At 45.5% G+C, this 72,089-nt stretch overlaps 1 protein-coding gene across 1 annotated transcript; it reads right to left on the bottom strand.

The window, feature by feature from the left end:
- Nucleotides 1–10,319: 10,319 nt before the first annotated feature.
- Nucleotides 10,320–51,691, bottom strand: LOC135383283 (excitatory amino acid transporter-like). The gene is made up of 7 exons (XM_064612805.1): nt 51,548–51,691; nt 49,904–49,972; nt 46,800–47,025; nt 43,655–44,052; nt 36,035–36,080; nt 16,295–17,024; nt 10,320–10,568 (listed from the first exon to the last, which is right to left on the bottom strand). Exons 1-7 carry the CDS (start codon nt 51,599–51,601, stop codon nt 10,361–10,363), a joined length of 1,731 nt encoding a protein of 576 aa, XP_064468875.1. The 5' UTR covers nt 51,602–51,691; the 3' UTR covers nt 10,320–10,360.
- Between the last annotated feature and the right edge of the window lie 20,398 nt (nt 51,692–72,089).

Genomic DNA, 72,089 nt, shown 5'->3' on the forward strand with positions numbered 1-72,089 from the left:
GATTGTGAAGAGGAAGGCTCCCGTTTGTTTTTCGATTATGATGTTAGCGGAAGAAAAGTTCAGGCGGCGCTGGCGCTGCTGCAGGTGGTTGCGGATCGGGGTGTCGGTAATCGTCGGTTATGCGTTATGCCTACCGCTGTGTTTGTGAATGACAAGCTCTTGATATGGTCGCTAAAAAGAGAGCGTTTGCCATGTTATTTGAAAGGCAGCAGTAGGTATCCTCGCGCAGGTGATCGTTGTGCTTTCGTCGGTGTTCGGTCGTCGATTGTGGATGCGTATAATAACGTCATCCGCATCGACCATCGCTTTTTTATCGTCTGTTGTGCGGCCTGTGTGGTGAACTGCAACGATCAAGATAGCCTCTCGATTGATGGGGAATTCCAGCAGAGTCTTTTATACGCTTTCGAGCCTGATATCATGTTCGCAACGTGTGTACAAGTGCTTGATCACTGTAGGCTATGTAAACAGAAAGAACACTGATGCAAGGGTGACCTAATCCAGCAGGTGACTCCCATACGCATAACTCGACGTGGTACTTTCAACCTGCCACAAATCTGCTACGCGTTAGACCATCTCTTTGCTGGCTGTGTTTCTTTGGAGTGTGACTCCTACGGAAAACGTACTCATGGTGCTGCCTTGTTTACGTCCTGGTCATGTGTGTGTGTGTTTTTTTTCTTTGTTTGTTTAGCGCTGTTTTCGTCAGTTACCCAGGGCGTCCCTGCTTGTGAGCGTGGAAGTTGCCAGTGTCGTGACCCCCTGTTAGTGCGGTGCTGTGCTTACCTCTGACCTCCTTTATTTCTGCATTTCAGCATATAAGATTATTGTACAAATCATTAAGCACTAAATTGATTGTTCTGTTCAGCCAACAAAGATACATCATTACGTTGCGACTGTCTCTTGCTCTGATGAAATTTCACACAATGGGAACATACCTAATGTATATATTTGTCCTTACTTGTCATCTGCTATGATGCACTTGACATCACAGACGTAATAATTGCTAAAATAAACGGCCACACTTTAATGCCATTACACTGCATCCGAGCCATTCAGAATTTGTAGTTTATTGAGACCACGTGTACACAAAATACAGATGTTAAAATGAACCAAATACCTCGTAAAGAAGGATATCTTATACCGGTTTCAATAGTGGTGTTTCAAGGATGGAGCAAACAGGAAAGGACCAAAGAAAACACACACAACAACAGCTGCAACATCAGCCACAAACAAGCCTGTGCTGCCATTTTGTTCATTAATTGTGTTGAGCTTATTTGTTCAAAGCCATATATTATTCAGGAAACACTTTTACACACCTGGTTGGGGACATATCTCTTTTTCCATGCTCATTCTTTAGAAACTTCTCTCTCGACCCCATACTGGCATTGTAAGCAATTACACTGGCATTATCATCGCACGATTACATGCCAAACCATCACCACCGCCAATGCCTAAAAACTCCCCACAGCTCATGCCATGCTATAATACGGCTGCCAACATTACATCATGCACTAAACAAGCGTATGAAGGCGGGGTAGTTGGTACGAATTCTTTCCGCAGCAAAGAGACGTGGACAGAAGGACGACGACTGCATCATTCACTACGATCTTTGAAATCACTCCTTATTCAGGCTTTTTTAAAATTTACGAAAGAATTTGCATAGCGATGCAGTTACAGTTATCACTTCACTCTTACACAGATCACTCAACTTTGACTGTGAAATGACATAAGAGGCCTGTGTGATGCCATGAGAAAGATAATCGCCATTGTACAATTGTGTAAACTTATTTAGGGAATTTTTACTTCAGCAGCTCTTCACCGCTTTCTTGACATTTTTTCTAGTTTTCCAGTCATACAATAGTTCTCAGACTATTCCCAGTTTTCCATGCTTTACTGGATTGCAGACATCCTGAAATACAGACGATGATTCAAGCAACTCAGCAACTGGGCGTTTGAGGCTTACATGTTTGTATCATCCGTATTTGTGGCCTGCTTCGACTAATTTTCGTTTACACAGATGATAAAGCTATGAAAAATTATTGCACAGGCTGCATTTCTGCACTGTGTGGTTATGCAGTTTGACTGTGCACCTTTGTACTGAGAGATTGTGCTATTTCTTGAGAAACAACACAGTGGAATACTACAGCAAGGCACACCTAGCGATGCTCATTCTAGCATAAAATCTCAGTGCTACAGCAAACAGCAGCACTGATTATTGTCTGCTCGCTTTCTATATTGATCTGTATCATACCGTAAGGGGAAGTCTGCAGTGGAAAATTGGACGCAACGCAAATAAGCTTATACAAGGAAAAGGATGCAACTTGAAATCATGTGCATCTTAGCTACAATGTGCTGTATTACTTTTATTAAAATTTACATGATTGTATATCTTTCTTCTGCAATTTCAGTTATTTTTTTTAGCCACATTGGTAGTTGTCACTATGCAGAAGCCGACATATTGATCCAGTTGTGTCAGCACAAATCTATGCAACTGAACAGTTTAATGTAGTGAGCATGGTGTACTGTATCATCAAGGACAAAGCCTGGGAGCAGATTTATGGGACACAATGCTGAATTCGTGGTAAAATAATGTAGATGCCTCTGCATGACTAACCACCGAACTTCAGTAATGAGTGGTGGACATGCAGAGTCTTCTGGCAACTTCTGGTAATTAATACATGTCATATGGGAGATGGTTTGCAAGATACCAGCACCCAAAGCAACAGTTTCACAGATTCTTGCCATATGCATTACGTTGGCACACAAGAAGAGCATGTAACTACTTCGGTCCACTTTACTGAACTTTAGCACCCCTAAGAGTGCCATAGAAAATGTGGGGAAATGTGGGGAGGGGGGGGGGGTTCTAGAAAGAAACAGTAGTAGTGTGAATTCCCCATTAAAAAGAAATGAAAAATTCCACACACACAACCACAAGATTTCTGAACCTATGGTGAAGCTAGCTCTTACACAGACATGTTTTTTGTGGGGCATGGCATGGTGTGCCTAAGCTAATGCCAGTCACATATTTGAATAGCAATAAATTTGTATAGCAATTATTTTCTTCACATATGGCATTGAAGAACAGCTTACCTGAAACAAAATAAATAATCAGGTTTGACACATATACAATCATACGTCACAGGCAAGAAAGCAGTGTGAAAGCAGTGTGCACGAGACGCCACATATTCTCCTCTCTCTCTGGTGATGATGTGAAGGCTTTCCAACAGTAAATGTATGTACGTAGTATCTTGTATTGCAACAGCATTCAGGCACTGTTTCGAATGACAGATCCATAGATGTTAGAATCATTTGTCATGATGCTGATGACACATTCTTCGCTACACCAAGAACTTTGTGACCGTAGTATGCCCATATTCTGTTTATTCTCCACTCACTGCTGTGCATTTATGGGTGGAGTGCGAGTCAAGGAAGAGGAGAGCTGGTGTGAAATGAGAGTACCAATGTACACGACATGTCATACAGCAAAAACCGTGGACACTTAGCATGCACCTGAGCTGGTGCAAGGAGAACAAGTTGTAACGTAATTGAAGGTAAAGTGATGTACTACACATATGAATATTAGCAGGATATTGGTTTGGTTCACTATTTTGTAACTCAGCTATTCAGAACACGTTGAAGACATGCACAACACAGCCAAATTAGAGGGTAGTGTTTCGGGTGTGTTGTATGTTGTTACCGTCAATAAATTTTGCTATTACAATTAGAGGTATTGTGGCATTTGCGATGAATAGAAGCATGATTGCAATGTGGATGCAGGTGTATATGATAAATCATGTGGCATGATTCCATAGCGATGTGTTTTTCGATTCTTAAGATTTACCTGAACAGGATCAACGTGGCTCCAACCAAAGTTAGCTCGAAAGAGGGGTCCCGACATTTCGGAGCCGAACCGGCTCCTTCTTCAGGGGTGACGAACCAACAGGGCTAACTTTGGTTGGAGCCACGTTGATCCTGTTCAGTTTCTACCCAACCAGGCACACCTGTGTCAAACATGTTCACGTTTAAGATTTACCTGTACAGGATATGAGGCTACACAAAAAGAGTGCACAGATCACACCAGTGTAAAGCTGCAGTGCGTCGAGTAATTTTTAACAGTCCTGCTCACAAAATGATGCAGAACAGCATGCGTACATTTTTGCTTGAAAGAAAAGCCTTGAGCTTCAGGAGACACAAAAGGGACACCATTTTTTGTTTAGTGCTGTATTCACGCTGAACAGATGAGCACATGGATAAACTCTGTGGCCACATGACAGCTATCAACGACGTAAAAGGAGGAGAGCTAGTGTAACATGGGTGCTTGTTTACCCTGCTTTACTACTGTCGTCTATATCCACACTGAACACATGAGCACAGAAATAAACTATGTGGCCATACGGCAGCTGTCAGTAACGTCAAAGAACGATAGCTACTGTTAACATGGGTGCATGTTCTTCCATGTGCTCGTGTGCTCAGTGTGGATATAAACGGCTGCACTGGCTGGACAAATCTGTACCCATGTCAACGCAAGCTAACTGTCTTTTAAGTAGTTGACAACTGTCATGTGGCCATGTACAATTTATCCATGCGCTAATGCTGCAGTATGGGGGAACGACATTTTCATTTTGATGTTGCATGAACCAGCTGACTCCTATTATAATTGTCAATACTATCTATTGATGAGTCTGTAGCCTATGTTTTGTTATATTCATCTGAAAGGTGCTATATGCAGTAATTGCAGTTGATCTAATTTTCAACTTTAAGTGCAGTTCAATGGGAGCAAGAGAGCTTCAAAGTTTTTGTACACATTGCCCTTTATTCCTGTGCAATTCAAACGTACTGCAGTACGACACCTCAGATATATTGGTGGAGTCAGCATGTGGAATGTAGCAAGGATTTTTTTTTCCTTGTGCGCCACTGCTCACTTATGTTCTCATGTGACCTTGACAACTAATTGAGCAGGATATCCAGAGTGCACGCTTCTATGAAAAAAGTCATCCTTGTGGAACTACGTGATAGCCTTTATTGTCTGAATATAAACAAAAAGCTCACGAATACAAAGTTGTTGTGATAAATGGGTCCATAGCAGAAATTTTCAAGAGAGGATCTCCAGAATATATGTGCTTATACAATGCAGAAAAGCTGTCACTGATTGGTCATGGTTATGTACCTGCAATAGTAATGATCCTTCCAAAAGGTTTGCAGCCTCCATTAGCTCATTGCTGTGTAGTGTCTTTTGCAGAAGCAGCCCTACAAAAGCACATCTACTGTTACCAAATGATAAATCAATATAGAAGTAAGCAGCTGTCCCTTTGAATGTTTTCTAATGTAGCAGTGGCAACACGATACCTGAATAACAGATTTTCATTGGTCTGTTCTGCTGTGGCATGTTGAAATAAGTAAAACACACATTTCAGTTTCATCTATGCTGAATCCAGGGGAAATGGGGACCTCCTTAGCTTTTCCTCCGGTATTTTCATAATCGGGGAACGTAAAATCTGCTCAGATTTCGTGTTCAGTGTAGTGCAACAACATGCAATATCTCCATCCCTTGATAGTACCCACACAACAGCCGCAAGACGCTAATGCACTTTATGATCAGTCCTATTGCACTGTTAGATGTCTCTGGAGATTAGACACGCTGCGAAGAGATGATAGATACTGGGATGGTTGATAAGCATGCCGGTGGATAACGCCCCTCAATTTCTCCATCGGGGCTCGCAACAACCATCTAGTATGTTATCGCTCTTACTGTACAATGACGGGGGCGCTTACAGTGTGTATCACAGGAGTTGACGCTCATAATAAGCGCCAGCACTACTTATGCTTTGTTTTTGAAGATGCACATTGACGTTCGGCCATCCGCACGCTCTCTCGGTCCCTTGGATTGGTATATGGATATGGTGAGCTTCTAGCTCACCATAATATGGATTTTGTCCGGTGGCACATGTCGATGTCACTCTCTTTGACCACACTTTGACGGTGCTTTTTACGTTTGTCATGCAAAAGTTCGCAATAGCGCCTTCTAAAAACAACAGCCGCATTTCGAACCCCCGGTCAAGCGTTACGCCGTTTTTGTTTACTAACCGTGCATTTAAAACGACTCTGCTTAATTTTTACCAGTTAACTTCGAATCAGTGCAACATCACCTACCACAACCAATCTACGATAGTTTTTTCAACACACACGTCCACAGTAGTTGCAACGTATACTTAGACCGATGTTAAACTAGCCCCTCCCCTAGTTTAAAATACGTCCCATTCAAATGCATGGGGCTTAAACCACCAGTTTAAGTAGTTTGGGTGGATGATCGAAATGGAACATTTGAGGCAAACATTCGTCCCATTGTGATCAAATCTGTCTCCTGGGCGCTTCTAGTAACTATATTGATCGAAACTTACCCAAGATTTGATGAAAAATTCTTCGTGAACCGGGGATTAGGCCTACCGGCTACCATCGCTTCTGGCAGACTCTGGTGAAATGCGCATGCGCTGTGCAGGAAGCTCGCAATGTGCGCCGCCATAGGCTTCACAGCAGCAGGTGGTAGAGCATGGGGTGGTGATCCAGGATTGGCGAACGAAAGTCTCACATGATTGATTTAAACCCGACGTCACTAAACCAATAGTTTAAGTAAGTTGGTGAATACGGACTATTATGACCCCAACAGCGCTCTCGGACATTACCACAAACACGATCACGTTCATCATCGCCATCGCCGCTCGGATCATTCCCGTCATCTCCCTTCGTCATCACTCATCATTGTCACCACTCATATATTAGACCCCCTAGCTATGGGGTAGCGTTCCACCCCTAGAGTGGAAAACCTCCCCCCTTCATCATCAGAATACATATATATGTTTGTGTTGCAATATCCCACTGCTTGATTGAAGTTGTGTTCAATGGGAACTTTTAGACGTGAACCGACTGGGAAAAGGCACCAAAGCCAAGGCAGCTCGCATTTCACACCACACACGGGGGACGGGAGGAGGTCCTCCCTACGAAAGAATCGCTTCCTAAGCTGGAGGAGCGGCTCGCCTCTGTGATAGGGCAAGTGGCGACGACCGGGATGTAGGAGACTCGGGATACGGGCACTGCCGGACTCGGAGTCCGCATCAACGCTCATTTATATGCCACCGCCTGAGGCCGCTTCTGCCTCACAGAGCGATGAAGGCAGGTCGACGTGTACATAGGTTCCGACCGCGTTGGCCTCGATAGCAGCCACGCGAAGTAACTTGCCGCCATCTCCGTTGAATGCTCTGGCTAATCGACAGGCCAAGTATTGTCATCAAGCAGGAGAGCTACGCAGGCCAAACGACTGAGTCTGAGCAGTCGCTCGTGCACCGACACTCAGCCGATAGCGTTGTTCCCAAGCGACACGTTTAGAAGGCAAGGAAATACCACAGAGGCTTGTGCAGTGACGTCATGTTTGGTCACGTGACATTGGAAAACATATTGCTGTCTGAAGTCACAGTAGGAGGGCATCCCGTGAGTTGTTGCGGTATGCGTGCAATTACGAGAGAAAATTGTAAAAACATACGCTGCTGCCTCATTCGGCCCGAAGAAAGACGCCTCTGAAGCATCCCCATGTTTTCCCATGTCACGTGGCTCCAAGGCGCGCAAAGTCTGCGCGTGACGTCACGTGCACAAGCCTAAATGATCGGTGCCGTCGTTACGTGACATCACGCATCACGTGCCATCGGTTGCAAACAACTCGCTAGCTCGTGCGGTGCACCTCGCGATTCAAGCACGCCGCGCCGTCGGAATACCAAAAGTTGCATGTGTCATTCCCGCAATGTCGATCGAGAGCGAGCGATCCGCGCGCGTCAGATGCAGTCTACGTCAGCCCTCTCGAGACATGGAATACGTGTTCACGAACACGTATTCCATGTCTCGAGATCGGCTGTGCATCTGACGTGATTGAGGTTATAACGTCAGTCACGTCGGATGCGCAGTCTACGTCAGTCCTCTCAACACATGGAATACGTATTCACCTGACCTAACCTAACCTTGGTCACGTCAGATGCACAGTCTACGTCAGCCCTCTCAACACATGGAATACGTATTCACCTGGACCTGACCTAACCTCAGTCACGTCGTAACATGGCCTGACCTAACCTCAGTAACATGGGAAAAGATGCGCTCTCTCCACATCCAGGGGTTGCTTTTTGTTTTAACTTGTAGCATTTTATTATTTCCATCTATCAACATAAAAAGTTCCATTAAGCAAAACCATCTTACGCAACCCTATACCCAAAACGCTTCTCATACTACTACATCCAATAAAAGACGACTATTAACCTCTCCATACCCAAAACGCGTCTCATGCGACTATATCGGATAGCAGACGACTATGCGATACATAGCCGATCGCCGAGGACTCGCCCGTATGCACTCGTATCGTCTGGCAACAATGACAACGTGGCAAAATTGCCAAACGCTAATTCCACGCCTATCCGTCCGCCGCGGCATCGTTACTAAAGTACAGCCGCTCCTAAAATAGCCATGCGTCGTCGCCTTCCCGCTTCGAGGGATCGGAAGGAAAACAAACCGCAGCTTCCGCGACGTCACGGCTGAAAGAAGCTCACGACTGGTTAACGCAGACTCACCGCTCAAAATAGCACTAGACCAGCTCCAGTGGCTCAGTGGTTAGCGTGCTGGCCATGCACGTCGAGACTGGGAGGTACCCGGGTTCGAATCCTGGTGCCGGCTTGGCTGTCTGGGGTTTTTCCTGGGTTTTCGTCAGACGCTTTTCAGACATATGTCGGCATAGTTCCCTTAGAAGTCGGCCCAGGACGCACATTCCCGCAGGGCGTCAGTCGTCACGTTGCCCACCTCTGTGAGGCCGACAACGGCGACCGCTTTCACCAGCAGCACCACCGCCAGCGCTAGAAAAGTTGACCGGGGCTCTACTGCGACAAGAGTGGTTTTATAGCGGCTCGCAGCAATGCGAGGAAGAAAATATAGCGCAATTTTCTAGTGCTATGTAGCAAGGCGCTTTATGTAGGAATTGGGGACGATGGTTTGCTAGGAGCGTGCTATGCGGTGAAGTTCATTTTTAAGAGTGCGGTTTCTTTCCGCCCAGGCAAAACGACCGTATGCTACGGCGAACTTATTTCACAACGCGAATTGCAGCGCGTTGACCGTAACAGCAGCGATTTTTTTAGATGACCTTGATCCATTGCCGTCAAGGAAGACGCAAATGCGTGGTCGAATAAAGAGAAAGAAGGAACGTCTACAGACGGAATCAGTCATTAACATGACAGACGAACAGGCGAACTTAAAGGTACTGTAAAGCAGCACCGATCAAATGCAGTTTAGTGTGGCTATTCGACAGTCCAAGCCACCAGGACAAAAACTGCGCAAGTTTCATTCCAATCGACGGTGCAATTAATTAGAAAATTACAATTAAAGTTTACGGGCAACACTGTACTAGGTATTCGAAATGAATCCGTACTCCTGCCACATACGGCGGAAGGGGCGGATTGTGTGGTGGATTGTGGTGGATTAATCCACCACAATCCACCACACAATCCGCCCCTGCAATCCACACAACTATCCACATCTGGGATAAGCGGATAAGCGAACTGAAATGCCGTTGAAAAAAATGTGTCAGACGTTCAAGAAGCCAGACAGCGTCGGGACTTGTTTGTTCACAGAGGTTCACAGAGAGAGTTTGTCCGTTCGAAAGAGGCCGCGAACAGAAGGAGCGCGCAGGCGCAGCAGAGAAGTAGGGAGAGCCTCCATCGAACAGCGGCCGGCGCTGGGTTACTTCGCAAAAAACACTGTTAACAGGTGTTTCAGAATACATAGGTAAACAGGGAAACTAATATTATGGTTACTAAAATAACGAAGTTCCGATGTAATAGTGTGTAATACCAATTTTCAGTATTGCCCGCTGTACAGGGGGTTGTTTGACACCAGGCGTCGCACCGCTCCACTACGCCGCATTTTTCATGGCAAATTAAAAATATTTATAGTGCGTTGTCGGTCGCATGGTTCCGCATATGGTATTTAGGAGCAACAAAGTCTCTAGTCACATCACCGGCATATCATGCTTGTCTACTGCTTTACAGTACCTTTAACGGAGCCAATATGACGTCCCCACACGGCGCCCCCTGGCGTAGAACTTGCAGTTGTACATTAGTTGCAGTACTCTGAAGCTGTTGGGTGACACTAGAAGGGACCTGTTGAATGGTCAAGACAAACGCCTCGACTGCCATTTCTTTGTTCCATGCGAAACTGGAATCTTCAAAATTGAAGGAACTGAGAGAGTCTCGTTGCTTTTGATAGCTCAGTTAATGCTTTTTCTTTATTGCTGGCTGGCTATGACATCTTATGAGAGTCACATCATGGTGCATAAAAGTGCTCATTGCACGGGCGAGTAGTTGGTAGGAGTGTCCTTCCGGTGATCGGTGGCAAGGTCTGCTTTCATGTTGGACTCCTCCTGTGTCTGGTTCGTGCGAGCAGAGTATCCAGGTCGGCTATCTTTGTCCTTCTCTCGCACATGAATACTCTGAAGGACAGCGACGGCTGTGCAGTCACTCAGTAGGTCGACAGCGGCTGCGAAGCGACTTCTGCACAGAGAGGTGGACATTCATTGCATGCAATATTTCTTACAGCCAAATCGATAAAATATTGCTTCTATCAATGCAATCCTGCTGGAGACAGCATACCAGAAAGTGAGCCCTGAGCTTGAGGAACGTGGCATTATGTTTCTTAACCTCATGGGGTTAAGGGAACATGGGCCTGTTGTAATGTTGCCTGTATCCACTTTCCATATTCCTCAAGCTCGAGGTATGCCCTCCTTCTGCGAGCTTTTCTCAGTTTCCACTTCTTTGTTTTGTGTGAACAGAATATGAGAAAAGGTTACGTTTCTGCCTTAATGCCTTCAACACGTCTTTCACGTTGGCTAAGTGAGTGGTGAATGATGACCCAATCGAGACCAGCTTACAGCTGTCACATCTCGGGGTGCGAGTAGAGTGGTGGCTTTAGGTGCCGTGGCATCGGAGGGTCCCTCGACCATGTGAAACCATGGTCCTCGACCATGTGAGACGCGGGTAATGACGAGGCAGCGGAGTATGTTGAGAACGCTTTTAATCCGTAGCTTCCAAACCGCCAAAATGACTATCCTGAGCATGTGCCGGCACACTGCAAGGATCTTACGTAAGCTCGAGTAGCTTGGGAACTTCGTTGTCTGCCCGCCGCGGCCTATGGTCTGACATGTGCGTGAAATATATGGAGTTCTGGCTCTTCATATATGTATCTCGGAAATTGTCTGCTTGAGGGACCACCAATCTCTCTATTCACGCGTTTGAGCAGTGGAAGTGTGCTAAGAGTGTGCTGGGGTGCACGTGAGAGCTTTCCAATGCAACGACTACATTAGATTGAAGGTTAAAACCAGCGGTAGGGAGACATGTGTCGAATGAGACATTTGTCTCCTTACCGCTGGTTTTAATCTTCAACCTGCAATGTACCAAGAGGCCACACGTCACACAGTTCTCAACTACATCAGTCTGGAAGAAAAAAAAAAGCTTCGCGTACACTGTTAAAACAGAACTTCACCACATAGCACGCTTCCAGCCAACCACCATTCTGAATTATATCATTCTGTCAACGGATTTGTTGAAAATGGGAGGAGGCTGCTATCTTGGACACATTATGCATGCCTAAGTTAGGCGCCTCCTCCTGTTTTCGACAAATCGGGAGGCAGAATCATTGTCAATGGTGGTTGGCTATAAGCGTGCTATGTGGCTATGTGGCGGAGTTCTGTTTGTACTAAGCATTACAGTGCCGTCTCTAATTTGCGTATTGTGCTGCGGCGTTATGTGGGAGCGATAAGATTACGCAAGTCAGATATGCAGGGTGACCAGCAATGAGAGACTACCAGTGCCACGCTCGGCAATCACTCAACGCATTCGCAACATCATATATAGAGCTCTGAAGCAGGTTCAACCCTGGTTAACGTCAATGCAAAACGCACGAATCCCCCGGCTAAATATTTCGCGAGCGGGTGCGCCAATCCAAGAATTTTCTTTTTTACAAGCATCTGTCCGATACCGCCTACAAGCTCCGTACCATGTGGATGAATGGGGGGCGCTCATTATGTAAATAAAATTTTTAATGAGTTTCGTAAAAAAATATAATTTCTAAAGCAGGGCTTCGTCGGCACTAAAATGGGTGCTACCCCTTTTGGGACCTTCAGTGGACACCTTTTCAAGAAAAAATTGTCACCGAAGCGAGTCATTTGTTTCAGTAATTAATTCGTTTCGGTTTACATATTTTTGGCGTGGTCAGTCGCGGCTAAGCGCAAAAGAACGTAATGAATTGGTGTAATTCATTGGTGTAAAAACGTAATTCGCTGGGTATGGAAGAGCGTCGCTTTGCGCTTAACCGCCACCACCCGCGAGAAAAGTATGTAAACCGAAACAAATTAATTACTGCAACAAATGACCCACTTCAGTGGCAGATTTTTCTCGACAAGGTGCCCACTGAAGGTCCCAAAAGGGGCGGTACCATAATAATGCCAACGGCGCCTTGCTTTAGAAATTATGCTTTTTCACGAAATTCATTTGAATTTTTATTTAAATAATGAGCGTCCCCCACTAATTCACACGGTACGGAGCTTCTAGGTGGTATCGGACAGATACTTGTAAGTTCTTGGATTGGTGCACCCGCTCCCGAATTATTTAGCCAGGGGATTTAACTGAGACACCCTGTATATGTGCATGTGTATATGTGTATATGCGTCTATAATGCCAGTGCTAACGATTGTTTCGTATCTCGGATGAGTTGTAGTGTGATCAACTTATGTTATGTTTGATCTTAATGTTTTAACTCTTTATGTCTGGTCTGTGACAACGCGTTTTTATTTCTCCTGCCTCCTGTGTGAATGATGACTGTACTGTGTACTACCAAAACGGCATTTGGCTGTTGGTGGACACTTGAGAAATATACCTAAATAAACATATAGGAAGGCGGTTGTTATTGCAGAATGACTCACTGCGGTCCCACCGTTTAGGTGTTGTGTGTCACGAGGACGCCCTGGAATCAAGGTTTCAACATCGACATTTTGATTGTTTCAATACGGGATTCGTACGTTTAGCACTATAACTCTGCCCTGCGATACTCAACACTCTTTGAAATTGTCCCAGGTCCGCAGAGCTCAGGTTCCCCCTCAAGTCCTTCGAGCCCATTTTTATGTTCTCGTCGACGCGAAGTTTTCCACCTCTACCGCCGCTTACACCGATGGCGCATCTCGAAACGGCAAGTCCGCGTCAGCATGTGTCATCCCCGACGAAGGCGTAGTTCAAGGACGTCGCCTTTGGCATTGTACATCATCCACAGCTGCGGAACTCTACGCCATACTTTTCTTTTTGCATTTGAAGCAATTCAAGCAGCAATTCAAGTAATTGAAAATTCTGGCATCCGAGGCTCCTCCGCCCCGTTGGCGATGGACGTGTTAACCGCTTACCAGGGTTGAAATAAATCCCAATATTTTTAAGAAGATCCTCTCCAGTGGGCTTTTTTGGATAAAACCCGGATATTTTGGGATATTTTTGGAGAATATATACAAGGCTAGAAATGTGACACAGAGTAAAAACAAATGTGCTTTGCTGTTCTTGATTTCGGGTGACCTTTCATAGTTTCTGTTTACGGAACTGCCTGTCCCAGCAACATTGTATCAGTCTCTATTGTTTTCCGAAAAGTGATTGAATGCGTGGTTGAATGGTGTGGATCCTACACGCAGGGCCGGCGATAGGGGGGGGGGGGGCGAGTAAGGCGACCGCCTTAGGCCCCGCGCTTGCATAGGTCCCGCGCACGAAGCCCTCAACCAATAATTACTTTTTTTTAAATATCAAGTATGCACTTGAAACAGTGAAACAGGCCCTGCGATGTGCCTTTGTCTCAGGCCCGGCACACCCCTTGCACCGGCCCTGCCTACACGCCTGGATTAGCTGTCGTGTTTCGGCGCACTTCAGTTACAGTGCTACGAGGAAGCGGAAGAAAGTCTTTCCCTGAATGGACAAAAGTAGAAGAAAACGGGAAAAAGTTAAATCTGAAAAGTTATAAATTAAAAAAGTTGAAAAGTAACAAAGTTAAGAGTTAAAAGCTAATTTTGCGCGTTCCTGGGCTTTTGCAAACAGCCAACACTACAAGAAAATAAACCGAGAGTTTTCCGTGTGACGTTGAATTCAGATTGTCTTTCACGTCACATCTGGAGAAAACCTCTAAAAGCTCCGGATAAAATTCTGTGTATAAAATCCAAAAAAAATCCACCGGATAAAATCCATGTGGATTAAATCCAAACAACCCTGCTGCTTACAAACTTGTCTACGAAGCAGGACATAGTCTCGCTCCCCAATGGGTTCCCGCCCATTGCGGTGTCGAAGGCAATGAACTGGCGGGACAGCGCCGCCGAAGCAGCTCTCTCGTCTCGGGCACGGACGCGTATTGCACTGCTGAGAGGCGATCGGCGGTCTATACTTCGAAGCCTTGTGACTCCTCTGGCTACCCGACAACGGACCGCCGACATCCTACCCCCCGCCATGCTGAGCAGAGTTGACCCAGCGCTCGCTTTCCATGCTCGCTCGCATGCCAGCACATATTTCTCGTCAAGACGTCGCATTTGTTCATCGAATGCGCCTCGACGTGGCCTTTACAGCACAGTGGCGCTACCGCTTGCGACAAGCTAACTCTCCCCACTGCAGTCACTGCGGTGCTGTTGAAGATCTCGAGCACATTCTTCTCCATTGCCTACACTACCACCCTTCCCGCTCCGTACTCTCCGCCTCCCTCAACGAGCTCGACTACCGCCCCCTCTCCCTCACCAAATTGCTTGGTCCCTGGCCGCATCCGGCTCACCAACGCTCTGTCCTCAAGGCTCTCTTCGCCTTTTTGGACGCCACAGGACTTCGGTCCTCATTGTAACGGGACCCATTCCTTCATTCCCTGCTTCACCTCCAGCACTGGGGTAGAGTATCGCCCCCGGCGATGAAACTCCCCACCCATTATCCTGAAAGGTAGGTTGTGGTTTGTTCTTTGAAATTTACCACGATGGGACCTCCTATGGAGCTTTACCAGACAATACAACGTTCCACTTGCATTGAGTAATTGCTGAACGTTCCACGCCGGTCCTGGTCGACTCTTGTAGGTCGCCGCCCTGACCTTTACATTACAGAGCTACATTAGAAGCTGGTGAATGTTAGAACCGAGAGTGAGGCAAACAGTTTGAGGGCCATTTTTTGTAAATAACGTTTCAATTGTGCTTAATGTGTACTTTATATATTTATAACCCAACCTAGGCTAAAGCACAGTAACAAAATTGTTACCATATGCAACGAACAACGGTGAATGAACGCACGAGCTCGACTCGGAAGAATGTCAGGATTATAGCAGGGCTTTGGCATATTTCACAACATTTAAATACATTTTGTCAAACAAAACCCTGCCGAAGGCCTTCATGGTCATGATGCGGAGGAAACGGTGTGGTGTTCAGGCGAGGGCCAGATAAGGTGGCCACCTCATGTCACGAGGATGGGGTCAATCATTACTCAGAGCCATTTCTTAAGAAACAGTTCCTCTAAGTCTGATGAGAGCGGTGTCAGGGCAGAAGGTAAAAAAATCTTCCTGCTTGTTTTGCGTTGTTCCCGTTGTGTTTGCGAAGCGTGCGTATGGATGCAAACGTGGTCCGAATGAGCGCTTTGAGGCTTTCTGGAGGCGTCCGTGAACACTTTACTCATCAGACTCCTAAATCTACTACTATTACGTCCTCCATGCGTTGTTCCAAATACTTTCATGAAATAGGTAGGGTAGAGCTCGGTATCCATATATGCCAGTGTTTCCCAAACACCGGGTCGCAATCTCCAGGGGGTCGTGGAAGGTTGAGCGAGGGGACGCTAAATGGCTCGGGAACTTCAAAAGAAGAAAAAAAAACGCACAGAAAATGTCGTTAGAACATGATCTGCCCACTGTTCTGCGTCACAAAAGAGCTCGTGATGGCGGACCCCGGGGTGTAACAAACTAGCTCACTTAGGTGAATAGGAACAGTCATTCCTGCCGGAATGAGTATTTTCTTTCTTTTTACGATGATTTCTAGCCCAGGTGGCCCACTCTTACTCTATTAACTGTCAAATTAAATTTGGGTCGCACGGTTGGCAGAGCTTGGGAAACACTGCATAAGCAGTTGCTAAAGTTATAAAGTTCTTTGCTTCCGCACAGCGACTTCTCAACTATAGACATCATATTGTCGTCGTATAGCCTGTTTTCTACGAGCACTACTATTTAGATGAAACTGACTTACAAAATCCAGTGGGTGGACGTTATTAAACGAATGTCTTCTCCGTGCAGCCCCGCCAAGGTGAGCAGGAACGTTGCGTGCGTGGTTGCTCGGTATGCCGGATGGACTCCGTACGCACCGAAGGACAACAGGAGTGTCGCTGTGCACACTACAATCACAGTTCCCAGGCCCATATCCGCGCCACGCAGCTGAGCGATGAAAATGACAGACACCACCTCGTATAACGCTGTACCGTCGTTGTTGAAGAGCGTGCCAAAGGGCAACATGAAGTGTACGACCGTACGGCTCATGCCGATGCGAGTCCTGAGCACACTCATGCTTACGGGGCAGGCCACCAGACTGGAAGACGTACCAAAGGCGACGGATAACGGGTAGATAATATTCAGGAAGAAACGTTTCGTGTTCCGCCGAATGTACAGCATATAGAGTGCTGGAAGAAATAGCAAGGCGTGCACTCCGAGTCCAAGGAGAACGGTGAAGACGAAGACTCCCAGATGCCACACCACGAGATGAAAGTTCCTGAAGCGGACTACCTCTGCAGCTATAAGGAAGCAGATGCCCACCGGCGAGTAACGAAGCACGATATCCGCCATCCGCATGAATTTGTTGCTGAGGACAAAGATGATTCGCAACAAGATGCTGTTGCGAGCGTTGCTCTGGTGGACGATGGAGACCCCAACCATGACGGAGAACGCTACGAGACCGAGCACGTTGGTTCCAAGCAGCTTTTCCGCTACAGACAAACATAGGATGGGATCAACGTGCAATAAAGCAACGTAAATAAGTTGAATCAAAGTTATATATCATATTACCAAAGCATTAATGCTGTGGAAAGGGGTTAAGCAGACCAATTCGTGATAAAACTTTTTGCTGCACAGGGTGAATCCGAATCCGGGACAATCCGAAACTATTAAAATGGCTGTGTAAATATGTTCGATACATTCTTCCGATATGAGAAATACAGTTGGTTTGGCAATCGGGGACTCGTTAGTTACCAAAAGGGCTGGGAAGCTCAAAACGAAACCGAAACTTCTGAAGGTTGCTGAACTGCTACCTCCTGTACCATGCGTGACGTCACCGGTAGTCTCGTGTGGGCAACCGGCTGTTTTTCGGGCACGCGCTTTGTAACTTCTTTGTGTCGCATGGATGACGAATCGTCTGCTTCCTCGATTTCGTTCTAAAATATTCTCCAGCGGCAAAAGCAAACCCTACAGAAAGCCATACACGAGGAATACCGGCGAGGTGAACCACGGTGTTGCTGGACTGCTTTTCCGTGGAGGAGCGCCTAATCACTCAAAGGAAAATATCAATTTTCTAATCATCTGGGACACTTGGGGATGAGAAATTGTATACACTGAAATATCATACGTTACGGATTGATGTCGCACTGTCACCTCAACACGTTTTTGGTGCGGAATCTCCCTTTAAGGCCGGTTCACACTGCTGCGTTTTAAAGGGTCTCTGACCAGAACCTGGTCAATGTCTTTGTTTGTCTGGATAACGAACCTACATGTTTCCTCCAAGTTACAACTGAACGTTTCGTCTCTGCGGAGCCGCAAACTATTCCAAACAAGGAGCCGAAAAGCGCTTTCGATTTCTGCCAACTCGTGCGATCAGCGCAAAACTCTAGCTATTATGTAGTGGTTTTCCCATGTGTATGACGTCAAACGCCCCCGACTTTTATTGGTGGAAAGTCCACACCGGAAGTTCGGGTGGTTCCCGCAACTTCCGTACTGCTGGGTGCTTTTTCAATATGGACGTGGAAGCACAGCGGAGTCAACAAGTCAGCTTTTCAGCTACGTTTCAGCAGCTGAGAGGCACCTGCTACGTGCAGCAGAGCTTGGAGGCCTTGCTTTTGAAATGTTGAGCCGCGGATCGACTTCAGCATGAAGAGGAAGTTCCAATGACAGACTGTTAGATGAGCTTTCATCATCCACCATGATGAAGCACATGAACAGTTTGTGTAAATTTCGTGTTTGACGGCGCCGTGTAAAGGGGCCGGAGTGGTTCATGCATAATAATGCCGAACGAAGTCGACTGCTTACGTTGCAAAAAGCTGCTCTGACATATTTAGAACTTCGAGGGCAGCACGAACCTAGCTCTCATATTCACAAGTAAGAAGCGTGTCTCATGCACAATCATGTTGGTTGGTTTCAATACAAAATAGTTATTCTGAACTTTTCGTTATTGTTCGTCACTTATTCAGAAAGAGTGCAGCTGAATTAATACTCGGCGTCCTACTAGCTTTAGCTTTGTTCAAAGCTTGCGTGTCTCATACAGGAAATAGATACACTACATACAAACAGTTCGTGAGATGGGTGTTGCACAAACTTGTAAAAAACAAGAGAATCGTTATACCAGTCTGCGCGGTGAACAGGATACGCAAAGCCTTTCCCATAGTAACTACTACATGCTTTAAATACCCAAGATACTAGGTGGAATGTACCCCCTACAGGGGGTGCCCTTGCAATTTCAGCTGTAGACACATGTCGGTAATGATGTAACTATAATAATGACCCCCCCTCCCCCCCAACTTTTTTCAACACCCCTCCATGCTTGGGATTCTGGATAAACCACAGTGCTGATCCCTGACACAAAGCACCATCTCATCAGCCTGCTCCGCCTGGTAAGAATTACATTTGGCTCTCGATTCCACCACAGATACAAATCTAATCCTGTTCTGACGCATCATTTTGTCCACCCATTCTGTCAATATGTCGTGAGTGTTGTTCGAACTCTTACTGTCTGATAGCACCCAAATAGTATTGTTTAAGCAACTCAAGTATTTTGATGATTGTTATGTGGAAGTAAATCAGACTGTTATGCAGGTTACCGTGTGTGTGATCTCCGGTTCCTGCTCTCAGTCCTCCAGAAGTGCTCACTACACAAGTTGACTATCGAACACCTCAGTCTTCCATGCATGATGTAAAACCCCAGCTAGCTTGCTTCCTAGCCATTTTTTTAATTCTCAATCTTCCTTTTGTGTGCAAAGTGCGCACCCAGTTCGAGTAGGATATAGACCTTGAGGAACCAAGCTTTGTATCTTGGGCTGCTCAAATACTCAAATAGGCATGTTGTAGTCAAAGATGATGTAACATGAAACGTGGTTTATATAGTTTATTGTGGCACTCTGATAATATCTTCATATGTCTGCAGAGATTGTTCCAAAATAGCATATGTGATGCAGCGTCATACATTATCGGGCTTCTGGGAAAAATCATGATTCACCTCATAGAGACGGCAGCCTTTGTAACGGTGTCTGACACATTTTTAGCAGCCACTGTTCTAAAATATGCATTAAAAATGCCCCAACTATGAAAGCATCACGAAGTTCTTCATTTCATTTGTTTACTTTAAAGACCCTTGTGAAGGGATTCATATTAAGGCGGGAGGTTTGTATCCAAAAAAGACAAATACCAAAATGATGTAAACAAAAATACACAAAATTCGTTCACTCACCACAAAGAAATTCATTCGACCTGAAAATGATCATAGCACTTGAAAATAAATGACGATATATTTTGTTCTGATGCTATGTGGACAGGAAGGTCATTCCAGTTTGACACTATCAGCTGGTGCGGAGAGTAGAGGAATTTTTTTGTTTGTGTAGGTGGAGCAAGTACTTTGTGCGGGTCATCAAGTCTTGGAAGTAACTTGTGAGGGGATTGACGTACACTCTCACAAAGAAACCGGATAGTAAGGGTCAAAAATCGTCAAATTTTTTACCCATATTCTCCTAGGACCTCACCTCCATAGGACCTCACGGTCCTTGTACAGGCAACGGCTGCAATTCTGAAATGACCCGCAATGCTGTTTTCCGGCGGCTGTTCTGGAAAAGGGTATGTGGTTCCCGATTGCCAAAAGCATCAGAAAGAAGTTTCCAGAGCAGTAGACGGAAAATCGGATTGCCTGTCCATTTTGCATTGCAGCCATTGTCTATCGAAGGGACGCTGACATCACGCGGCGCCTAAGGTTCCCAGGTATGATGCGTACTGTGCGGCATTCTGGCGGTGCAATTCTCTGTGCAAAGACGGCATATCATGCGAAATTGTTTCATAGGAAAAAAAGAACAGCCGCTACAACAGGATCTCGATGATACGAATCTCACAGGGCATGAAAAACAGTTCGTATCATCCGAGACTCGTCAGCAGTACCACATAGGTGCACGAAGCATGTATACAGACGGAAGCCCGTTCCCTTTTATATGCTATCGCTTAAAAGATATCCATGATACAGGCATAGCTTGTTGCTCATCCAAAAGACTTGGCAAATGACAGTACGCCACAATAGCTAGGCCCACTGCACTGCAAAATCGTATGACACAGACAAACGCATCCATCACGTGAATAACAGATATAAAAAAGCACGTTCTTGCGCAAGGCAAGTAATATACAAGAGTTATGCAACAGTCAAAAAAAAAAAAAATAAGGAGCACGAGTGCATCACTTGAACCGGGTTCATCGTCTCACTATAGCCCGCGTACGCCGCTATCTCATTTAAATCAGAACATCTGAATACATGAAAGTATTTCCCACAGCGTTAGTAGCACGCATCTAAACCGTAATGCAACAAAAATTCGCCGAATAATTTCACTTTATTGCAGGAAAGAGCCCAGAATAATCGATACATGCATGTGTTTATAGAATATTGCACCTATGGCCTGAAAATGATGTGGCATAAGGCGCACATGACCAAACATTATAAAAATGGGAACAACATACTAGCCATAAACCAACAGATTACAACACCTGCAATATTTTAGAGAATTATGAAATGACATTTGTGCATCTTCACAACATTTCAACACAACAAAATATAAATTGTGGACTAGCTATATGAGCTAGTAATTGGATTAAATTACGTTTATAATGTAATAAGATATAATATATAATTATAGTATAATATTATGTAATATATATATATATATATATATATATATATATATTATTAGAATAATAATATAATTATATATACGGTGATTCCACGCCGGATTAGGCAGGGTGGACCGGTCGACCTCTTCAATTTTTTTTTGTTTCAAACACATATTAAAGCCGTGGCCCTAGGAGGCATATTGGCGCTGAAAGTAGTTGAAAATAATTGGTGGATATTTTTAATGAATTATCATTCAGATCTGAATTTCATACCCAGCTTGACGCCACGCATCTTCGATCTATTTGATATAGTCAGCTTATTACTTCTTTTTTTTTTCACGTATTGTCTGCGGTGGGTAGCATTAAATCCTAAGTTGTGAAGATCCTAGCCTTCGAGGAGATAAAAAATCGGAAATTTGCCTCATTTGTAAAATATGGTACGTTTTGGGAACCTCACAACTCGTCCCCCAGCTGTGATAGCCGAAAGTAGTCTACATCATTGTGTTCATCTCGAAATGCCCTTTCTTCGCATAGCGAGTATGCGTCGTATTGTGAATTGGGGCAACGCCCACAATATGCTTTTTGTGAGGGATATCTACGGAAAATGCGTAAATTCGACACTGCGCATCCCGTATATTCCTACTCGTAACATCGTTCATTTTGCTCGCAAGCGTTCATCATGACTATTCTTAGTTGTCGTACCCCAGACTAAATGGCAATAGTTTAGGTGAGACATGAACAGTGAACGGTATAGTAGTAACTTAATTCGAAAAGGAAACATGTGTCTATGCCTAGCGGTCATGCCTAATATTTTACACAGTTTATTCTGGAAGTATTCAATGTGAACGTAGCGTGTCTCTCGTGTTTGTGCTCGATCATGTATCAACCCGCCCATCTAGTAACGAACGTATTCAACGTGTTCATCCCATAGCAACTGTTCGTTAAAGATGACACTCAAACATTTGATGCATTTTACAATATCAACCGGACTATTAAGATATACTATATCTTTATTTAGACTAACACTCCTGTTTTTGGTCGAAATATGATTGCTTCAGTTTTACTACTATTAATGCGTGAAGAATTTAAATTGATCTATTTTTCCAAGTTGCAAAGCATCTCGGTAGCACTAGTGGCTATTACATCAATATCAGAGCCACTGGAAAACACGCTTGCATAGTCCGCATACGAAATAAATTCACAATTGACATCAATGTTAATTATGTCATTTAGATATCGGATATCAGATCCGGGTATTTCAAATGGGAGCCGAGTTGTGAGGTTCCCAAAACGTACCATATTTTACAAATGAGACAAATTTGCGATTTTTTATCTCCTCAAAGGCAAACCTTAGGATCTTCACAACTTACGATGCAATGCTACCCACCCCAGACAATATGTAAAAAAAATGTGTTAAATAGTTATGAAGATATGTGGCGCCAAACTGCGTAGGAAACGCAATGGTCGAAATCTCCACATCAGAATGATTGTTCATTAAATAGAACCACCGATTATTTTCAGCTACTTTCAGCGCCAATATGCCTCCTAAGGACGAGGTTTTAATATATGTTTGAAAGAAAAAAATTCACCACCGTGCATGATCCGGCGTAAAATCACCGTATAATAACTGAAGTATATAGTTCAGTGTATTGCAGACGTTGCATTTATCGAGCAACGCATCATTACTCATGAAGCAGTCACAACTTACAAGTCATATTTCCAGGTGAGTTGTACTGGTTGTACATGCGTGAGGGAGTAGAGTCTTGTGTACTTCTTCCCAGAGTGTGTCGCACAGTAGAAATTTTAGGAGCACCACCCAATGCAGCTGAGGGTGCATGCATGGTATTATGCAGTCCAGCATGGCTACGAAGAGCGTGTCGTGTCCTGTTCCTTGGGATGCTGGACATAGAAGTTTATTGTCATGAGCGCAAAATAATGTGCTTGCTGATATTGTCAAATGGCTACGCATGTCCGCTCAACAGTAGATTCCAAAGATATGGTATTGCATTTCAATGAGAAAGCTAATCTCGAAAATGTGCTAGCATCATAATACGTGATGCAGATAAGGTCTTCTTTGCCAGACCTATATAGGTCATCTCCAGAGACCTCCCACATGAAATGGTCACAGGCTGCCAAACATAGCATTCTGAAATTTTTCTTGTCCTTTATGTAGCATTCAACTGAATTTTGTTAGACCCGTAAATCATTTTATCATGTCATTGATGTGATCTGTGGTACTGTCAAATGGGTGCACGTGTCTGTGCAGCAGTATATATCGCGGAACTGATACTGTTTCTAGCGTTTAAGTGGGAAAGCAAATCTCGTAAATATGGTAACGCCGAAATAAATCATGCCGATAAGGTGCTCTTTGCCAGACCTGAGTCCATCCCCGCGAGGCCGCTTACATGAAATAGTCATAAACGTAACATGGACTTCAAAAACCACTTACTATAACTGGAAACACTCTAGTCCTTTAAGGTAACAGTTAACTGAATAATGTTAGACCCGTAACTCATTTCAGCTGTCTAAGAAGTGGCGTTCCACACGTGTTTTGCAGCACCACCACAACCACCACCTGCACCACATTATCGAAAATCGATTTGCTTCATGTCAACACATCATGCTGCGGTATAATCAGCAATAATCATACGAACTCCTATTACAAGAACGGATTGAGGAATCGTTAACCCAGATGCTTCAACGGGGAGAAACGCACATCCGAGAAAAACGAGAACAAAAAGAAAGCTTGGAGAATCACAACTGTTCAAGCAGCGTCGTCCGCGTGCCTTGCACACATATCGTGCGACGTTGTCTCGTTCGATGCCATCTCTTCCTGTGATAAATTTGACACAAATGAAATATGAAAACAAACAAAAAAAAAACTACAGACACCCAGCGCAAAATGTGACAACTTACATTTGCTAGACCGTGCATGATGTGAGACCGTGAGACTCCAGAAGCAAGAGTGACCGTTAACGAAGCGAAAGAAAAGACGCTTTGCACACGGAACCATGCACGTGTTCTCAGAAGGCAGGGCCCGTATAACAATTGAAAAACAATAAGCGTCAATATAGGCGCAAAGAGCTAATACTCCAACGCAGAGCCTCAGTTTATCCGTCAAGACGAAATCGTATGCGTCAGGATATAAGAGTAAATCATGTCCTCCGTCCAATTTACGCATAAAACTCCGCCCTTTACGCTTACAGCGAGCGCGTTTACGGGTACTAGGACTAAAACAGAGTTTGACGGATACGGCGTCTGCGATTCTGTCGAACTTTACTCTTAGTAAGGGTAAGATTGGACGTAAGCGTAAATTTATCCGTTTCGTTTCTGAGTGTAAGTGGGGTTGGGAGGAGGATGACCGTAATATAACTTGCCAGGCCTGATACCTTTCATCTGGTAATCAAAGGAGTAAGAAAGAGTCGGGCTTTAATGGCTGAGACGCTGGAAAAAGGATGATAATCACGAGCAACAAACCGTGCGGTTCTGTACAAATTCTACTTTGTCGATTAAGAGACGTTGGGATGGGTTCATGATCAGTTGATGTTCTGAGACTGGAACACATAGAAAGGACCAATACATACAAAGCATCAAGTGCCTAAGAAATGAATGATGAAAGAAGGCAGTCACTGGAAAGGTTAGCCAGTAGTGGACTTGAACCCACATCTTCTGTATTACAGATCCAGGGCTCTTACCAATGGAGGAGGAGGAGTGTCGTTGGGAGGAACCCGAGAGGTCTGCCTGCCTGATTAGGCGGCATGTTTCTCGGGAAGGGAAAGGTGGTGGAGAGGAGGAGAGGAAAGGGTGAAGTGGAAGACCGAGCGGAATCCGCTCGGGGGGAGGATAGCTGCGTCCGTGGGCCGACTTCAGGGGAACTGTGCCGGCATACGCCTATTACACATCTGAGGGAAACCCAGGAAAAACCCCAGACGGCACAGCCGGCCCGCGGATTCGAACCGCGGACCTCCCAGTCTCCAAGCGCACGCGTTACCGCTGCGCCACCGGAGCTGGTGGCTCTTACCAATTGAGCTAAGCTAACACGCATCTCCGGTGACTTCCAAGGGTGCGGATGTACCCTATAGGAATAGGTTTATGGGCAGGAGAACATTAGTCACTGTTATTATACAGGCATAGCTCTCTGTCCAGTATGTTCTGCTCTGGATAGGCATAGCTCTGTCCAGTATGATCACCGCAGAGCACATTTGCAGGAACTCACAGGCACAAGACTTGCATAATAAATATGTAATAGCCTCAAACAGCTATTATATATAATAACTAGGACATGGAACTCCAATAGCAGATGGTCTGGCAGTACAGAGCAGGTAATCTTGCCATCACTATACCGGATGTTTCAGTTAAATCCCCGGGCTAAACATTTCGCGAACAGGTGCACCAATCGACGAACTTTCTTTTTTACAAGTATCTGTCCGATACCACCTACAAGCTGCGCACCGTGTGAATGAGTTGCAGGCGCTCATTATTTAAATAAAAATTCAAATGAGTTTCGTAAAACAAACATAACTTCTAAAGCAGGGCGCTGTCGACATTAAAATAGGTACTACCCCTTTTGGGACCTTCAGTGGACACCTTTTAGAAAAAAATCTGCCCCGAATCGGGTAATTTGTTGCTGTAATTAATTGGTTTCGGTTTACATATTTTGTCGGGGCTGGTCGCGGTGAAGCGCAAAAGGACGTAATTCATTGGTGTAAGGACATAATTCATTGGTGGATAAGGGAATGGAAGAGCGTCCTTTTGCGCTTCACTGCGACCAGCCACGACAAAAATATGTAAACCGATTAATTACTGCAACAAATGACTCGCTTCGGTGGTCCATTGAATGTCCCAAAAGGGGTAGTACCAATTTTAATGCCGATAGCGCCCTTCTTTAGAAGTTTTTTTGTTTTACGAAACTCATTTGAATTTATATTTAAATAATGAGCCTCCCACTCATTCACACGGTGCGCAGCAGAAACACCCGGTATATTTCCCAAAATGCTGAAAATAAATCGATAGAATTACTGCAATGAACTGCTCAATTTTTCAACTCAGATATATTTTTAGCACTCTGTCTTTCATGTTTCAAAATATATATGCATCGAACCTGCAGAAGCTTGTGTGTGTAAGTAGAGTCACACATCTCATGTGCAACAGGCAGGTCTAAGTTGTATTGAGATATGTCAAGTCCTTTTCGCGTGCTCACCACCTCTAGATTCCTTTAAAGGGAACAAAAAGCCTTTTGTTAGTAACAACTTCACGCTATATACCACGTTTATAAAAGAAATTGGTCCCGTACCTGACGGACAACTGTCATGACCATTGCAGATGTCTTCCTCTCCTGTTCCTTCCACTTCCATGAAGTCATCACCCATCACCCTAACATTGTTTAAAAAAAGTCATATAAATTTATGAGGATCTCATTTCATAGAAAATGAAATGAGGCTACCAGGCACGAAAGGCATCAGCCTGATGAGGTGCCTAGCACCAATACAGTGTGCGATAACTGAGATATTACCACTACGAGCATACAGCAAATCACAACCACATAAATAAAATACACAATTGCATCGAGCTGTGCACCATTTTCACACACACACACAAAATACATAACAGAGTGCCTGTCTCTAATAAGGCTTCAACAAGTTTATGTAACTCTGTTTTGAAACTGGACACAGGAAGGCAATTTCCAATCAGCTGAAAAAAATTTGTTCGGAAAAGGAACGGTTTCTGCTGATTTCCGTAGTTGGTCCGTAGCAGTGGAACCTTGTAAGGTGGTACCGTGATGGATTTCATACCGTAATGGCAAGTGTTTGGGATGGCGCTAAAAGATCCTGAATTTGCAAGGCAATTTTGTGTAATGTCTGATTTCCAAGTGAACACTTTGTCTACTGTATTTTGCATGTCTTGAAGGAGCTGAGGGGCTGGCTGGCTGGCTGGATGGATGGATGTATTGTATAGTGGCACCCCTGGTGGGCCTCTTTGCAACGAGGGTCCAGCACATTACACCTGTAGACATGGTTGTCGTACACCAGGCTTTCTTTCTTTTTTTGTGCACTGCAATTTTATCGTAGTTGCCATCTGTGGCGTTTCCCCAGCTTGGGGTAAACTAAGGATTTCAACTGTGTTGGTTTAGAATCCAGAGCCCTTCTTTACTATGTGCAGTATGCTGCATATTATAAGGAAAACAAATAGAAGAAAACTTGTACCTAATCCCTGCCTTGTATTTCCAACAGTTGGTTGCACATCTTGTCCAAGGAAGTCATGAACTACATTGGTGCACACTGCTGTGACAATTAAAATGTTACACCTAGATGCGGAATACACAGCTTCATTTTACGTACTGTGGATGTTGCTTACAGCATTGGCATGGCTACATTCTGAACAACACTCGGAATTGTACAATATATTTTTTGATTTAGTGCGTAAACTTCAATTTTCTTTAATCCTTATTTTTCTTTGTTGCGTAAATGGTCTCCTAACATCTGCATGCCACAACGTAATTCTCACAAGGAGAGTAATCACTGTATAAATTATACAGAAAACACTCACTTCGTCACGTCCAGATGCAACAGTCTTGGAAGATAGATTCAAGGAAAGCACTGCGGACTGCTGTAGGCGGAGGTTCTTTGTACTCAAACTGAGGGGTCCGTCTCATAGTCTGCATTCTTCAAATACTATTGACAAAATCCGCTGCCAACCATACCTGCCGCTGCGGTTGAACGCGCAGTATCGTACGGAACTGAATGCCCGCCGAGAAATCTCGCTTTGACGACACAACCGAGGCATGTCAAATGAAGTCTGTGTACCTCGATAAATTGGTCGTTGTTCCAAAAGATATAAATAAAGAAAACTTGAAAATACACACACTGCACTAACGCTGTGAAACAGCGCGCTGGGTCCCGAAAGTCGTCGTAGCTCGTAGCCTGTAGCTACACTCTTAAAAATGAACTTCACCGCATAGCACGCTCCTAGCCAACCATCATCTCGAATGATATCGTTATCTGCCTTGATTTGTTGAAAGCGGGAGGCGTACGCCTTTTCTGTGACACTTATGCTGTTCATAATTGTCACAGAAAAGGCGTACGCCTTCCGTTTTCAACAAATCAGGGCAGATAACGATATCATTCGAGATTATGGTTGGCTAGGAGCGTGCTATGAGGTGAAGTTCATTTCTAAGAGTGTAGTTCCTCTTTCCACGGAAGTCGCTAATTGGATTATCGGAGTTATAAAACAGGTCGCAAATTTCGAAGTATATACATACTTTTTATTTCCAGACTTTGTGACAACAGTATATCGGCGTAAAAATGTTGGTTCTTGCTGAAAGTTGTTGTTGTAGTGCTCGATCACGTGACGGCATTCTGCGCGCTGATTGCATGGGCGATTGACGTCATCCCAGTGGGATGACCAGATGAGTTTTCTATATATGCGTACGTTTTCTTGGTTTGACGCTAGGTGTGCCAGCGTCGGCGTGAACAGCGATGTTCAAAATTCGAGTTTACGAAAACTACGAGGTGTTGAGGCATGCATTTTCGTATGTGAAGTTGCTTTTGTGTATTCTATCGGTAGCCACTGCGGAAAAGTCTCTCCAGCTTCTGGTCAGAGACCCTTTAAGCTAGCGTCGACGTGTTTTTCACCGCGGAACGGGTTCACATTGCCGCTGCACTCTAACAATGAACTTCACCGCATAGCACGCTCCTAGCCAACCATCATCTCGAATGTTATCCTTTTGGCTGATTTGCTGCAAACGGAAGGGGTACGCCATTTTCGTGACAATTATGAACTGCATAAATGTCGGGAAAAAAGGCGTGCATACATTCCCCTCCTAGGCCCTCCTCTTCTACGTAAATACCCGGTGACGACCAGGACAGCGTCATTCTGATGATGGGACCCGAATGGGACCCGAAACGTTAACTGTATTTTATTATGTTTGTTGACAGCCGGTGCGGTTCAAACTAGTAAAGAGTTCCTCAACAATATCTAACGCAACTGAATTACCAGGGCGACATCGCATTTGCGATTTCTAGGGTGAAGGCTTACTTAACCGCAAGACGAATGTCCATCATCAGCGCGATAAAGGCCAGGCATGCAGCGTCACACGCTGCCCCAGAAAGACTGCACAGGTCCCCAGAAAGACTGCACATCGCAACGGGGATATACCAAGCCTCCAACCGATAATCAGGGCCAAAACAGGCCTGACAGCAAGACCTTCACTGTTCAGGAGCACCTGAAGAACGTGACATATATCGGACGAACTGAAATGAAACATCAAGACAGGCTTCTTAATCACGCTTCCACCGTGACCGCACGGGCTTCAATGGTAACGCTGCAATGCGCGATGGATCCGCGTGGACGTAACATCTACGCACTTTGTGAGTCACAGCAACGATCCCCAACATACTCCACTTCGTCTGAGACTGTCAAAAATAAGAGTTTTCATTCTCAAAAAGAGCGTCTTAAGCATAATCTGTCTGACGGGCATTCAAGCGACAAACGCGATGTGATGTCTTCAGCGGTAACCGAAGACATTAGCCCTAAGGCTACAGCGAACGGGCTTGACAATAAAGCTCCCGAACCACCGTCACCGTGGTGCCGCGGGGAAGATCGCCAACATGTAAAACTCAGGTGCCAGACGTAATAACAGATGCGACATGGTCATCTGCTCTTCAGGATACCCTCGGTGGAAACGATAAAGCGAGAGATGCGGAGGAAGTGCTGTGCAAGACTGTGACGGCAGAATCGCTTGTTGTGGAAGTGAGTCAGGGCGTACAAAACGGCTCATCAGAACACGCAATGACTTCCACCTCCTCAAAGACCGCAAGTGAAACGACATGCTCATTGGCTGATGAATGCCAAATGATCGAAGGACGGACAGTCATCCACTAAAACGCTTTGCTCCTCCCCCAAATAGCGATTGAAAGGTGTCATGGAGAGCTGAGCCGCCAGCATGACATACCGCACAACCCAAACGTTCCGATGAATAACCAATCGCAGCTTCAGCCGGAGCTTTCTGACACTTCGATCGACAGCTGCAAACTTACTCCTCAGCAAAGACCGCAGTGCAACACTGCAACGGGAGCTACACCGCCTGGATGCAGCGCAGTTGTTACGCCACATCTAAACAAGCAAGGACGAATCACTGCGGACTTCTCAACGGTACATAACGTGGCCACTTCTACCGCTGACCGGACCATCATGCCTGTGCCAACTGGACTTCCCAGCTGACTGCGACGCAGCGCGCCGTGGAGACGCTGAAATCCGAACACGAGCTCCGAAGCATCGAGACTGCCACAGGAGTGATCAACTGCCCTCCAAAGAGGATGAGACGCAAAGTGTGGCAGTAGCACCCCTGTGGCACACCCAGAAGGGAGAGTTGAGGAACCGCGACATCAATGGTTTGCAGCGCTCGACTGCATGGATGAGGTATTTATTGATTCAGCGAGACCGACCTGCGTTCCGTACTCGGACTCTGGAAACTTCGCGCAGACCCACTTTGTCCCTCAATGCATCATCTCAGCAACGTACCAGCATTCGCCTCCACACTCTTAAAAATGAACTTCCTCGCATAGCACGCTCCCAGCCAACCACCATCCCGAATGATATCGTTATCTGCCCTGATTTGTTGAAAACGAGAGGCGTACGCCTTTTCTGTGACAATTATGAACAGCATAAGTGTCACAGAAAAGGCGTACGCCTCTCGTTTTCAACAAATCAGGGCAGATAACGATATCATTCGGGATGGTGGTTGACTGGGAGCGTGCTATGCGGGAAAGTTCATTTTTAAGAGTGCACGTCGTCGGGGGGCAGGATGTTGAAACCTTTACAGACGACGACAGTCTGCCCCTAGAGCGTGGCTCGTGCTATATGCACTTATTCATTCCTTGTATCATCTGCGCACCAGTAAACACCTTCACCCCGTCTTTCTGTCCTGTCTTCTACAACACTCTTACAATTGAACTTCACCACATAGTACGCTCCTAGCCAACCATTGCCACGAATGATAGGGTTATCGCTTTTGATTCGAGGAGAGAGGGAGGCGTACGCCTTTTTGTGTCAATTATGTATCCAAATTGACACCAAAAGGCGTACGCCCCCCTCTCTCTTCGAATCAGAAGCGATAACCCTATCATTCGTGGCAATGGTTGGGGCAGAGTGTGCTATGCGGTGAAGTTCAGTTTTTAGAGTGTAGCCAACCATAATCCCGAATGACAACGTTCTCTCTCTTGATCTCATGAAAACGGGAGCGTACGCCATTTCTGTGGCAATTATAAAATGCATAATGAACAAAAATGGCATACGCCTCCCGGATACAACGGTGAATTCAGAGAACGTTGTGATTCAGGAAGATGGTTGACTACACTCTTAAAAATGAACTTCACCACATAGCACGCTCCTAGCCAACCACCATCCCGAATGACAACGTTCTCGCCCCTGATTTGTTGAAAACGGGAGGAGGAGCCTATTTTGTGCCATTATGCACGGCACAAAATAGGCTCCTCCTCCCGTTTTCAACAAATCTAGGGCGAGAACGTTGTCATTCGGGGTGATGGTTGGCTAGGAGCGTGCTATGTGGTGAAGTTCATTTTTAAGAGTGTAGGAGCGTGCTACGCGGTGAAGCTCTGTTTTTAGAGTGTTGGGAGAAAAGGGAAAGGCCGCAGCTCCTGTGAGCTCCCCGCGCATAATCTCTAAAAACAGAGCTTCACTGCATAGTACTCTCAGCGCCAACCATTGCCACGAATGACAGGGTTAGCGGTTCTGATTCGAGGAGAGAGGCGTACACCTTTCCTTTTTAACTATCGTATGTATATCCAAATTGACACAAAAAGGCGTACGCCTCCCTGTCTCTTCGAATCAGAGGCGATAATGCTGTCATTCGCAGAGTTCGAGGTAACTCGTTACTGTAACTAAGTTCCCTTTTTTGGTAACTTGTAACTTAACTCGGTACTTTTGCGCCGTGGTAACTTTCAAAGGAACTCGTTCCTTTTTCAGGTAACTTTGCCAAAGTAACTTACGTTCCAAGTTACTTTTAACTCGCTTTTCACTCACATCCAAATATTTTCTTGCTTTCTCTCCGGTTCCTCCATGGCATGTTTTTACCAAAAAACGTGATATTCAATCAATGTCAGTATTTTATTCAGGAAGTAACAACCGCTGCCATTGAAATGAAGCAGAATCATTGTGCACCCACAGGGAGTAAAGATGCAAAGCGTTCGAATAGACCTCTACCAGAGAAACGTCATCATGACATTGGTAGGCAGACTGAAGCCGAAACAAATCGGAGGGAGGGGGCTGGGTTCCACGAACGGGCAACTTGGTCGCTGCCTCGCATTGAAAGAAAAGTACGAGGGTGGTTCCATAACTTTCCGGCCCGACCAAGTTTTAATAGTCATAGAGACGAAACAAGTGTATCACTTTTCGACATAGTCACCCTTAACTTCGATGCGCTTTTGATACCTCTCAACCAGCATTCTTATACCCTTGAAAAAATAGTCCGAAGTTTTGTCCGCAAAATGCTGGAAAACTGCCTCTTGCAGCGCACTATCGTTTTGAAATATCCTTCCTCTGAGATCCATCTTCAAGTTTGAGAACAGGAAGTAGTCACTCGGTGCCAAGTCTCGACTGTAGGGTGGGTGGTGGATTTCTTCGAAACCGCACTCCTTCAGTGCAGCCTTGGCAACAGAAGCCGCGTGGGCAGGGGCATTGTCCTGGAGCTGCAGGACACCTCGACTCAACCTGCCGCGCCTCTTTTCCTTGATGGCGTCTCGCTGTCGGTGCAGGAGTGAAGCATAATAAGTCGCATTCACTGTGGTGTTCCTCTCTTTGAAGTCGATGAGGAGGATCCCGTGACAATCCCAAAATATTGTTGCCATGATCTTCTTTGTGGATTGTGTGACCTTGGCTTTTCTTGGGGGTGCTTCTCCTGGTTTGCGCCATTCCATCGACTCCTTTTTCGAAAGGGGATCATAGTAGAGCACCATAGTCTCATCCCCTGTGACAATTGGCTTCAATATTTCTTCTTCGTTCTCTTGACAGAGCTCCAAAAACTCTTTAGCACAGACGACGCGCTGTTGCTTTTGAACTGACGAGAGAAGCCGTGGCACCCATCTCGCACTGACCTTTTTCATGTGAATGCCCTCGCCGATGATGCGAAAAACGGTTGTTTTGGAAAGCCCCAGCCTTTCTGAGATTTCCTTCAGCTTCAGACGCCTGTCGCTCAGCACTTCCTCCTCGACTAGAGACAAATTTTCTTGTGTCACCACTTCCACTGGACGACCATCGCGTGGATCATCTTCAATGAACTCTCGCCCCAGTCGAAACTGCTTAGCCCAGTCTTTTACCTTTGTGTACAACAGAGAGGCTTCCCTGTACACGTTGTCCAGTCGCGCTTTAATTTCTTTAGGCGAAAGTCCCTCTGAAGAATTTTATCACAGCGCGGTACTCGATTTTTTCCATTTTAACTGAAGAGTGCACCCTGGCTGTTTGAAATGCCGCTCTCCAACCGACAAAAGCATAGAGAGGGTTGAGGGTGGTGCTCCGGCCCTCCAACAGATGGCGGCACGCGTCCTTAATCGCATTTTCAAATTCGCGCGCATTTTCTACCTCGGCCCGGAAACTTATGGAAACACCCTCGTAGGACCGAGGGTCGCGTCCCTTTAAGGGACCATATCGTAATCTCCTCAAGAGCGTGGCTTTCGGGCGCGACCTTATTCACCTCTAGCTTCGAGCGTAGTTCAACTCTACCAAATGTTGGCGCTGTCGAACACTATGACGCCATTTGTTTACAAACAGGGTAAGGTCTATTGTTGGACATATACGAAAACGATCTAAGCCTGTTGCACTCCTCCGCAGGCAACTCAGGGTCTAACTGAACTGCTCACGCGCGCTGCACCTGCGTAATGCTATTTTAAGTCCGAAGTAACTTGGAAGTAACTCGTTCTTTTTTTTAAGTAACTCAGTAACTGCGAGTTACACTTCAGGCTGAAGAACTTCGTTATTAATTTAGTTACGTTTTGCACACGGTAACTTAACTTGTAACGAGTTCTTTTTGACGGGTAACTTCTCAATCTATGGTCATTCGTGGCAAATGCCCATCCTTCTACTGCATTATGCCAGTACTATCACAAATAAATAAATAAAAATCGGTGGTGTAGAGCCTGCTATATGCAGTGAAGTTCTGTTTTTAGAATGTACAGTGCGCATGCGCTATACACTTCCCTTCTATTGGGCGGGTGGCTTGAGTTTGGGTCACGTACGTCGAGTAAAATTGAAGTCTGCTCAACTTCTTCCGTTCTGCTTACGTACTGCGTTTGCGGAAAGCGAGACCATGTTGCCGTGGCGACGATTCGCCGTATGCACAACTGCAAACGCAGCAGTGTGAACCAGTCTTTACACTTTGTTTGGCGTGTCTGCTTTACGATCACATCACCGCGCAGAGGTGGCGCTGGCTACAACAATGCGACATGTCCCTAATCCTCCTCCACTGTGTGGTGGGTCACCTGTGCGCGGCGATGTGCAACTGAAAGGAAGCACTCTCTCTCTCTCTATCGTTTTGTTGATGTTCATGTTGATGTTCACCCTGTGGTTCGTATAGGATTGCCCAGGATTGGTCAGGAGAGGACGAAAAGGGAGACATTTCACGAAACGTAAGCGAAGGCCTGTGTAGTTGTACCCGAACCGGATCTCTCCGACCACCGCTCAGGCGCAAAAGAGAAAGCGGGCTACCTCTGTCCTCACTTGTACAAAATTTTCGGGGCGTGCACACCCACCATTCACCTGAATTCAGTACTGTCATTGAGGCTCCTAACCGGCAGCTTTCATGCAAGGTTCCTGCAAGGTTCCGGCAGTTCCTTTCAAACCATTGCTACTTCCTGATTTTCGTGAACTGGCCATTTGTTGTTTGTCATGTTTGGTTCTTGTTTTTTTTTAGTTTTTTTCATAAAGGAACCGGTACTCCATGCCACAAGGGCGCTTCTACATTGTTAACGTGATGGATGCCTTGGGATAAAGTTCGTCCATAGGTTGGAGAAATAAACGCAATTCACGCAGGAGATAATGAACAGAAACACAACGGTGCATTCAATTTAGCTCCGGGCGCTGCTTACTTCTTTTCCGATTTGCCTCGTGATTTGCCTTGGGATATGTTGGGACCCACTCACCTGTCGTCTGTTTTGTCTTTTTTTTTACTTCTCGCATGGGCTCGTTTGCATAAAAGTTGAGTACGACGCTAGACACAATCCCGATGGCCTCGCCAGTGCATTGAGCACGCGATTGCTGCTCGTGCTGAAAGTGCTGCCAAAGCTATGGAGAATTGAGTCTTTGAGTATTGAGCCTATTGATTATATCAAACAACTCAGGAAAAAGGTGCTGACGCCAGGATTGACGCCATCCTTGCATCCATCTTAGGCCGGGACGTCACACATGCTACCGCTACACCATGACGGCTGTCGTGATGTAGCGGTATCTCACCGGAAATCCGAACGCCCAGTTTGGAATCCTGGTGTCAGTACCTTTTCGTGATTGTGTGATATAACTGATTCTTGAGCGTTGGAGGCTTAAGTGTGTCTTCCATGTTTGCAGCCCGCCTCGGCTAATTTCTCGTTGTTTTGAGTCTATTGAGTCTTTTATGCAAGCGGGCCACAGTATTACAAGAAATGAAACAGTACGGCTTCAAGGATCCGTTTTTTTTTTTCACGATTTCAAAAAGCAAAGAAACGGTAGCGAAATGGTACATCTGGGGTCAACTTTACGCTGCATTTCTCAAAAAAAGATACGGCACAATAAAAATTCGGAAGTGTTTCTTAAACAAGTGATGGAAACGATATGATATGGAGTGCGCATAAGGAAATGCGAGCGAATTTGAAGAAAAGGCCATTCTCACGCTTTTCTTCCGCAGTGCTATTGGCAACATACCAGTTGGTTTGAGTCTGTAAGAGAAACAAATTGGCAAACACATCAATTAGACGAGGACGTAGGCACACATATGAACTGCAATAGGACAAGTGCGGCTATGACGACGAGTGGAAGGAGATTATAGCTGATATACTACGTGACATGGAGGGACTGGGGTACCGTTGGCGGACAGAGGAACCTCAGGAGTGACGATTTGTTAGTTGCTGCGTAATTACACACAGAGGGAAGCGGAAGCACCGACGAAAAAAACAAAAGCAAAAAGAAACACACACACACGGAGACAGCACTTGGCGTTGACTCGTCAGACAGGCACTGTCCCGTGTATTTCGTCGACATCTGTCTTTTCGCAACCCTCCGGGTATAGTTGAACTTTTTCGCATCATATCGTATCTTCAGGACCTCTAAATAAGCCTTGGTTGATAGCTGTGTTAGTGGTTCAATAAATTCCGAACAATTGACCTTTTTCACTTACGTGTCGTATCCTAGCGGCTGTCCAGTGAACCACGCTCGGAGCGCGTCAAAACAAATCCGCGTGAGTAGCACAAAGAACCGAAGCCGGTCCGGAGTGAGACCGACGAGCTCGCGCCGTTCGTACGGCCTCCCCACTGGTCCGCACTTCTGCCGTCCCAGTACTGCGCCATCTAATGAAGACGGAGATAACCCTCTCCGGCGCCTCAAGGCCATGCGCATGCGCATAAGCCGTTGTGAAAAAGGTTCATTGCGAGTTTTAGTGTATACCGTTGGTAACGTCAGCGTTAGGTTATTGTACCTACCAGAACCAATGAAGTGTGCGTGACTCAGGATCTTATCTGTTGATTGAGTGCGGTAGACGCGGTAGACGCGGTAGCGATATACTAGTGAGTTTTAGTATATCGTACGCTGTCGCCTTGCGTACGTAAGGGATAGCGAGGTAGTTCTGCGCAATGCGCAAATTTCTCTGTATGTCCTGCGCGTTCGCAGACCAACCAACGCTATCCCTTACGTACGCAAAGTCGCTAGCATCCGCTTTACTAAAACACTACTTTCGTTCACTACTAAATTTTTATTGAAGGTCAGCTACGCCGATTTCCGGATGTGTTAAAACGGTTGTGATATTCAGAACGAGCACATCGAACTGCCCCCAAAACGCACCTTCGTTTCTCAATTTTGTCTTCGTATTACGAAAATTAATTCATCAAAGAAACCAAAACAAGCCATGGGCGCAGTCATTTTTGTGACGTAGATAGGAAAAACCTTCTCCATCTACGTAGACAGAGAATCGTGCTTCTGATTGGATGAAAGTTGAGGCTTTCTCCGACTTCCCTGGCATCTTCTCCAGTTTGCGGGAAATCCAGTTAGGGCCGCCGGCTACGATGAGCGTTTCGTCCAAGGTAATCCCTAACTATTGAACGATGGAAACAACAACTGCGAACTCACCTCAACAACATTTTCGGCGTGAAATTGTGATTCTGTGCTTGAGAACTTCGCAGTTCAACCGTTTCGCTGCCATTCACGTCGACCCGTTTGCTGCTTTTACTACAAGTGGAGAGATGGGAGCGATTGAGCAACAACGTGAGCCTTGGTGGTCGTTTGAGCATATACCGGCAGAGGACTGGTCTTCAAAGAAAGAAGACCGTATACGTGCCCATGCACATTGCGCGATTGCCAGGCTTGTTACACGAGATACATATATTGTGCAGCATCATAGCGTGGCCGCAATGAACGACGTAGGAATGTATCGTGACCATTCGAACTGCATTCGTTCAACCATTCGTCGGTTATGTGAAAGTGGTCATTAGAGTTGCCCCGCACAAAAACTGTTGGATGTAGTTTTGTAGTGTTGTTGTTTATCTCGTAGAGCGCATCGCGGCATGTAGATTGAGAGCCCTTATACGTATTGTTTGCATGTTTACTTGAGTGGGTGCATTGTTCTATACCACACAGGCCATATTTCATTCATAATAGTTTCGCAAATAAACACGTACGGGTCGATCTCATACTGCTTTTGAGTGAGGCATAGTGTCTTTAGATCAGGGCATATGAATCCTGTTTGCTGGGCCCAACAGATGTTATTAAGGGTAGTGCAACATTTCCCACTTCTTGAGTCATGCTAACATTGCCAGAATAAGGAACATTACGCTGTGCTGTGTATTCCACACTTAGTTGTCTCGCGACGTGAACCACCAACTATTATATTGTGTACTCCACTTGTTCAACCAGGCAACACTTCCCATACCCTAATTTTTTTTTTTAACATGTGCTTAAAATTACACTACTGCCACTCAAGTAACTTCGCCACCAAATTAGTCCGTGACAAAAGGTATATATTCCTTATCACAAATTTAATAACCTTGGTGGAAATGGTTGATGCTGCCCTCTGCCTTGTACGGTGCATTTCGTAGCAAAATACAGAGTCGAGGAAGTCCGGGCTTGCTTGTCCAGAGAAACAAATATGAAACTGCGGCGCTCAACGTAAATAACTGCATGCTCAGCAACTAAGGCTGGTGATGCCGAAGACCTAATATTTCTAGGTTAAAAGGAACAAACGAGAAAAGGCCACTGCGGCGTATTAATATTGTATCAAAAATATCACATCACAAAATTTGTGAGAGTTAGTTGGTGTAGTTAGTTATGTTGGTCACCTCCTGCACCAATTTTTAATAAGGTTCAATTGTGTTGCTACCAACCAGGACCTAAGCTTGACCTATGATCTAATAATAATAGTATCTATCTATGACCTATATGGACTTTCAACACTAGTTTGGTCTAGGTTTCACACGTGGCTTCTAGTGAAATTCGAAGCTGCTCTGTAGAGCTGACAGGGGACTTGCAGAGTTAAACTTTTTATTTATAATTTCCAAAGAACATGGAAAAAACAATGTGCTATACCAACTGTATTCAAAGAAATGCAAATACACTTTGTTTTAGCTATGTGCATGTTAGCAGGTTACAGGGGACCGATGACACACAATGGGCGTCAAGGGTGAGAACACAAGAATACTATCACTGCAGGCACTGTCCTGAAATTCTACGTCTCCATTTGTCAGAAAGCAGTGACCACGCACAGCCTAAGGATCATATTGAGCTCCTTCCATTATTCTTTTTATTGACAGCATGTTGGCTGCCATCCAGTTCATGGGAGTGACCTTTATCGTTGAAAGAACGGTTCAACAGTAAGCGAGCTGGTGATAGTGGCCATGATGGCGAGACCTGAAGAGGAGATACAGGAAGGGACATACACACACTATGTTGAGACATTGTGTATGTCCCTTCCTATCCCTCGTCTCAGGGTTTTTCGCTATGGACCTTCATGATGTTTCCTTCCGGAAACTTTACATATTTTTGTGTAGTATTGTGAAAGTACAGCCAGGCGCTGTTAGCAAATCACACAGTACTTTTCTTGAAACAAGAATCCATAGAAGGTACACAGTCATCTTCAGCATTGCAAATATCTATGGGACATGTTAATCACTTTGGAATGTCATGTCATGGAGGCCGGCACATGATTAGTGGTGTTGAACAGACTATTTGTGACTATGTCATATTTTAGGCACAAAAAGCAGTTTTGGCACCTGCATGTTGAGACAGATGTATCTCTACATACTTTGCCATGACACAAATATATGAAGCAACAAATGTACTCTCTACTTTATTATGGTTATTAGTCAACACTGCCAAGAATGTGGGAACACAGTCTTGTACCACCTACACTCTTCAAAATGACCTTCACACACGACACATTGTAGGGCAATAAGACTCCAGAATGATGTCCTCTCCATTGGCTGAAAACATTTTTCTACTACTTTGCATAAGGGGAAGTTAGTACAAGAAGCGCACACGTTCTTTTTTTGAGCAAATCAGTATTCAGAGCGTTATCATACTGTGGTGGGCCTGCAGTGCATTACGTGGTACAGCACACACTGTAAAAAAATTCACCGTAGAACATGTCCCCCGTTCTGATTACAGTCTTCTCCAGTTTTTCAAACTGACATTTCCCATAGTGCTTCATGGTATGACACAGTATTTCTACATCTTCACTGTAGTTTACCGGTTGTAGCAGAAAAAGATACCACTGTTTCCGATCACAGGACGCAAGCCATAAGTGCTATACGGCAACAGTACATGCTGCTGTCTAGCAGTTGTTCGTGTTTGGACATGGTATGGTGCATGCAGGGTAAATTCCATGGTTAAAATATCCAAACGTGAACAACTGTTAGATTACATGATGTAGAATGCTGTATAGTACAGTAAAACCTCCAAAGTCGGACACATCTCTACCTCTGCCAACTCCCCATGTCGGACAAGATTTCATTGCACAGGCAGGCTCCCATTGAAACCACATGGGGACGAAATTCTCTATGTCGGACACCTCCCTATCCCAGAAGTAGGACAGGGTTTTCGCTGCTAAGTCGGAGAAAACCTTGGCCAAATTATCTCAATCTCGGCCCATCTTTGCACCAAAATGAGCCAGTGGCCTTGACTTTCGCTCCCTTTTTCCCCTATACTGGTCTCAGCATTTTGTTGCTTTAGTTTTTCGAGTCCAAAAACAAGCACTGTCAATCTACATTGTAATTCTTTGTGTGAGCACTTGTCTTCAGTTTGTCTAGAGCATTTGAACGCGCACTGCACCAAAGCAATGAAAAGCGGGCTGACACTTCAGAGACCAGTCCTCGCAGCTCGAAAAGCTCGGGAGGTAATGCCACTGAGTGGAATCTGAACGGAATTGAATCTACCAAGATCAGTAATAATTATCAGTGAAGAGTGGGTAGAGGTACCACTACCACCAGGTACCACTATCCGGCACCACCACCAGGTACCACTAAGGACTATAAATTGAAGAAGGGGACATTTGTGGCAGCACAGCTGTGATCTTTTCCATTTTTTGTTTCCCTCATATTCTGTAGCTCGGACACCTCTATAAGTAGGACACGCTTCGGCTGCACCGCGGGTGTCCAACATAGGAAGGTTTCACTGTATTTATGTCCCGTGTCATGTGACCAAAAACAATATGTGCTTTTGCTCATGCTGCACAGCACAGGCGAAATGAGCTGCATGTGAGGATAACAACATGACACCCGAGGCGCGGAGGAAAAGGCATGACTTTACGATCTCTGTGTCAGTTGTTTCATGTTGTAATTGCGTACCAGCTCGCCTGTACCTGAGAATAGGTTTGATGCATTGTACACGGACCTTAGACATGCAATGTGTGTTGTGTTGTGATAGTAATGCCACTGCCAACTGAAAAATAATGCTCCAGGTCGATTGTTTCGGTACAATCTTGAACTAAGCATACCAAGGGGTAGGGCATCTGCGTGACAGGTTTACCTGGAAGTAAGAATGTAAATATTAGATGAAGTCATTGAATAATTAACATTATCAATATACTGCTGCAGATCATACCAACAACAGCACACGAGATGCTCCGATATGTGCTGCCGTGCATATGATACGATGATACTGCTTAAATGTACTCTGAAAGCGCTGGAGTAAGAACACAAACACCTCAGGCATTGTTGCTCTTAGCTAGCGAGCAACAGCAAGCGTATACGAACACAAGAAGTCGAGCACAAGTGATGCAATGCACTTGATTCATCAGAAAATGAAATGTTTCAGTACCAGGCGTCACTGTTCCGTCAACAAAAACAGATGAACTTTGAAGGGGCGTCTGGTTGGCACTGGTGATAGCCTTCAGCTTGAAACCCCGCCGGTGACAGTTGAGACGTGGAGTGCAAGCTTTTCGGTGGTGCAAGAATGCCTGCGAAATCATTTAACAAATAAGGCAGTTCCAAATCTGTACTGAGAATACACCCGCTGAGGCCTAATCTCTAAAGGATGAAGCAGCAGATGACAGATGGCGTATTTTTCTTTTCTATGTGATGGCATTTGCACCGCATGACTGACTTGTCTAACATTACGCATCGTACCTTTATCTGCTGCTTAGTCCTGCCCCTGCAATCTCCTGCTGCAGATAAGGTTGGCACAGCATCCTGGACGAGACATCTTCGCCTTCGTGTGAAACAAGTTGCGCATTGCTTCAGTAACATTCGTATGAGCGAAATGAACAGATCAAATGGCTGCTTTCGAAGGTGTCACCCAGTCGGAGTTGTAACCGATTGTTGCAATCAATAGCCTTTTCCTTCGCCTTTCGGAAAGTTGTGGTTTGAAACATTGGAACTGCATACTGAAGTGTTCTTGCAGACGGGAGCAAAACGCTCACGCATTCTCGGAACGCAGCACAGAACACGAAACACACCAGGAAGTCCGTACTGGCCTAGCAAATGCTTTGCAGTCGAAGGAAGCAAAACTCACGTTCCTCGTGGGTTCAGTGAAGTCCAGAAATATACTGGCTCCCTAATAGCGAACTGTTTATCACTTCCACAATGTCAATCTGCGCAGCAGACAGTACGGCAGAAGAAACTGGCCGGCTTGGCGGAAGAAACCAAGCCAAATATCATGCCAAGCCGGAGCACGGGCAGACCACGAATGTGGTTTGCGGGCCAGAAGACGGAATGTCAGTGAAACTAAAAGTTCACTTTTCCGAAAAACCGCGAGGAGTTTGGGATAACTATTTTGCACACATAATCAGTGTTCCCTTATGAACACATCGTGTGAGTACCATTCCATTCTGTATCACTCGAAAATCGGCGTAGCTGAGCTTTAAACATAGAAGAAGTATACGCGGTATAGATTGTATCTACCGGGAACTATAGTTGGGACACATCATGCCTCAGGGTTTACCTGCCAAGGTCGTCGAAGGTCCACCCTCAGGTCCCTCGAAGGTTCAAGGTGGTCGTTCGAGAAACGATATTTCAATCGAATAAATTCCCATGTTGCTCGGTATTTATGACAATTTTTCAAATTTGCCTGTTATGGTAAGCGCTCAGTAGGGGTCTGAGAGTAGGGGTTTGAGAATGGCGACGGTCAGCCGCACTTGATTTCTGCTGCTCTCCAGTGCACAAACATGGAGCAATACTGAAACATAAGTTGAGCACATATAGCTCACTCCTAGCCACCCACTATTCCGAATGATATCATTCTGTGGTCTGGTTTGTTCAAAACAGGGCAAGCGCCTCTCTGGGACATGCATAATGTGTCCCAGATAGGCGCCTCCTTTTCAACAAATCAGGACACAGAATGATATACGTAATTCGGAACGATGGTTGGTCAGGAGCGTGCGATGCGGTCAACTTCTGTTTTAACAGTATACACTTGACATTGCCCAATGGTGGATGGTTCCTGACACAGATGTTGATTTCGTGTACAAGGTATTCTACGAGAGGATGTCAAATTTTTGTAGAAATCTTATGAACCCCCACCCCCGCCCCTGTGATTTTGACTAATAGTATGGTATGGGGACAGGCTTCCAAATTCATGCCGAAAACTGCTACCTTTACTTTACAAATTTGGTGAGTTCAATTTAACAAAATTCGCTTAATGCGTGACACGAATGCAAACGGACTCAATCTGTGGCAATGTCTGCATGAGTGTATGTTCTGAATTAAATCCTGGTTTTAGGAATTTAATGACATCCTCTCGTGGAACGCCCTGTGGTAGACCCTATGTCCTTCATACATGGTGCACGCTATCCACGTATGCAAATGACTCTTACCATGAAAAGAAAAGCTTCTGGTATGTTCCCCGGTACAAGGTTCCGTATCGTGTCCAGGACGTCCTCAGCGTTCATTTGTCGTATGTTCGCAGGGAGTGTACCGGGTGCAGCGAGAGGATTGAAAGGAGGGCGGTTGCCTCGCCCACCCGGTCGAATAAGAAGGGCGAGGCATGCTCCAGTCAGCGTTGCACACACTGTAGACACGGTAGCGTAGGATAGGGCGTGTGCAGCAAGCTTTGCCATCTGCCGGGGTCTCCAACTGCCTACTGCTCCCGTAACGCTGGTCATGATCAGAGGGACAGACAGGCAGTGCAGACAGCGCAACATTAGCTCGCCTGGTAAACGCAGTAGAGTGATCTGGCGTTCTGACCAAGGTTCGTCTTGCCGTAGTATGGTTCCTGCACATGTGGCGTTGACAGAAGGGCACTTTAAGGGCACTTTCCAAGGGCAGCATACAAAATCTCTCAAAACAACGTTGCAATTTCCAAAATTTGATATGCCCCTGCAACGCTATAGATGAAAGGCTTCAAATCCTTTAGCTAGCGTCGCAGGACTATGAGTACACAGCTACGCCCTTCACGAACTAATAGCTTCAGTGTACACTGTTTACGTGATGTATATCTGATCAAAGAACGGAAAGACGACCCGGACGGGCAACACGAACACAGCATTCAACTGCAACTGCCGTTTATTATACCCTAGCCACACGGCAGACTTAATGCATAAAAGAGCTACATTTACTTCACCTCCTAACCAACCATCATCTCGAATGACATCATCCTCTCCCCTGATTTGATAAAAACAGGTGGCGTACGCCTTTTTTGTGACAATTATGTGGAACATAATCGCAACAGAAAAGGCGTACGCCGCCTGTTTTCAACAAATCAAGGTAGAGAAGGATGTATGATTTGAGATAATGGTTGGTTAGGAGGTGAAGTTAGTGCTATTCCGTTTAATGCATTAAGTTTGCCGTGTGGCTTCACTGTTAAAACAGAACTTCACCACATAGCACGCTCATAGCCAACCATCATTCCGAATGACATCATTCTGTGTACTGGTTTGTTGAAAATGGGAGGAGGCGCCTATATTGGACAGACTATCTTGCCCCAGATAGGCGCCTCCCCTTGTTTTGAACAGGGTATTACATTCCCACCTCAAAGGGTTAAACCCCGAAATCCGCAGACAGAAATTTGACATAATTTACGGACAGGATCAAGAGACTTCTGGCTTGCATTGTTCGTAGACTTTTCAATAAAAAGGTTTGCATAATCTCTCTACCAACTCCAGAGGGATGCTGTCCAAGAGAGCATCACAGATTCATTATGATCATTATTGCGTTCTGATCGTTGCGTTCTGGTCCATTGAAATCTCTCTCCGCTTGTCTGCCTGAAGCTACGCGCCGTTAACAAAACGCATGCGCGCGTTTCTCCGATATGATTGGGCAGGTGGCTTGCGCTTGCGTTGAATGTGTTGATAAAGTTGAGGTTGGCACAACCTGCTTGCGATGCGTCAGCGAAGTGGCCTTGCGGGATACCTCTCTCCGCTTCCATGGCAACTATCCGCCGTAAGCACACAGAGCACGTGATCCAACCTTAAATGCTGGTTCCCACCACTGCGCTTGCAGGCTTGTTTCTGTTTACGCTTGTTTCCTCACAGATCGGGCTGACGTTTGCGCACACTTCACCCCGTACACATGTTCTGGCCGTTGAGTTCCTCCAATGAACTCTCTCTCTCTTGCACTTGATGTCTTGCACTTCCAATGCTTGCATCAATAAAGTCGAGGTTGGCGGTGGGTCGGCGAAGTAGCCCTACGGATTCTTTCTTTCGGCTTCCAATGCAACGATCCATCGTAAGCGCACACAACACGTAAGCGCAAGCGCAACCTTATCGACGTAAGCAACGCAAGCGCAAGCCATCTGCCCAGTCGAATTCCTGAAATGCTCGCTGTTTCGCTAGCTGCGCTGTGTTTCGAGATGAGAAGCGGAGAGAGAGAGTTCATTGGAAAGGAACGCAACAGCCGGAACGCAACAATGTGAACAAGGCGACGTGTGCGGAAGCGCCAGCTCGTACACGTGCGTAAGCGCAAACCGCTCCACGCAAGCGTAAACGCAGTGTGAACCACCCTGGCGCGACCGATGCGGAGCAACTCAATCTGGAAGTGTAGGCAAGACACGCAGACAATACAAGAGACGCAAGCAAGACAATCCAGATCGACCAGTGAAACACGCCAGTCTCCCCCCTCCCCCGTGGGAGGGGGAGAGACATAACATACTATGCCATGGAGGACTAATTTAGTCGACCTTTAACGTCCACTGAAGTCTCAGCATGGTACACGTCGTATTTAACAGGGGACAATTTGTATCCCCTTAATGAAGCTGCTAGCCTACTCATTGGCCTCATTCAATGCAGTTGTCAATGACGCTGTCAACTGCCTGGTCTGACTAGAAGAAAAAAACTGAGTTATTGAAAATAACCCTATATGCAGGGGCTCATTGTTAGACCAAACAAGGTCAAGTTTGTAGTATTCACATTACTACGATGCGCTTTCGACGTTTATTCACGTTTCAGAGCAAATGTTCGACTGACAGAGTAATGCGTAGGTCATGCATTGCTAGGGCTGAAAAGCGGTTGCGCAGGCTTTCATGGTGCATGTCTCCTTGGTAATGGCGTGCCGTGAAAGCACTGCAAACATCAAAACGTCATTGCGAACAAACGCAAGTCTTTGCGCTTTTTGGTTCATCGTGACACAGAAGTGCTAAGGAGGGAACGCGGACGGACAGACGTCCGTCCACACGTCCGTTGTGACGTCTGCCTCTTCCCTCCTTAGCGCTCCTGCGTCACGGTTAAAACGTGACTAACTGCTCTGATGCAGTGGCGTAGGAAGGAGCTTTTTCATACGGGACTGCGAGCTTCGGCAGGAGGGCGGGCCGGGGTTCGGAGGTATATCTGTCTGATCAATCAGAATGGCACACGATAACATGGTGATTGCTTGGTGATCTCTAACGTATTCGATCTGTTGGGCGCCACAGCGAATCCCTATGAGACAGCCATAAAAAAATAGTGTCACGCTTTGGTGGCCGTCGCTACGCGCAGCGGTTACGTCATCACTTCACCATGCGATGGTGAGCTGCTGTGCAATCCTTACCAAGGAAGAAGCCGACGAGGATTGACAAGAGAACAAAGATGAGCAGAATGTTCTTTGACAGAGTGGTCTGGAGTGAGGATGCCCGCTCTGTTCCCTCTTGTGCAACTATTTGCGAGCCCCTACGACTGGTGCGATCGGCAGCCCGCTCTTGAAAGATTGCTGAAGTACGATTGTTCTCTCCAGTCACAAACTTTTTCCTGCGTTCCGTAAGCCGTGTAGTGGAGTACTAGAAGGAGGAAACGAATAGGTATTACAATCAAAGAACGCAAACCGGCACAGCAGCGATGTCCTCTCCTATTTTTTCGATGCGCTTGCGATTTTCTTGGAAGCGCTGCAGCATGGATGAAGCACTTTTATGCGAGGAAAGTTAAGCTTCAAGTGGACGAAGTTTTGCCTCGAATAGTACGAATAGTGGTACGAACAGTAGATAAAAGTCAGTAGACTAATCCGAGGAGTTGGCGTAGCTGACTGGCTGTCGTGTAATCGGTTCGAACAGTTCGCGGATGGCAGTGACCCTAGATGGTGGGGGAGGTATGCCGTGCCGGTTGATGCGACGACCAAGGAAATCCAGCTCTGAGACTTCAAATTAGCCTTTGGAGACTTTGATGATAATTTATTTGTCTTAGAATAAAGTGAAAACTGCGCGCCGCTAATGTTTCGCATGTTATTCTGCGACGAGGATTGTTAAGACGAGACCGGCGATGTAGGCGTAGAAAAAAAGGAAGTCCTCAGGTTGCAGAGTCGACAAACCACTGGAATGTTCGTGCTGCACTACGCAAACCGGGAGTGTGCGCAATAACTGGAAAGTCAGAATGTGATGACTATTGCTACTTGGCTAATTCCAGCGAATTTCGACCAAGCAAGGAACCTGGCGATCTCCTATTTTTTTTGAAAAAAATATATTCTTCAGGAGACGGGAAATGATGAAAACTGCGCCTATATTTAAGCCCCAATCTTCAGCCATTTTCGAGGGAGAGGGGGAGAAAGAAACAAGTCGAAATGTGACCCAGTCATTTCGAGCTACTTTGAGGGCTTCTCAATTGAGAACTGTGCGGTTCTAAGAACCACAATATTTTTCACCTGTTCAGTACTACATGGACAACACTCTTTCTTCTTCCAACCCATTTGTATCTTAAACTGTTTTCGTAAAAAAATGGCACAGTCTCAAGAAAACGCGAAAAACGCCGTTTTTCGGAGCCTTCCTGTACTGACGCCGTTTATCTGAGAATAATGAAACCTACACCATTCGTCTCGTCATTGCATGCCCTATGTGTTGATAGATTTTCATTGTTCTAGAGTTAATCTGCTAGGAGCAGATTGTAAGAATTCCACAGGCGATATCGCGATTTAGCTGTATTTCGGCCGGCACTAGCAAAAAATGGCCACCAAAAAGTTGCAGAGATTTTTTTATGTTGCGCAGGAACCCTCTCCTAACACACAGAAAACAAATTGAGATTCGTATTTGATTTTCGGTGACGCGCGCTGCGCGCTGCCCCTATGCGGTACTCTCCCGCAGGTGGTCGCCGTTACGGTCGCCAAGGGCGGACGCGATTCAGAGAAATTAAGTAAAAAAAAAATGGTTATGGCTCAGAGCAATGCACTTTTAATTTGTATAACTCTGGAAGACACAGGATAAGAACGCTATTTTACAAAGGTGGGATGTCTACTTCAGTCTTCAACTTTACACTGTTGGGGAGCCTCACTTTCCTTTTCACACACGTAATGAGAACGAAGGCAGAGCACTGGACGTACATTCTTCCACTCATCTTTTTGTCGCCTGGCGGTTTTCACATCTTCCGAGGGAATTAAGGTGCAATAAAGTCACATTTTCGACATGTCTCGACACGGCGGTAGTGAACTCACACGCCTTTCGTATTGCTTCCGTTGCTGGAGAGCGCGAGTTCAAAATTGTTGCAGCATGTTTGACAACACCTCCGAGTCCGTCACAGGCGTTCTTTCCATGACCTGGAGCTGAGAACGAACAAACCGCGTCGTCCATGACACATGACAAGTACGTTAGTGGCTGTCCCATCTTACAACACTGCCGATAGCCGAGAACAGGCATCAACTAGCGTTTTAAAGCTCCTAAGGTTTCTTCTGATTTGTGAAAGTACGCAAAACATTGCAGGGTATTGAAGGCCTTTCTCCCTTTTTTGTTCTTTTGATCTTCCTGAGCTTTTGGTTTAAAAGTGAAAAGAAAAACGTGGAGACAGCCCTTCTGGAAAACTGGACTGGGGCACTCCAGAACACAATGGTTACCACTAAAGAAGAAGAAGAAGAAAAAAAGACAGGCAAAACGCATCAATCGGTAAGAAACACGCACTGTATTGCTGATTGCGACAACGTGGATGGGAAGTGACCTCGTTGCGGCAGTTGCACAGAAACCCCAATCCCGCCTCGAGCTCCTGATTTCACATCTGGAAATCTTACAACCCCGGTATCGTAAAACCGGCTCGGACTTCCGAACCGCATGTATAGGCGGAAGGTCTTGAAAAAATCTGCACTGATATTGTCATTGGTAACGTCGGCCACGCTAAGTAGCCACCGAAAATCCCCACGGAGACCCAAATTTAAAGTGAGTCATTACGGCCCCCGTAGCTGAATGGTGGTAGCATTGGTATGTCTTCAACGTCGAGCAGGGTTGACGAGAACCGCGGTGGAGTTTACTGGTTGTTGTCACTGACTTCATGACCTTTTATTAAATTCATTGCTGTTCCCTTTTGTGATTTTATTCAGTGAGGACGTGTGTTCAGCGACCATGAGGCGGCCAACCCCTTCAGAGGACTCTTGACAGCCTTTAATGACTAATGAAGTGTCCGTTTAACAGCGTACATTACAATGCTATACTCTGGCGCTCTAACGAATCACTTGCTTCTATTTATTCCGCCTACTTTAGTGGTGTGCTCGTATGCGACTGTCGACTGGAGTTGGGAGAAGCATACTATGGGCAAACGTTACATGTGCCGATATTGCCTCCGTGACTCTTTTTTGAAATGTTCTGCAGTTCTCAAAGTTTCTGTCTTAGTGTTGTAGCAAGATGTACCTTGCACTTACTACATAAAGTTTACACTTATCTAAGAGTATCATACAGGACAGTGACTCACCTCCTCCCACGGTGCTTTGTCAGGAGAAATCCTGTTCAACCTTCGGAACGTAGAACTGATGGAAGGACGCTGCAGGAAGATAATGTACTATACACAACACGTTGTTTCTACAGACGCAACAGTTTGCGTTCTGCATTACTACTGTTTTTTTTTATACACAGTCCTCTGTGTGCATAGTGTGAAATCCCGGGATACTATTACAGGAACCGGAAACCTCTCTATATCAGTATCAAATGATTCACTCGAGGAACTTCTTTAACTGCGTACACGAGTGCTCGACGGGCCCACAACCTTAACTGTCGCCAGGTACTGTATGGCCTAGGCACTCAACAGATGGCCGATTCATGCGGAACGCGTCTTTGTCTGAATCCTAGTCTGACGCAGCCATCTTTTAGAACTGGCTAGTGTAGCCCCAAGAGCCTTTTGCGTGGCTGAGGGCAGTACATACGGGTTTATCACGCGACATGCGTAGATCACTTAAGGGACGCTGCCGTCGCAAGGTTAAGATGTCCGCAGGGCCAGTATATTGTTTGTATGGTCAGGACGAAGATAACCCCGTCGGTGTCATGCTCCACCCACTCATTACCATCAGATACTGCTTAGAATCCGAGTGACTTAATTAGACGTACCGCCTCACTACCTATGCCAATCTTAATCCTGAGAGCGTTTAGAAATTATGCTAATTTGTACAATGTGGAACGCATACACAGATGAATTGTATCTCCCGATATTCGAACATATCAATATGAATAAGAAGAATATTTGTAGTTTCTCCCGTAGCCATTAATCAGCAAAATGCACTCGTGGGCACAACAACCAACAACGAACGTGTGCCGGACCGCTTGCCTGGATGCGGCCGCGAGCTCTTGTCGTGCACTTCGATCATCCAGCATGACTTTGGGTAAGACTAGAGCCTGTACAATCACTGCCTACGGCCCTAGGAACCAATGCAATGCGGTCAGACTAAGATGATTTACCGCTGTGACGAGAATGACCTGGGATGTTCGTACGTTTCTGATGGGAATGGAATGCTCCAGAGGCCCGGATGTGCTGTGGAGCTTCTCGACCCGGGGCCTCACATCATATAACAAGACTGCTTCAACAAGATCATAAGTACACGTACATGTACAGGGTGTATGCTATAAAAGGTCAGTCACATTTTCGTGCAAGAAGTGATACCTCCTTGATGCTATACCTCTGTCGCGAGAAGACTTCCTCTGCCTCAAAGTGAATAATTTATGCTAGAGGAACCTACGAAACGATTGTGGTTACCTAGCACTGTGTAACAAAATAAATATGACCATGTAAACTTTCACCTCCATCTATCGGTATTGCGCATAGGAAACACATGAAGACGAAAGTTTCCGTGGCCGTGTTTATTTTATTCGCAGTGAATGGTAACCACAATTTTTTCGTAGGTTTCTCTGGCATAAGTGATTCACTGTATGGCAGCACAAGTCCGTCTCTCAAATAGATATATTGTCCCGCGCGAAAATGTCACTGACCTTTTATAGCATACACCCTGTATATCCTGACTATTTATTACGGCACAAAGGTTGTCAATCCCTATGAATGACGGGGTCAGGAAAGAAGGTCCCCGGAAAAAAGGTCCCCAGAGAAAACGTCCCCTTGAATGACACTTACTCTGCTTATTCTACTCGCTTCTTTCGTGCGTTCGTGGTCGTCTCTTGGTTCCATGACACAGGAGTTGAAGGCGCCGTACCCTCTGTGCAGATGCTGGAATGAAGCAACCCCAAGGTTCTTCTTCTTCTCCTGCCAATCAACAGATGGCCGTGAGCTACTAAGGAAAATTGGCTAGTTCTTCTTCTTCTTCTTTCACAACTAGGTACACTTCTTCTTCTTGTAACTAAGGTTCTTCACAAAAAGCTTCTTCTCCTTCTTCGTCACAAGAAATGGCCGTGATCCACGAAGGGAGCTTATGCTTCTTGTGCACCATTGTGGAACGGCCATTAGCCACAAAAGGAGATTGGCAAATGGAAAGGGTAGAGAGAAGACTACATGGCAAGCCAGATCGAGAGGGTGATGCTGAAGGTGAGAAGGTGGCGGAGGTTGTGCACTCTAAAAACAGATGGTGGTGGTGATGGTGAAAGGGCTCGCCGTTGTCGGCCTCACATATGTGGGCAACGTCACGACTGACGCCCTCTAAAAACAGAATTTCACCGCATAGCACGTAGTGCGCCAATCGTTGTCGCGAACGATAGGGTTGCCGCTTTTGATTTGAGGAGAGGGGTAGGCGTACGCCTTTTTGTGGCAATTACCATATATCCAAATTGCCACAAAAAGGCGTACGCCCCCTCTCTCCTCGAATCAAAAGCGATAACCCTATCATTCGTGGCAATGGTTGGCCCACAGCGTGCTATGCGGTAAAGCTCTGTTTTTAGAGTGTGAAGGTGAACAACTTAAGTGTAAGCGCGATGATACCCAAGGAATGATATTGCAGGGGAGATTATAATGAGGGCCAGCTAGAAGCGGCCCGAGTAGAAAAGGGATGCCGAATGACCCGCTGCCACAGGACTATTCCAACTGGCATTATTTATTTATTTAGAATAATGTTGGCCCAAGAGCCCGTTAGAACAGTGAAGACAAAACAAACAATACACATCATGGCTTAAATACAGAGCAAAATGAAATGTACAATACCCAGATAAATATATGAATTAAAAGTAATTGATTTGACAAAGAGGAGATGTGGTCAAGAAATGCATCTCCTGTGACAAGCAAAACTCTCCTGTGAAGCTGGAGTAGGTCTGCTTTTTCAAAGAGATGTACAGGCGAGAGTCTTCTGTCGTAAGAGCTAAAGATGAGCCGAAGTGCCTTTCTTTCTAACTTACCAATGAGCGCTAGACCATTTTTCGAATACGGAAGCCAAATCACTGAAGCCTAATCCCGAATTGATCGGACTAACGTTTTATAACAGACTAATTTCACGTTTCTGGCATTTGTCTTAGTGTATATGTAAGGAAATTAAGTCTTCTAGATGCTTTTCCTAACACATATTTTAAGTGAGCAGTCCGGCGCATCTCTGAATCGATAATAACACCTAGATATTTACTTTCTTTTCACTTGGCCAAGTGGTGCGTCCGCAATGCTGTATGTAAACAGAAGGGGGCTACGCTTAAAAGTTACTGTCGCCGGTGCAGTTTTCTCAACATTTATAATCATTTGACACTTAGTGAACCAAAGGAAACAAAAATATCTATTGCATTTTGCAAGACGTTTTGATCAGAATGATTTGTGGTGACTTTTGACACAAACACAAGCACGGCACAGACATCAGTAAACCTTCTAATTTTAATTTCGTGATGAGGGACACTACCATTAATATAAACGAGAAACAATATCAGAGGAGCTAACTCTGCGCCCTGTGGTACACCTGAGGATGCCAGAAAATGGCTTGAAGCTTGAGAGTTAAAGTCCGCAACCTGTTTTCTACCACTAACATAAGAAGAAAGCAACTTTTGTAAATTCTTATTTTTGAAAAGAATTTGGAGCTTACACAAGAGTTTACTATGCGGGACTTTATCAAATGCCTTAGCGAGGTCCCAGCGAAACCCAGCATCTAAGGTTTTTTTTCTAAATCACGAACAAATTCTAGTAGCTGAGTTAGTGTAGAGCGGCCACACTGAAATCCATGTCGATTTCAAAATATTATGAGAGGCTCCAAACAAAAGGAGGGTTGTCAGAGATATGGGGACTCCCAGCAGACGGAGAGGGAGACTGATGTAGACTTAGCGAAAACGATCGTAAAGGCTACAGTGCAATCGGAAGTGTTCAAGTGTCTCGTCCAGGTCACAGCGCTGCACGCAGGGGATGAAGAGCGACCTGCTCGGCGAATGTAAAAGTTGAAGGGCCGGGCGGGGAGGTGGGTGCGCGTCAAGGAGACTGCCAGAGACGCAGAAATCCGGCAGCAATGAGAAAGACAGGGGAGCATATGTAGGACGCAGATTGGGCTAAAGGAGAGAGCCGTAAGGACTGCTTATATCTGGCGACATAAACAAAAGGTCAACAACTGTGCCAGAGACAGACATTTTCGCGAAGGAGTCAGCGGTTTCGTTCACAGCAAGTCCACGGTGGCCAGGAATCCCGATCGAAAAATCCGATAAGACTCTATCAGGAATTCTAGTGGTCCATCAGAATATTTTGATGGGCCATCAAGCCAACTTGACGGCCCATTAGCAACTCCTAGTGGTCTGACAGGGCTGTTAGCAGTCCGACAAATGCTGTCCCACAGTCAATCAGACGGGCTTGATGGCCCAGACAAGAAGGCCTAACGGTACGCCAGGGCCCCTGGCGGCCCAACAAAGGGTATCTAATAGTCCATTCGGTGGGCTTAATGGTCCGACAGGAGAACCCAACGGTCCGTCTGCGGGGCTTGGCGGTGCAACACGTGACGCCTCATAGTTTATGAGGAGCTCCTGATGGAACATCAAAGATGTGGAATAGCTTAAAATTTCCTTTAAGCTAAGGAAGCTTTTTGTAATTCGCCAGAAACAGAAAATCTTTTGGATGGCTTTCTGGGCTCCTTTAATGTTGCCGATAGTCATGATCCAGGCCAGTTACAAATAGATGTGCATAATGAGAATAGGTTTGTTCGGTCAGAAAAATAAAACAAAAGAAAGCCAAAGACATCAAGTGTTGGCTCACCCTATGCACGGGAAACGCATCACGTTCCTCGCAGGTTTCCACCGGGTGTCTTTACGTTTGGAAATATTACCACCGAAAGACACCGATTCATGGTGAGCGAAGTAGCCACCAATTTCTCCCACGGAATTTCTGAAAAATTAAGCACCGAAAGCCGTGAATCCTAAAGTATAACTTCGCGAAGATACGGGAGCCTGCCGGGAGAGCCAGAATCATGGCCAGAAATTCATTCCGTAAGGACGTGTATAATCCGAGAGACGTACAGGAAAGTGATAGTCTAAGTGATTAATGAGGAGACCCACACCAACCCGCTCCTCTGCGACAGTTAAAATGCGATTACAAAATGATTAGGAAAGCGATGTGGATGATCCGTCAACATCGCCTGAAGTGTCCTGAACGCAACACCTTTTACGTTCAAGTGAAAGATATCAATGGCACTTATCGTGGTTGATGCAACTGGGAACACAAGTGGAGAAACGTTCGGAACTGACACCTTCAGAGGTGGCAGTAGTTGTTCACGAAATCTGTGGTATGTCCGATTTATGCCAACAGCCTGCTAGCCAAAAGGAAATACCTCTGAAATAGGCATTCTTTCTGACCAGAAGAGCGTTTTGACACTGGGACAGAAAGGCCACTCATCTCTTCCTCCCTCTCTGACCTTCATTCACTCCTAGGATAATACTGGTTCAAGAAGTAGATGCGACACCCTTCAGTTGATCAGTTTTGCTGTCCCTTCCTTTTCCATACTCCTTTGTATTCCTGATACCTTGATCTAGTATATTAGTAACAGCTGTCGCCAATCTCCCCATAGGCCACAGCCAGTATCTGTGAGGAGGAAGAAATAGGCGTTTTCCTAGAGCATAGATACCCAGCAAGCAATCTATGCTTCTTAAAGGGACTATGAAATTTCCCGAACCCCCATACTTTTTTTCGATGGAAACTGTTCTTCCCGCAGAGAAACTAATATGCCACAAATTTTTCCGGACGAAATCGCTCCACTCTGCGAGGAGCGCACGCTGGAAATGTCTCTTCCGCGTTCCTCCTCTCCCGCGCATATTTCCCTGCCGATGGTGTAACTGTACGGACCGCACTTCGACTCCCCGTTACGTCACCGGTGTTGCACAATGGCGCGAGCTCGCGCTGTGGCTGCCGCCACTGCCGAAATCTGCCGATCGCGCGAAAGCTGCTATCATGGAGATTTCCACTCCCGATGAACGCATACGCGGGATCCTACGGCGCATGCTCCTGGCGGGATTCCTCCGCTCGGCAACACGTCACGATGACGTGTTGCTGAGCCGGCCGTGGTCGCGTCAAGTTACCCGTTGTGTCTCCGCTCGGCAGCTCGCTACGGCGTGGCGCCAGCTGTCCTCCCTTCGCCGCTCCGTTTAAATTCGCTCCCGAGAAATCCGCTCGCGCGACGAAAGTAAAATTTCGGTTCTAGACTCAGAAAAATGTCTTCTTTCGAACGAAACGAAGAAAAAAATCGTTTCATAGTCCCTTTAAAGAGACGGGCCCTGCGACTCTGCTTAAGTCTTCCAAGATATACGGCAAACGATGCGCTTCTCTCTGAGGCCAGTCTGACTTCACTGAAGGAAAGGTTTCGGTTGCTTACTGTCTGTTGCTACCTTTCGAACAAAAACAAAACACATCCGATTGCGTTGGGGAATAATGAGTCGATGAGAGATTGTCGGCTTTGGCTAACACGTCGTTGGCACCGATAGGACCGCACTGCGACTGCTTTTCACCGAACAACTCCTCGCGCCATTGCTGATCTCTTTTGCGGATGTGTGCGTACTTGCTCCTCGCCGGGATGCCCCCTCGGTTCAAATCGTTGAGATATTGCACGCGGATGCCAAGTGCCTTCCACCGACCAGGACATTGAGTCACCACTTAAACCGCTGTGCGTATAGTACATGATCGCTGCAACGGACGCGTCGATCTCTGTGGAGCGCGCTGGAGCTGGCTTGTTTTCTCCCTCAACTTGGTTTTCAGTTTCCGGTTGGTCTCTGAGACTTTACCCCTGCATTTGACAGCGAGTTTTTCCCAATGGCCATTGCCTCAGAAGGGTTCCTCCCGCCTTCGAAGGGATTCTCTTGCTGTCAGACTCCCTATCCGTCATTTCAGCTTTGGCGTCGCCCTCAGGTTTGCTTCCGTCATCAGAGTCATTGTAGTCCATTTTGGTGCATCTTGCCCCGCATCATGGTTGCGGAGTTGCCACTCCGGAGTTTGAATGATTCCGGAATCATTCCAGATTTAGCAGAGCCCGGAATGGAATTGGAATGGAATGGCGGAAACTGTCCTAAGAATGGGACTGGAATGGTCTGGGTGCCCCGGTGGCAGTTTTGGTTTCAACGGGCTGGTTTCTGCCCTCGCACCCTTTGCACCACACCTGCACACGGTCAAGAGTGAAATAACCTTGTCTTTGTGCTTTTTCCGTGCTTGGTGCTTGTCGATCTCCTCTAGCACTGCTGGACTTGCCAGTATGGTTACCGGTCCTTTTCTTTTATTGAGGGAATTAACTGAACCGAATTGGGTTGCCAAGCCATTCCAGAAGTGGGAACTGACCATACTCTTTCATGCCGAGGAATTGAAAGGAATGGAATTGTCGCAAATCTCCATTCCTCGGAATGGAATTGGAACGGGGAGACCCCATTCCGCAACCCTGCCCCGCATCATATTCGCGATGTCGTCATCACGTGGATTCCTGGGCACCGTGGACACACTTTTAACGCTGACACCCTCGCCAAAATGTCCCTCTCTGGGGAGATATTTTCTCTCCTCCCAGTTCTTGGGCGCACTTCCGTTGCCAGGTATAGACGACTCACAAGCCTGCCTCGAGCTGCCATTCCAGGACCACCGTACGAACATCTTTCCTTTTCGTGGAACCCTAACCTCTGCTGCTCCAGGCAGCCAGAAGTCTACTTGACGCGAGCTCGATGTTTGGCGCTACCGTTAAATTTTTACCTACACCGTGCTGGACGCTCTCTGTCCCCTATTTGCTTCCATTGTGGACAGGATGAAACAACTAACACTTCTTGCTCCTCTGCCCTCATTTTGGCCAACTCCGCCAGAGGCATACCTCACCCATTTTCGTTTGTTAGGAGCCCCATTTTCGTAAGCGTCAGTGGAGCTCCTCTCGGAGCATCCCATATTGCGATTTGTAATAGGCCTGTTGTAGCAGGTCTTGTGTCGTATAGTCGTAGGTTTTTGCCACCTCCTGATGTGAATGTCATGTATCGTAAGTTTAATTTTGTAATTATTTGCGAACTGAACTCGAAAATTTGCCAAGTAAAAGTCACTTTTTTACCCCACCAATATGAAGAACGTGCCGAATTCACTCAAATTCGTGGTAATTGACAGTGATGTTCACGAGCTATCCAATCGAAAAAAATAGCCGAATATCATGTTTTTCCGAGCACAGGACTATAAAGACTACACGCCTTTTTTGCCCGTATTCACCAGTCACACTTAGCCACTGGTTTAGCGGCGTCTGGTTTAAGTTGATCACGTGATCTCTCCGGCTCTGAAGCCTTTGACCACAACTCATGCGCATTATTCACATTGTCACGGGACGGTTGAGGGGAGGGAGAAATTAGCAGACGACGGAAGGGCTGCGAAGAGAAAGATGTCCGGTTTTTGTTTGTTTTTTTCTTTTTGCTGTGAGGTTGATAAAGAAAAGTTCAGGCGGCGGTGCTACAGGTGGTTGCGTGATGGTGTGTGGGAAGCCGGCGGTTGAGCCTGCCTTTGTGTTTGTTAATATGATCGCTAAAACAATGTACAAAGAGCGCGTTTGGCAAGTTATTGAAGAGGCAGGAGTACGTATTCTCGTGGAGGCGATTGTTGTACTTTTGTCAGTGTTCGGTCGTCGATTGTGGTTGCGTATAAAATCTGCACCTCCATGGACCATCGCTTGTTTATCGTTTGTTGTGCGGCCTGTGTGGTGAATTGCAACGATCAAGATAGCCTTTCGATCGCTGGGGCATGTCAGCAGCGTGTTTTTACGCAAGCCTGGTGTCATGTGCGTAGCGTGTGTGCAGGCGCATCATCACGGTAGGCTGCCTGTAAGTAAAGAGCAATACCATTGATGCAAGGGTGGCCATATCCTGCATCGGACTCCCACACGCATAACTTTTATAGTGTTATGGTTTCAAGAAATTGACGTAGTACTTTACAAGGTGTCACAAATCTGCAACGCATTAAAGCATCGCTTCGCTGGCAGCGTTTGTTCTGGCGCACGACAGAAAACGAACGGTGCAGTCCTGTTTACATCCGCGTCCTGTGTGTGTGTGTGTTAGCGCTGTTTTTGTTGTGTTACCCAGGGTGCCCCTGCCTGTGAGTTGTGTGGATGTTGCCAGTGTCGTGACCTCCTCTCGTTCTATCAGTGCGGTGCTATGGTTATTTGTGACCTCCTTTATCTGCGTATCTCTTCATATAACATTCCTGTACAAATCATCAAGCACTGAAATGATTTATTCTGTTCAGCTAACAAAGACTGGCTGTGCCGTGACTGCCACTTGCTGGAACTTAATATAATGGGAATGTACACACTTGGCCTACAGTCATATATTGAGCGCACTTGACATCACAGATGCCATATCTGCAAAAATAAAAGGGCACACTTTAGTGTCGTTACAATAGATCTGAGCCATTCAGAATTTGTTGTTTATTGAGACCACCATACACAAAACACAAACAATCTTCTCTTTGCTGTTAAAATGGATAAAATATCTCTTCCAGAAGGTTTTATTTGTCTCAGTAATGGTGTTTCAAGGGTGGAGCAAACATACAATGGACAAAGGCAAACACATACAACAACAGCTGCAACATCTGCTACAAGCCAATCCGTACAGCTATTTGCATTGTGCTTGCTTGTTCAGAGTCATATATTATTGAGGAAACACTTTTACATACTTGGTCAGGGACTTGTGTATTTTTCTGCGCTCATTCTTTATGAGCTCCTCTCTTGACTTCATACTGGCATTATAAACAACCTCACTTCCATTATCATTGCACCATTACATGCCAAACAATCGCCACCACCAATGCCTAAAAACTCCCCACAGCTTATGCCAGCTGAGGCTTTCAATTTAGGCTTTTTGTTCAGGAAGAATTTCTATGGTGATGCAGTTGCAGTTACCACTTCACTTTGACACAGATAGCTGAACTTTGACAGTAAAATCACACGAGAGGCCCATGTGACCTCTGCTTCTCCTTTGGCAAGGCTGCTCTGAGAACTGCCACTGTCCAATTGTGCAAATTAAGGTATTGCACGATTACATCAGCAGCTCTATACAGCGTTCTTGAGAATTTTCTTTTTTAGCTTTTAAGTCATGCTATAGTTCTCTGACTGTTCCCAGTTTAATACACTGTCCTGTATTGCAGACAACCTGAAATACAGATGGTAAAGCTCTGAAAAATGTGTGCATGTGCCCCACGCATTTGTGCACTGCGTAGTTACGCAGTTATAAACAGCACAACTGTGTGCTGAGAGATTGTGCTATTTCTTGAGAAACAACACCGTGGAATATCAAAGAAAACAGCAGCACTGATCATTGTCTGCTAGCTTTCTGTATTGATATGTATTGGACAGTAAGTGGAAGGCTGCAATGGACAAATGAATGCAATGCAAATAAGCTCATATAAAGAAAAGAATGAAACTTGAAATCAGATGCATCTTATCTACAATGTGCTGCTATTACTTTTTAGGAAATACAGGATTGTATATCTTTCTTCCACATTTTCTGTTATCTTTTGAGACACTTTGGCAGTTGTAACTTTGCAAAAGCAGACATATTCATTCAGCTATATCAGCACAAAGCTATACAACCAGACGGCATATTAGTTTTGTGAACGCGGTGTACTGCATCATCAAGGATAAAGTCTGGGAGCAGAAATGTGGGACATTGCTTAATATGCAGAAAAATAACATAGATGTTTTTGCATGGCTGACCACCTAACTTCAATAGCCAGTGATGAACATGCGGTGTCTTCAGCTGGTGTATTCTGGAAATTAATAGGTGACGTATGGGGAGGGGGGGATGGTTGCAAGTTAACAGCACAGATTTTGGGCAAACACATCTATGTTGGCACACATGAAGGGCATATACTTATTTCAATACACCTTATTGAACTTTATGTACCCATATGGGTGCATTACAAAAAAAAGTGGGAGGGGGCAGGGTTACAAAAAGAAACAGAGGTAGAGGTAGTGCGAAACACTTCTTTAGAAGAAAGGAAAAATTTCGCACACACAACCACAATATTCCTGAAGCAATTGTTTCTACTCTTACAATGACATGTTTTTCATGTATTTAAGCAGGGTTAGTCACGTTCCAGCCAGATATCTGTACGACAATTAGTTTTCTTCACGTATTGCATTAAAGAACTGCGTTCCTGAAACAAACTAAATAAAAAGGTTTATCATATGTCACAGGCATTTTGTGCCGGTTATGCAGTCAAACTAGTATGCTTGAGGCGCTACATATCCTCCTGGTGATGATGTGAAAGAAGGAAGCTTCAATCTTTCCAAATGTAAATGAGTGCCGTGGTGGCTTGCATTGTAACAGCATCTAGGCACTCTTTCCTGTGGGCTTTCGAGTGACAGATTCATGCACATTAGAATCATTTGTAATGATGCTGATAACAACACTCTTAATCACATGAGAATTTTGTGACGGTAGTATGCCCATATTGCGTTCATCCTTCATTCACTGGTGTGCATTTAGGGGTGGAGTGTGAGTCAAGGCAGAGGTGAGCTAGTACAAAATGGGAGTACCTGTTCCTATCAGGTAATATACAGGACATGTCAAAAAGGGGAACAACCGTGGGCACTTAGCACGTACATGTACTGGTGTAAGGGGAACGAAGTTGCAACATAATTGAAAGTACAGTGAAGTGAAGTGTATATTAGAAGTGGCCGTTGGTTTGGTTCATGCAGTATTACTACACCGCTATTCAGAACACACTGAAGACAGACACAACAGAATGAAATTACAGGCATTTGGGCATTCATGATAAACAGAGGCATGGTTGCAATGTGTATGTGAATGCAGATGTGTAGAAGAAATCTTGTGACCTGATGACACAGGGACGTGTTTTTCTATTCTTAAGATTTGCCTTGCAGCATATGAGACTACACAACAAGTGCACAGATCACACCAGTGTAAAGCTGGAGTGTCGTTGACATCCGTGTCGCCACCATGTCATGACATCAATGTCATGACAGCTGTCAACAATGCATAGCATGTGAGATTTGCCAGGAAATCTTGCAAAAAATGAGCATGCCTGTGTTCTCAGATCACATGATCTGTCATACATCTGCAGTCACATCATAATGATACCCACGATTTAGCACAGACGATACAAATGTCAATCTGCCACGTGGTGACTGTCCTCAGCATAGCTGCGTTTCAGACAGATCGATGTACTTGTGCGCTGCAGTACAAGGTGGAAAAACAGCATTACCAATAACAACAGGTCCCTGTGATCTACATATATTTCCAGGTACTGGTAATTTTGTTACTGGTTCTCTTTGCACCAGCTCAGACACACCCTACATGTCCTTCCATCACAGTTCCCTTTTTCATGATCTCTATTTGTTCGTTATGTGTCACAGACAGCATTTCCGGTATTCAATCACTCTTCATGTCCAATGTACAGCAGTAATTTCAACTGTTCCGTGTTGGTACTTCCTGTGCCAGTAAGAGTGTCAGCTAGTGCTTCTGCTTTTCATGCTAAACTGCCCAATAAAATTCCGCTCTGTTGCACTATCAGTGCATTGGAGTTGTGTCTCCACGCACAATGTAGTAAATATTTCTTTTTTCCATAGCATTTGGCATGGGACACACATCTGTACTCCACAACTAATAGTTGATATCCTTAATAATAATAATCCCTGTGGAAATGCGTAACAAGTTTTATTGATTTAATGCAAAGAAACAACTCAAAAGCATGAGGTACAGGCACTGCTGTGCCCATAACAGATAATTTGGACGAAAAGAAACAAAGTGTTGGGCATACACAGTGCTGCTCACACAACGAAGGGGAACACTGTGTGGATCATGGTCATGGGCTTGTATTGGCAGTAATCGCATCCCAGAAATATGTTGCTTTGATAAAGTCTGCAGCCAGGTTTCTTGTGTTTTGTGTCTTGCGGTGGCAGTCTACAAAGCCACATCTACTGTTAGCAGATGATAAATTTGAGCATAAAAGCAAGCAGCTGTCACCTTGAATATTTTCTAATATTACGGTATATCATCATTGCAGAAATGTTTGTTGTTGGCATATTTGCCCTCCCCTTCTGGTGTGGTGTGCTGGAAGCGGTAGAGCACACATTTTAGCTACACATGTACTTACATGTGCGTCCTTATAAAATTTTGAGACCTTCACTTCTCTGTGGATTTTCTCCTGAACCGGCAAGGTGAAACCTGCTCACAACTTTGCACACAGCATCTGCACACACCTGACAGTGGTATCGACATCATGACTACATGGGCTGTTTGACACTCTAGTGCTGTGTTTATATGCCCCCGTGAAGGCTCTTATTTGTCCATACAAATTCCTCGACACAAAACATGGCTCACAATATTTCCTTGTATGCCTCTGCGGGATATTTCTACCTGTACTTTTATCGAATAACCAAGTCTGATATCCTAAATACACGCTTTTTTGTCAAAATTTCTCCCAGTCGACATATACAGCAGCACTCTGCATTGAAGCCGATAAGCATAGCCAGATCTCACCAGCACAAGATTGCGCCAAGAAACATGCTCATAGTGATTTCCAAAAAACATGAGTGCTTTCATAATGACAGAACACAATAGTGCTCCCCTATGGGGCTTGCATATTTCTGGGCAAGCAAATCAAGCTTCCAAGGGGATCTAGAGCTTCCTCCATATGGTGCCCTTTCCAGAGTCGGATCTGAAATATTGTACCTTGTTAATGCACTGGGACATCCAACATATAACTCCAGGTACCCTCTCAATGCTACTATTTGTCACTCATGTCACTCATAGCATTTCAAAGGCGAGCTACGTGCTTGATATTTGTGCGTTTACATGCTGGGTAACATGTACCATACTCCGCTGTATAGCTGTAAGGCACATGGAGGTATAATTGCTCCATGGAATCTCCCCTCCCTCTTGTGACCTCCGTTCAGTTTAGAAGACAAACACGATGGATGCATTTTTAACAGGAAACACTTAACAGTAATCTAGGAACACGTAGCTCGTTCACAAGTATCGGCGATCACTGTAGTGTGCAGCAAGTCGTTAAATGTATCAATCAGAGCCAGTAACGGCAGCACAGCACGAACTATTGTTAGTGATGTATAACAGAGGCACCAGGGGCTGTATTAAAAGTAATACGCACAATCAGCGTTGTTTCTGTTGCTGGAAGTGACAGCTGTTTGTGCACGACTTCCTGTCAGCTTTGGATCGGAAAGTGACTTGTGTCTAGCTGCCAATGTTGACATCACTAAATTTGACGATGTTGGTCCTAAATTAGGAGAGCGGATTTCAAAATTTCACTTCATACCGATCGTTAACTTTTAACTCACTTTATTACTTCACGGGTTTATTACTTCACTTACTTCGCTCACCTGTTCCTCACAACGTTCTTTTTGCTTAATTTGCGCAATTTCGACTTGAAAACTATTGAAAACTTGAAAACAGCGTCAAGCAAAAACTATTTTTGGGTTGTTTCTCGAAAGGCTCATTCACAGCTGCTCCGCGGCAGACCGGCTTTAAACTACCCCCACCCCTAGTTTAAATCAGTCCTATGCAAATACATGGGAGTTAGACCATCGCTAGGCCGCCGGGTTTACGTCGTGTGAACGGCGAACGAAATGAGACGTTGAGGACAAATATTGATTGGAGTGCAACAACATTCGCCATACAAACACTTCTAGTAGCTTTATAAGACAAAACTTACCTGTATTTCGCCGAAAAAATTCCGGCGAAGCGTAGATTAGGCCTATGCGTTGTGCACACAAACACCATGGAGGCCGCCATGGGCCTCACGGTAGCCGGGTTACACCAGTGGGGTGGTTGTTCGTGATTGGCGGACGAAGTACTCACGTGATCAACTTAAACCAGACGTCACTAAACCAGTGGCTAAGTGGGACTGGTGAATACGGGCACTTGAGTGCAATCGCTGTCAGTCCGACGAAAGGAGGATCCAAACCCAGCCCACAGAGTGATAGTAGAAAAGGTGAACGTTCCTGAAATTGTTAGAGGGAAAGCATAATTCCAGCGAAAGCCGGACGCAATAAGCCATGCCTGTGTTATCTCTTTCTGCGATGCCGGTTTGGGCTTGGTTTCCAACCTACTTTCGCTGAAAGATTCGTCGCGCGCTATCGTCTGGGGGCTCCGTAGAGCAGATGTTAGGCTATTTTTCCGATTGAATAGCTCCTGCATACCCCTGTCAATTATCATTAATTTGAGTAAATTAGACAGGCTCTTCACACTGATGGGGTAAAAAATGGGGACATTTACTTGACAAATTTCCGACTTCAGTTCGCAAAAATTTACATAATCAAGTAGCCGCCTATAGGAGGCTACTTGGATCTGACCTGGCCTTAGTCCCTACCATTACTGCACAGACATAGACATAGACAAACATCTTTCGCCCCTTTTGTCCTGGCCAATCTCCCTTAGTGGCTCACGGCCATCATCTCATTGGTAGAAGAAGAAGAAGACTGCTACGGTCAGAGAGGGACGAATCAGAAGAGGAAGTAGCAAGCCGGCAACCGCTGCATCATGTTGAAGCGTATTCGAAAACTTTACAAAAGACGGCGAGGAGCTTCATTGTTCCAAAATGAAGGATTGAATAGTGAGTCTCAAGATGGGGCCACGGATGTCTCCTCGCTGCAACAGAGCCGGGATTCCACGAGCGCAAAGTCCTGCCACCGAAAGATGTCCTTAGGAACCATGGAACGATTGATTAGGCAGCTAGACGATACAGGAACCGAGACCACGCTTCCTATCTACACGAAATGGCTGCAACAAGACGGTCGCAGTTCCGGGAGAGCACAGTTCTTGAAAGGTTTTCTCTCAGAAACCAGTGAGTCTCCGGCGAGTTCGAAGTTGTCTATTGCACCACATCACCGCTATGAAATCTCCAGTGACGAGGGTGTTTCTGATCTCATGGAAGGAGAACAGACGGGCACAGTGTCAACAGGCAGCACAATGAATCATCGTGAGGGCAGAGGGACAGACCTCTTGCTTATAGTCCTCGGCTTAGTCGCCGTCTGTGTCATCAGTTTGTCCGCATATCATATATACACCTCTCAGTATGCTCCACCTGGGAATGCCATTACAGCACCGGGTCTATTTCGAGCAGTTGTCACATACTGGAACTCGACAGGAGAATGGCCGACCACGCTAGTGCTGATTTCCACGCCACATGTCGACGATTGGAAAGAAACAACTGTCACACAGGATTACAGTTCTGCGAATGATTCAGTAAATGATAATTTTGAAACATCTTTAGTAACGAAGAGCGTAGGTACGAAGGGCACTACGAGGCATGATAACAAAAGCTCATCATTTGAGGCAGAGGCCACTACCATAACTACTTTACGTACAGATGCTGACTTGACGAGCTGGGTGGAAACATCGAGTGCCGACGAAGACACGAACAAAGCGGAACTAGAAAGAACAACCCACGTCCCGCGGCGTACCAGAGGTCAGGGTGTCCACGACGTGCATGCAGGCGAGAACGTTAAACCTACGAACGGTTGCAGTACTGAAACGTGCGCATCAGAACTAGGTTACATCAGGAAGTACTTGAACTGGAAGGCAATACCATGCAGAAATTTTTACTCTTTCGTGTGCAGCAGGTGGAAGGACATCTACCCAGAAATTGGCACATCCCAGACAACGCTGCAGATACAACGAGTCGAAGAGAGCGCTTACCAGATATTGACGACGATAAAGAAAGCAAAGCCAGAAACGCTAAAGACTGCGAAGCTGTTCAAGTCCTGCATTCGCAAACCTTCGGTCCAGGACAAGAAAGCTATCCCTTCTGATTTCCTAGCGAGCGTGGGACTGGCTGGTTGGCCTTTCATACGACACGGTAGTACACTCCTGGACGTTTGGAAATCTGCGGCGCTGTTACTCACGAATTTGGACATGGCATCACTTGTGTCGGTAAATATTGAAGTGAATCCCGAAGTCAGAAACAGGTACATAATTTCCTTGGGGGAACCCACTCTGCTCATTGGGCAGTACGGAACAAAGGACAACAACCTCCCTGGATGGTACAACAAAGTTATTACTACATTTGTAAATTACTACGGCGGTGGAAATGGCCTGCTTACGAGGAGTATACGGGAATTCTCAGGTAGGTTGGCTGAAATATCCGTAAACCGTGGATACGAGACTTTTGCTGTTCGGGGATACAAACTTCTCAAGTTAAAGCATTACAGCTACCTTACGCAACTACTCACATTTGTATTTGAGAACATCACAAGCGTGCACAAGAACACGATGCTGCTCATAAAATCCGAGCTATATCTCAAGTCATTGCGGTTGGTGCTGCACGTAAATGGGCCGGACGATATGCTTAACTACATGGGATTCCGTGCACTTCTTCACATATCTCCCTTACTCTCTGAGCAGGCAATGGAAATTGCTGCGGTGGAAATGAGGCAGCTCACGGGCATAACAAAGTCCTCGTGGCCAAGGTGGCAGAGGTGTTTACGAATGTTGGAGCATGTTCTCCCAGAGCAGTTCTGGCAAGCTTACGCTCAAAACCAGCCCGCGGTGCTCAGCGAACTCACGTTAAATATCGTCCACAACATTAGAAAAAGCTTCATCACCATGCTTAGTGACCTTTCTTGGATGAGTGCCAGTGACAAGGGGATATTAAAACGAAGGATCAAGAAACTGAACGTAAAGGAATTTCGAAGCTTCTGGACGTACGACTATCGCGGGCGCTCCGCCGCTGCATCACTTTCTCAGGTAACTGTTAGCGGAAGCGTAGTAACCTGGTACCAAGAACTGGTGAAGGCGTTTTCCATGGAGAAGCTGTCACGGATAAGGTCTCCCCGCAACGCACAGCTAAAAGAATGGAAAGGTTCCCTGTTCGACACGGAGCCAACGGTTGACGCCGCATCTAACACTGTCTTCATTCCTGCGACGATGTTTGATCCCAGTGATCTGTCAGATAATGTATCTTTGCTTTTACATCTCCCTCGTGTGGCAAATAAGATGATCGGAGCCATGTTCAGGGGCATCCACCAGAAGAGCTTCCAAAGCAACGAATTAAAGTGGTCTGTTACTACGGAGAAACAGTATCAGGATTTGCGCCGTTGCCTTTGGCACTATTACGAAAAGACGTACAAAGGGAAGATACGCTACAGCTTAATTTCCGATCTGGACGTTTTAGATGTTCTGTCACTGGTCCCTGCGTACAAAATGTTCTTGAAACATGCAGACACGATGAGCATAATGAATTACGGTGCTTTCGTCCAGCAAAACGTTACGAGCAGACAGCTGTTCTTCATCTTGCTCGCGAAAGACTTTTGTGAGACTTCGGACGCGGAGCGCCAGACGCAAATCCTGCAGGAATCTGTGCAAAGTGTTAGTTCCCTGCGAGTAAACAGCCCTCTTCGCAATTCCCATCGTTTCGCAACATCTTGGAACTGTGCCAGTGATTCGCCTATGAACCCTAAGCAAAAATGCCCCATATGGAACTCGTAGCCACCTACATAGTTAAAAAAACTCCGCTACGTTAAGCACGAAATACGTTGTGTATCGTGCACTAGCGTGTTGAAAAATATATCCATATGTGTCTCACAATTTTAAGACAATTCAAAGTATCGCACTGAGTGAGGTGAAATTTTACAGATAGCAGATAAAAGTCTGATCAGTCAGGCGTGTCAGTCGCCTGGAAATAACACCGCTCCTAGCAAAACAAATGCGGTGTCCCTTCCCCCCTTTTAACATATATTTCATATTTTATTTTATCCATACAACCATTATACAATCAAAAGGAAAAGTGCTAGACCGCTGGGATAAACCCGTGAGGCGGTCTCCAATACAAGGCACCACACGAATGAACTAACACAGAACTGGCTAACCTCTGAACATAAAATTTTTACATAATTTTCTAAATACATGTACTACAGATACATCCCTAATTTCATGCGGCAAGCTATTCCAAACATTTGCACCAAAGTAGCTTATGCTACTCAGTCCATAGTTGGTTCTAACCCTGGGCAACCGTAACTGCAACGAATCAGACCTGGTAAAATGCGGTGTCACCAATCTCGTTATATTAATAGAATCAATGTGTACATGCCCGTGGACCACTTTATGAACAAGTAATACAGTTCGATATTTGATTAATTGAAAAATTGGCTGCACACGTAGGTGCGTAAATGCAAATGTGACAGATTCTCTCTGAGGCAGATGCAATATAATCCTGATGGCTCGTTTTTACAACAAGTAGACAGGGGTCAGGGTTCTACCATAAGCTAATCCATACACCTCAACAGCATACGTGAGGTGAAAATGAACTAGCGCATAATAAACGGACAGTAATGTGTTTAGTGGCAATAAGTTCCTAATTTTAGTGAGCGCCAAAATTCCCAGTGACATCTTTTTCCTTACAGCAAGCACATGTAGATCCCACTTGAAGTGCTTGTCACATACTAGACCAAGGAACTTGGTAGAATTTACCTCACGTAAAGTTACACCACAGAATACCAATTCCTCGTTTGGGACGACAAATCTTCGTTGTGCAGAGTGAAACACAATATAGGGTGACTTATTTATATTTGGCATAATCTTGTTGGATGCTAACCAGTTTCCAAGAATTCCAAGCTCCCGATTGGCCCTTATCAACCTCATTTGTTGCAGAAACAAATATGTTTATATCATCTGCATAAAAAATGCTTTCCCAGACAAAGAATTGGCCAAATCATTTATAAATGCTAAAGAAAGAAAAGGTCCCAACACAGAGCCCTGTGGTACTCCGACTATGTTCTGTTTTATACTAGAGCATGAGCCATCAATAGAAACATACTGCTGCCTATCAGTTAAATAGCTCCTAATTAACTTTAACGGTAGTCCTCTAACCCCGTATCTTTCGAGTTTACTCAATAAAATCTCATGATCAACAATGTCAAATGCTTTTGACAGGTCAACAAAGATGCCCAGAGTTAAGATAATGAGTTCAATATTATTTCTTATTTGTTCAGATAAATCAGCAAGGGCAAGTGCAGTAGACTTTCCCTTCGTATAACCATAGAGCAGGCGAAAGTAGCCTAGATGAGTTAAAGAAATGTTCCAGTCACTTTAATAAAAGCTTTTCAATAACCTTGCTAAAACCACCGACAAAATTGCTATAGGTCGATAATTTTGTACTTCAAGCCTGTCCCCTTTCTTAAAAACAGGAACAATTTTCGCCATCTTCAGTTCCGCAGGAAACACACCATCTTCAAATATCGCATTGATAACACAATTAAGCGGGTGTGATAGACTGTTACTACATTTTTTTTTTCAAAGACGTAGATATACGATCACATCCGTAATTATTCGAATATAAACTGAAATGAGGATACTGCAACTGAAATATACAGGGAAACATGAGCCCAAATGTGAATTTTTTGGCATAATCGGCCTATATGAGACGAAAATGCGATGAATATAAAAGAGAGTGCCTTACAGGCAGTGATAGGTAGAACCTGATGTACTCGGGACTTAAGTAGTACTTTTGGGCTAACTTCTGCTTTACTTCAAGTCTTTCTGCTGAATAATACTTTGTACTTTACTGGAAGTACATTTTGCTACACTCTCCGTTGTAGTACTTGAACTATCCATCTAAATAAATATTACATAATGGGGGTTTCCTATCCTTCTGTGAGCCTTACTAGCTCACTGCACAACAACTGGCACTGCATCCAGCCCGCCACCGCGGTGTTCATTCCACACGCGTCTGTGTTTTTCTTCCCGTTTCACCTACGTATGCTACTGGACAATCTATACAAAGAAAATAAACGGCGCAAAATTTAAACTGCGGTGTAGAAACAATCCGAACTTTGGTAACATGCCCGTAATACCGGTCATAACTTGGACTTAGATAAGCCGCTAGTCTTAGCTAGGCAGAATCGCTGGGGTATTCGTAAACAGTTTGAATCCTGGTACATATATACCGGGTGTATAACGAAGGTCCCCCGGCTGAATAATCCGTGAACAGGTGGCGAAGCAATTTCTTTTTGCTAAAGATCCTTGGGACATCGGCCATGAACCGAGTAGTGAGCGGCTCATTTGCATACGCTCACTTATTGAATAAACATCCCAACTTTTAAATTTTATTTGGCAGGCTTCCGGAACCGCTGTTTTACGCGTCGGGACCTTCCGCGAAAATATACCAAGAAAAAAAAAAAAGAAAAACACAGCGACACTTAGTGATTTTTCCGAGTAATTAATTGGTTTCGGTTTACATATTTCTTGCGTGGAGCAGTGCACCAACGCGCTCTTTGGATCAGCTATCCGGCTGTCAATTTCGTGTTCATCTAACTGGTTCACGCACGGGGGCGACGGAAGAGTAGGAACAGCCGCAAGACCGCAGGAGACGATTTGGTGTTCCTTCTCCTTCTGTACAGTCATATAAATGATGGTACTGGTGAAAGGGCTCGCCGTTGTCGGCCTCACAGAGGTGGGCAACGTCACGACTGACGCCTGGGGGAATGTGCGTCCTGGGCCGACTTCTAAGGGAACTGTGTCGACATATGTCTGAAAGCGTCTGAGGAAATGAACTTCACCACATATCACGATCCTAGCCAACCATCATCCCGAATGACAATGTTCTTTCCCTTGATTTGATGAAAATGGGAGGCGTACGCCTTTTTTGTACCAATTATGCCGTACGTAAGAGGGGAAAAAAGTATCCGCCTCCCGTTTTCAACAAAGCTGGCGAGCACGTTGTCGTTCGGGATGATGGTTGGATAGGAGCGTGCCCCACTAGTTCACAGCGCTCGCGACGTATTCGTCATCATCGATGATAAGAGGACGCTATCTCACCTACGGACGACAGAACTGCCAGCGCTGTTTACCAGTTGCTTCGATAAGGAATACCAAAGCGTCGCTTGCGGCTATTCCTAATCTTCCGTCGCCCCCGTGCGTGAACCAGGCGGATGAACACGCAATTGACAGCCGGATAGCTGATCCAGAGAGCGCATTGGTACACTGCTCCGCGCTAGAAATGTGTAAACCGAAACCGAAATTAATTACCCGGAAAAATCACTAAATGTCGACGCGTTGTTTTTCTTGCAATATTTTTCGCTACGGTCCCGATGTAAAACAGAGGTTACATAAGCGTGCGAAGTAAAATTGAAAAGTTGTGATGTTTGTCTAATTAGTGAGCGTATGCAAATGAGCCGCTCACTACTCAGTTCATGGCCGATGTCCCAAGGATCTTTACCAAAACGAAATTTCTTCGATGGCGCCACCTGTTCACGAATTGTTCAGCCTGAGTACTTTCGTGAAACACCCGGTATATAGGAAAAACAGATAGC

Source organism: Ornithodoros turicata, chromosome 2 (assembly GCF_037126465.1).
Source record: "Ornithodoros turicata isolate Travis chromosome 2, ASM3712646v1, whole genome shotgun sequence".
Taxonomy (NCBI): Eukaryota; Metazoa; Arthropoda; class Arachnida; order Ixodida; family Argasidae; genus Ornithodoros; species Ornithodoros turicata.

What these genes read in the sequence shown, in the direction of transcription:
- LOC135383283 (XM_064612805.1), bottom strand. Translation starts at nt 51,601, where the DNA reads ATGGAACCAAGAGACGACCACGAACGCACGAAAGAAGCGAGTAGAATA. An exon ending in ACAAAGCACCGTGGGAGGAG is followed by an intron (nt 47,026 to 49,903) that starts GTGAGTCACTGT and finishes TCCTCCTTCTAG; the next exon opens with TACTCCACTACACGGCTTAC. An exon ending in CCTCGTCGGCTTCTTCCTTG is followed by an intron (nt 44,053 to 46,799) that starts GTAAGGATTGCA and finishes CCACATGTGCAG; the next exon opens with GAACCATACTACGGCAAGAC.